At 45.5% G+C, this 53672-nt stretch overlaps 1 protein-coding gene across 1 annotated transcript; it reads left to right on the top strand.

Moving 5' to 3' along the window:
- Positions 1–15830: 15830 nt before the first annotated feature.
- Positions 15831–35993, top strand: LOC137542012 (uncharacterized). Its single transcript, XM_068263606.1, has 5 exons — positions 15831–16011; positions 19919–20025; positions 21217–21374; positions 29915–30294; positions 32976–35993. The coding sequence occupies exons 2-5, from the start codon at positions 19964–19966 to the stop codon at positions 33090–33092; spliced, it is 717 nt and encodes a 238-aa protein (XP_068119707.1). The 5' UTR covers positions 15831–16011; positions 19919–19963; the 3' UTR covers positions 33093–35993.
- Positions 35994–53672: the final 17679 nt, after the last annotated feature.

The raw sequence follows: 53672 nt of genomic DNA, 5'->3' as shown, positions 1-53672 counted from the left end.
TGTCTGCGAGGGACCATTAGAAGCCCCGGGTAAGTTCAACTCATTTTGCCCTGACCCCCCCCCTACAGTATCCCTTTAAGTATACATACATTGTATTTATTATTTTCTGGGTCAAAGAGTTCACTTCCTGACTTGCATCAGGGAGTGAATTACAAAACCGCTCTGATTCAAGCGCTTTTACCAGAAACACAGCGTGCAGTGGAGCGCCGGGAGGGGAAAAAACTCAAAACACTTGTGTTTGAGTTTTCGATTTTAGGTGTGAATGAGGCCGAATGGTGAGGCAGGGCTCACTGCAACCTAGCTGCACCAGCACATTATAGGAAATCTAGTAAAGGCCCGTTCACACCAGAGCGGATGCAAAACGGAAATGGTAAGTGCATCCGCTAGGCGAATGCATTCCGTCCGTTTTGAAGCTGTTTCACCGTCTGCATCGCTGCTCACCTGTCCCGCCACTGCTCAGTCTGTCTACATTCAGACCGGATTCACCGTCTGCATCGCTGCTCACCTGTCCCGCCACTGCTCAGTCTGTCTACATTCAGACCGGATTCACCGTCGGCATCGCTGCTCACCTGTCCCGCCACTGCTCAGTCTGTCTACATTCAGACCGGTTTCACCGTCTGCATCGCTGCTCACCTGTCCCGCCACTGCTCAGTCTGTCTACATTCAGACCGGATTCACCGTCGGCATCGCTGCTCACCTGTCCCGCCACTGCTCAGTCTGTCTACATTCAGACCGGATTCACCGTCGGCATCGCTGCTCACCTGTCCCGCCACTGCTCAGTCTGTCTACATTCAGACCGGATTCACCGTCTGCATCGCTGCTCACCTGTCCCGCCACTGCTCAGTCTGTCTACATTCAGACCGGAGGCCAACAGTGGCATGGGGCTCTCCATAGGCAGCATAGACCAATTCTTCGTACCAACGGAGCATTTTCATTTGTCCACCGTGAACCAATTCGATTACTCCCTGTTTCTGTGGATTCCCATTGGTCTTTTGCAGAGACGGATTAAGATGTAATGGGGCCCTAGGCAAAGTAGTCGATTTGGGGCCCCCTGGTGGTCCTTTTGGTGAGCTGAAGGTAAGAGTGGACAGAGAGTGGCAGATGGGCCTCTTGACACCCACTAGGCCCCAAGCACCTGCCTAGGTTGCCTGATGGATGATCCTGCTCTGGTCTTTTGCAGCCAAGTGGAGATTCCCATGCTTCTGCCGGCCAACAGGCTGGACACAAGTATTATGTCACGGAGGCAATTGAAGCAGGCAAAGTGGATGCGTCCAATAGCCTAGTGAGTACAGACACTGTCCGTTCTCAGAGGCTTTCATAGCATACGTTTTTCCGTCCAGTCTGGGAAAATGCAAAGTTCGCTTAGCGCAATGTTGCAAGCGGATCCATTTTTTTAACAAGTGAAAACGGATCCTATATTTAACATTCGCATCCACTTCCTGCGCTAAGCAGAGCTTAACCATTTAAGCCTTTTGGACATAGCTGCTACGTCCAAAAGGCTGCTGCTTGCTCCCACGGAAGATCGCGCTCCCGTGCCGCCACCTGTTAGCCCGGAGCTCAATGAATGGGAACACAGTTCCCATTCATTGATCTAAAGGTGGATACATACTAGTGTTGGGCGAACAGTGTTCGCCACTTTTTCGGGTTCTGCAGAACATCACCCTGTTCGGGTGATGTTCGAGTTCGGCCGAACACCTGATGGTGTTCGGCCAAACCGTTCGGCCACATGGCCGAACTAAGAGCGCATGGCCGAACGTTCGGCTAGCGCTGTGATTGGCCGAACGGGTCACGTGGTTCGGACCCGAACGCGCTCTGGTTGGCCGAACTGTCATGTGGTTCGGGTAAATAAATACCCGAACCACGTCATATCTCCGCCATTTGTCTGTGGGTTTAGCATTGGGTAGGCAGGCAGGGTAGTTCGCGCTCCAGCCACGCTAGCCAGGGTCCCCCCAGTCATTGTGTCGCTGCTGGGAATAGTAGTACACCGCTCGCTCAGCCACACTATATAGCATTGTGTTTACTGCCACTCTGTGTACCTCGCTCAGCCACACTATATAGCATTCTGTTTACTGCCACTCTGTGTCTGCTGGGAATAGTAGTACACCGCTCGCTCAGCCACACTATATAGCATTGTGTTTACTGCCACTCTGTGTACCTCGCTCAGCCACACTATATAGCATTCTGTTTACTGCCACTCTGTGTCTGCTGGGAATAGTAGTACACCGCTCGCTCAGCCACACTATATAGCATTGTGTTTACTGCCACTCTGTGTACCTCGCTCAGCCTCACTATATATAGCATTGTGTTTACTGCCACTCTGTGTCTGCTGGGGATAGTAGTACAGCGCTCGCTCAGCCACACTATATAGCATTGTGTTTACTGCCACTCTGTGTACCTCGCTCAGCCACACTATATAGCATTCTGTTTACTGCCACTCTGTGTCTGCTGGGAATAGTAGTACACCGCTCGCTCAGCCACACTATATAGCATTGTGTTTACTGCCACTCTGTGTACCTCGCTCAGCCACACTATATAGCATTCTGTTTACTGCCACTCTGTGTCTGCTGGGAATAGTAGTACACCGCTCGCTCAGCCACACTATATAGCATTGTGTTTACTGCCACTCTGTGTACCTCGCTCAGCCTCACTATATATAGCATTGTGTTTACTGCCACTCTGTGTCTGCTGGGGATAGTAGTACAGCGCTCGCTCAGCCACACTATATAGCATTGTGTTTACTGCCACTCTGTGTACCTCGCTCAGCCACACTATATAGCATTCTGTTTACTGCCACTCTGTGTCTGCTGGGAATAGTAGTACACCGCTCGCTCAGCCACACTATATAGCATTCTGTTTACTGCCACTCTGTGTCTGCTGGGAATAGTAGTACACCGCTCGCTCAGCCACACTATATAGCATTCTGTTTACTGCCATCTGTGTACCTCGCTCAGCCACACTATATAGCATTGTGTTTACTGCCACTCTGTGTCTGCTGGGAATAGTAGTACACCGCTCGCTCAGCCACACTATATAGCATTCTGTTTACTGCCACTTTGTGTCTGCTGGGAATAGTAGTACACCGCTCGCTCAGCCACACTATATAGCATTGTGTTTACTGCCACTCTGTGTACCTCGCTCAGCCACACTATATAGCATTGTGTTTACTGCCACTCTGTGTCTGCTGGGAACAGTACTACACCGCTCGCTCAGCCACACTCTATAGCATTCTGTTTACTGCCACTCTGTGTCTGCTGGGAATAGTAGTACACCGCTCACTCAGCCACACTATATAGCATTGTGTTTACTGCCACTCTGTGTACCTCGCTCAGCCACACTATATAGCATTGTGTTTACTGCCACTCTGTGTCTGCTGGGAACAGTACTACACCGCTCGCTCAGCCACACTATATAGCATTGTGTTTACTGCCACTCTGTGTACACCGCTCACCCAGCACACTATATAGCATTGTGTTTACTGCCACTCTGTGTCTGCTGAGAACAGTAGTACACCGCTCGCTCAGCCACACTATATAGCATTGTGTTTACTGCCACTCTGTGTACCTTGCTCAGCCACACTATATAGCATTGTGTTTACTGCCACTCTGTGTCTGCTGGGAACAGTAGTACACCGCTCACCCGCCACTGTATAGCATTGTGCTCTGTGTCGCTGCTGGGAATAGTGGTACACCGCTCACCCACCACTGTATAGCATTGTGCTCTGTGTCGCTGCTGGGAATAGTGGTACACAGTGGGCACAAAGCTGACACAACCGGCAGCGACACCACGCACACAACTGCCAGATAACCAGTCCGATGAATTACCTCAGGACACAATTGGGTATTCGCAGGAGCTATTCCCAGCCCAACAAACTTCCACCTTTGAAAGGTCAATGGAGGAACAGCCAGAAATGTTGTGCCCGGATTCACAACCATTAACTGTGGGAAATGCACCGCGCACTGAAATGCAAGGCGAGTCCGAGGACTTTGAAACCCAAATCCCAGAGCAAGTTGGGCAGGAAGGGTTGCAATTGCAGGAGGTCGGCCGACAAGATCTGGAAGACGACGTTGGAGTGAGCTGCGCAGAGGTTGTTCTGGGGAGTTCTACTCCACGGCGGCAGGCCCCCCACAATGACATATGACGAGTTTGAGGAGATGGAAGAGGGGGTATGGACAATGTGGACATAGACCCAGATTTTGTTTGTGAACGAGAACATCGCCGTCGTAGCAGCAGCACAGATGAGTCTGTTGAAGAACCCACTGCTGCACGAGTTCGCCTTGTGCCACAAGGTAGGCGGCGCGCAATTTCAGACACCACAAGCGTGGAAGTTCAAGTGAGAGGCAAAAGAGGCGCAAACAGAAATCGCCAGCAAGGCAGGTGCTCCAAAGTCTGGGCTTTCTTTGAAGACTGCACTGAGGATGGTACTATGGCGATTTGCAAGGTGTGCAAGACCCGCCTGAGCAGGGGGAAAAGTATTAACAACCTCTCCACCACCAGCATGAGCCGCCACATGCTATCCAAACATCCCACTCTGTGGGCAAACGCGGCAGGACAGGGTACCAGCAACACTGCCTCCCTTGGGGTCACCAGACTCACCACCAGACCCGCCTCTGCAGCAGCAGTAGCCCAGCCATTGCGTGGTTCACAACATTCACAAACATCAGACGCTGACACTGTCACTTTCCGGAGTAGTGCTCTTGAGGTCTCCCAGTGTTCATCAAACACAACAACCAACAGCCCTTCAGTGTGCAGCCCTACGATTCAGTTGTCTGTCTCGGAGATTTTTTGATCGCAAGAGGAAATTGCCAGCAAATGACCCCCGGGCCGTGGCAGTAACAGCCAGCATAGCCAAGCTTCTGGCCTGCGAAATGCTGCCATATCGAGTGGTGGAGACAAACAGCTTCAAGGGCATGATGTCAGTGGCCATCCCACGTTACGTGGTTCCCAGCCGCTACCACTTTGCGCGCTCTGCAGTGCCTGAGTTGCATGAGCACGTGGTCAGCAAAATAACCCGAAGCTTGAAGAATGCTGTTTCCTGCAAGGTTCACCTCACCACTGACACCTGGACGAGTGCGTTCGGCCAGGGTCGATACATCTCCCTTACCGCGCACTGGGTGAACCTTGTGGAGCCTGGCAGCGATTCCTCACCTGCTACGGCGCGGGTGTTGCAAACAGCTGCACCACCGTCCCTCCCTCTGGATAACAACAGCAGCACCTACCTCTCTGACTCCTTCTCCTCCAACGCATCTCAAAGCTGTACCTCATCCGGAAACGCTAACCCAGCACCAGCAGCAGTAGGATCGTGGAAGCAGTGCAGCACAGCTGTTGGCATGCGTCAGCAAGCGTTGCTGAAGCTGATCTGCCTTGGGGATAAGCAGCACACAGGGGAGGAAATTTGGAGGGGAATAAAGGAACAGACGGATTTGTGGCTGGCACCGCTGGACCTGAAACCGGGCATGGTTGTGTGTGATAATGGGAGTAATCTCATTCGCGCTTTAAGGTTGGCTAAGCTGACACACATCCCTTGCCTGGCGCACGTGATGAACCTAGTAGTTCAGCGGTTCCTGAGGACATACCCAGGCGTGGCCGATCTTCTGTTGAAGGTGCGACGAGTGGCCAAACATTGTAGAAATTCCAGTACTGCTTCGGGGGCACTCGCCAAGATGCAGGAGCGCTTCAATCTCCCCCACCATCGCTTGCTGTGTGATGTCCCTACACGCTGGAATTCTACGCTGCACATGCTAGCCCGCTTTTGCGAGCAGAAGAGTGCAGTGGTCCAGTACATGACGGCGCAGTACCGAGGCACATCCGGACAGCTGCCAAGCTTCTGTGGATCCGACTGGGCCAACATGTTGGACCTCTGCCAAGTCCTCAAATTTTGAGCAGTCCACGTTGCTTGTGAGCAGTGACAACTCTTCAGTCAGCATTACCATACCACTGCTGTGTTTACTGAAGAGGTCAATGTTGAAAATCAAGGAAACAGCTGTCATGATGCAACTGGGGGAATCTGAAGGAGAAAACGATCAGCGTGATGGTACCAACATCAGGCCATCCTCCTCAGGAAACGCTGGCCCCAGCAGCTATGACGAAGAAGAGGAGGAGGAACAGCTGGAGTTGGAGCAGGAATTTCATGCCACCACTGACGAGGGCCAGAGCGGTGCACGTTGGACTTCCACAATTCAGCGTGAATGGTCAGCAGAAGCAGACCAGGAAGAAGGTGACGACTATGATGCATCACAACAACTATCACAACGCTCACAAGAGGATGATGAGGATTCTGTCAGGACTCTGGCACACATGGCTCAATTCATGCTAGACTGCATTGAACGCGACCCACGCATTGTGCGCATTCTGGACAACACCAATTACTGGGTTTATACACTTCTGGATCCACGGTACAAACACAATGTTCCAAAACTGCTTGAAGAAAGAGTCAGACAGGTCAAAATGGAAGAATACCAGCAGGCCCTTGTGGAGACTTTAGAGAGGAGATTGACATCCTCCCCCCTCCTCTAGCCAGTTGTACGCCGACAGACTGACTTCCGCAAACCCAGGACGACCAGGAGGGCAGCAAACAACACAAGCCGCAGCTAGTGCCCAAAAGGGAATGGTAACGGCAGTGTCCTTGGAGTGGGAAAATTTTCTGACACCCATGCAGCAGCAGCCCACAGAACAGCAAGCGTGCAGATCCACCTCCAACACCGATCGCCTGGAGAAGATGGTCAAGGACTACATGTCAGATGGCGTAGCTGTGTTGAACAATCCATCTGCACCCTTCAACTATTGGGTATCGAAGCTAGACACCTGGCACGAACTGGCAATGTACGCAATAGAGGTGCTGGCTTGCCCGGCAGCCAGCGTTATGTCGGAACGCTGTTTCAGTGCTGCCGGAGGCATCGTCACAGATCGGCGTATCCGCCTCTCCACAGAAAATGCAGATTGTCTGACTCAAATTAAAATGAATCAATCCTGGATTGGAAACGACTATGCAACACTCCCGGACCCCAACCAAGTAACATGAACAATGACCATCTGTGATGGGTTAGCGTTGCCGGTCCCTGTTTATGGAACCTCTCATCTTTATTACATTTATGACTGCATGGCGGTAAAAAGCATGCTATCCGCACGCTTCTTGTCCTCCTGGAAGGCCTGGGTTGTTGTGTCTCAAAGCGTGGCCTTCTCCTCCTGCGCCTCCTCCTGTTCCATCACGTCTGCTGCTGCTGGGTTAGCGTTGCCGGTCCCTGTTTATGGAACCTCTCATCTTTATTACATTTATGACTGCATGGCGGCGGTAAAAAGCATGCTATCCGCACGCTTCTTGTCCTCATGCAAGGCCTGGGTTGTTGTGTCTCAAAGCGTGGCCTTCTCCTCCTGCGCCTCCTCCTGTTCCATCACGTGTGCTGCTGCTGGGTTAGCGTTGCCGGTCCCTGTTTATGGAACCTCTCATCTTTATTACATTTATGACTGCATGGCGGTAAAAAGCATGCTATCCGCACGCTTCTTGTCCTCATGCAAGGCCTGGGTTGTTGTGTCTCAAAGCGTGGCCTTCTCCTCCTGCGCCTCCTCCTGTTCCATCACGTGTGCTGCTGCTGCTGCTGGGTTAGCGTTGCCGGTCCCTGTTTATGGAACCTCTCATCTTTATTACATTTATGACTGCATGGCGGTAAAAAGCATGCTATCCGCACGCTTCTTGTCCTCATGCAAGGCCTGGGTTGTTGTGTCTCAAAACGTGGCCTTCTCCTCCTGTTCCATCACGTGTGCTGCTGCTGCTGGGTTAGCGTTGCCGGTCCCTGTTTATGGAACCTCTCATCTTTATTACATTTATGACTGCATGGCGGTAAAAAGCATGCTATCCGCACACTTCTTGTCCTCATGCAAGGCCTGGGTTGTTGTGTCTCAAAGCGTGGCCTTCTCCTCCTGCGCCTCCTCCTGTTCCATCACGTCTGCTGCTGCTGGGTTAGCGTTGCCGGTCCCTGTTTATGGAACCTCTCATCTTTATTACATTTATGACTGCATGGCGGTAAAAAGCATGCTATCCGCACGCTTCTTGTCCTCATGCAAGGCCTGGGTTGTTGTGTCTCAAAGCGTGGCCTTCTCCTCCTGCGCCTCCTCCTGTTCCATCACGTCTGCTGCTGCTGGGTTAGCGTTGCCGGTCCCTGTTTATGGAACCTCTCATCTTTATTACATTTATGACTGCATGGCGGCGGTAAAAAGCATGCTATCCGCACGCTTCTTGTCCTCATGCAAGGCCTGGGTTGTTGTGTCTCAAAGCGTGGCCTTCTCCTCCTGCGCCTCCTCCTGTTCCATCACGTGTGCTGCTGCTGGGTTAGCGTTGCCGGTCCCTGTTTATGGAACCTCTCATCTTTATTACATTTATGACTGCATGGCGGTAAAAAGCATGCTATCCGCACGCTTCTTGTCCTCATGCAAGGCCTGGGTTGTTGTGTCTCAAAGCGTGGCCTTCTCCTCCTGCGCCTCCTCCTGTTCCATCACGTGTGCTGCTGCTGCTGCTGGGTTAGCGTTGCCGGTCCCTGTTTATGGAACCTCTCATCTTTATTACATTTATGACTGCATGGCGGTAAAAAGCATGCTATCCGCACGCTTCTTGTCCTCATGCAAGGCCTGGGTTGTTGTGTCTCAAAACGTGGCCTTCTCCTCCTGTTCCATCACGTGTGCTGCTGCTGCTGGGTTAGCGTTGCCGGTCCCTGTTTATGGAACCTCTCATCTTTATTACATTTATGACTGCATGGCGGTACAAAGCATGCTATCCGCACGCTTCTTGTCCTCATGCAAGGCCTGGGTTGTTGTGTCTCAAAGCGTGGCCTTCTCCTCCTGCGCCTCCTCCTGTTCCATCACGTGTGCTGCTGCTGGGTTAGCGTTGCCGGTCCCTGTTTATGGAACCTCTCATCTTTATTACATTTATGACTGCATGGCGGTAAAAAGCATGCTATCCGCACGCTTCTTGTCCTCATGCAAGGCCTGGGTTGTTGTGTCTCAAAGCGTGGCCTTCTCCTCCTGCGCCTCCTCCTGTTCCATCACGTGTGCTGCTGCTGCTGCTGGGTTAGCGTTGCCGGTCCCTGTTTATGGAACCTCTCATCTTTATTACATTTATGACTGCATGGCGGTAAAAAGCATGCTATCCGCACGCTTCTTGTCCTCATGCAAGGCCTGGGTTGTTGTGTCTCAAAACGTGGCCTTCTCCTCCTGTTCCATCACGTGTGCTGCTGCTGCTGGGTTAGCGTTGCCGGTCCCTGTTTATGGAACCTCTCATCTTTATTACATTTATGACTGCATGGCGGTACAAAGCATGCTATCCGCACGCTTCTTGTCCTCATGCAAGGCCTGGGTTGTTGTGTCTCAAAGCGTGGCCTTCTCCTCCTGCGCCTCCTCCTGTTCCATCACGTGTGCTGCTGCTGGGTTAGCGTTGCCGGTCCCTGTTTATGGAACCTCTCATCTTTATTACATTTATGACTGCATGGCGGTAAAAAGCATGCTATCCGCACGCTTCTTGTCCTCATGCAAGGCCGGGGTTGTTGTGTCTCAAAATGCGTGGCCTTCTCCTCCTGCGCCTCCTCCTCCTGTTCCATCACGTGTGCTGCTGCTGGTGCTGGGTTAGCATTACCGGTCCCTTTTCCTGGAACCTCTTCTCTGTATTACATTTATGACTGCATGGCGACAAAAAGCATGTTACCTGTGCAAAGAAACATGACATTTTCCACATTTAAAAGACAGTTTTTCCTTTGAAACTTTACAATCAATTTTCTCAAAAACTATAAGCTCTTTTTCAAATATTTTTTTTCCTCTTGTACCCACTCCCAAGGTGCACATACCCTGCAAATTTGGGGTATGTAGCATGTAAGGAAGCTTTACAAAGCACGAAAGTTCGGGTCCCCATTGACTTCCATTATGTTCGGAGTTCGGCGCGAACACCCGAACATCGCGGCGATGTTCGGCGAACGTTCGCGAACCCGAACATCTAGGTGTTCGCCCAACACTAATACATACATCAGATAAAAGTCTTTGGAAAATGAAAGACCACAGACCAATTTTACCCCCTTCCATGTAGCATGAGAGCCATACCTGCACAGTCTATTCTATTGAGCTGAACTCCCCATCAGATAGAAATCTTTGCAAGATGCTGCACACACAGATGCTGTACACATGCAACAGATCAGTATCTGCCAAAGAATGGAGCCTCCGCTCCCCCGCTGCCAGCTAGTTTCATTTTTGCTGACAGTCCTGGCCACACGTATTTTTCTTCACGATCCCGTCCATAATAGCGTCCTGCACCATGAAGAAGGATACGCGTGGCAAGCCATGCACAGAGGACCTGTCAGCGAAAATGAAATGGGGGACCGGAGGCTCCGTGAGTAACTACGAGGGCCCGGGATGGCTGCAGGGGGCTTTTAGAAGCCCCAGGCAAGTAAAATTGATTCTATAATAGGGTATAATAAAGCAAAAAACATACATTGCACTAGGAACATACTCTAAGTGTTGTAATAACCATGATGGATAAGCAAATAACATTTGTGGGTTTAAAGTCAGCACTGTTTATTGTAAAGCTCTAATGGATGTAACTGGAGAAATTGTGTCTTTTTTTTTTTCTCTATTTTTTCCCTTAATCTCTGCGGAAGAGATTGGGAATGTTCAGTTGTGGGAATTTTGTAACGTGTGTGGGCTGGTTGAAAGAACAAAAACTTTTACTAATGCAAAGGGGAGTGCATGAACTGTTATTACCACAATTACCATCACAGCAGTCCAGATACAAAGTTTCACAACAGTCAGAGTATTTTTGTGGGACTCTATGGCCATAGGCAGTGTGTGAGTGCGGAGGCCTCGTGGTGTGCGCCGGTGGAGGGCCCACATATGTCAGACTGTGGTTGATGCTGGATCAGATTGATTAGCATAAGCGAGAGCCGGGTGATCAATTCTGATTATTATCCCCGCAGTGACAGTGGGATTGTTATTACATGCTCCAAGTGTTGCAATCTGTGGTTTTAAAGGTTTTTAAGGGTCGGGTTATGCATAAACACATGCTGAATTTTGTATGCCATTTAATAAAGCAAATTTTGATAAGCACAAGCAGGGACAGTAGCTTATACAGTGGTGTTTAGTTGTCTAAAGGTAACCACAGTCTCTCCTCCTGGTGAGTGGTGCTACAATTTAAACGCAGGCCACCCAATTTTTTGAAGTATTATGCATATAAAAAAAGATTACTAAACAAAATTCTTACACACTAAAAGCCTAATTTGTTCTGAAAACAACAATGTATAGATTATTTAGGAATGATGAGTAGTAATAAAGTTATTGGTGAATGAATGGGAGCATCGCTGATATGTGAAAATTGCTCTCGTCCTGAAGTGGTTAAAAGTTCCGGGATTCAGACCATAGAGGAAACCAAAAAGTTCTTCACTGCATCTTTGCCAAAGACAGACAATGCGATGTGTATGAACTGATAGCCGTTTCACAGGCTATACCTACTTCATCAGAGGCCAAAAATTTCAGTGGCTAAACAGTTTCCAGAAATAATGTATAGACACATTTCCCAAAAATCTGTTTTTGATTTATAAAACGCCAACATATTTGGCCTCAATTCATAAAGCATTAACGCATTCGGTAATGCACAAAACGGCTGACATTACCTAGAACTTAGGAAAATGTAACTTTATAACGGCAGTTACTGCATGAAAAACTGTAATTACCGAGCAGTGAGGTAAATTACCGACTTGTGCAGTAAATACCTCAATAAATGTCAATTCATAAAGACTAGATCATGCGGTAAAAGCTCAAAATTTCATGGGCACCTCTGGTGTGGTGAAATGAGAGCGGAGAGTGTGCAAGTCTGTGAGAAACCAACAGAAGCAGAGAGGGATAAGCTGTGATTGACAGGAGCAAAAGCCAATAGAAACAGCCCCTGTCTCCTGCAAGTCCCTGTGATCGATCTTATAGGACCCTCAGGTTTTTCCCCTAGGCAGTGAGCAGGGAATCCCGAACAAAAGAGGCTTACCCTGCCTCCCTTCGGCGGTTTAATCTCTTGGGTTCCTGTTTGAAGATGCGGAGGAACTAGTTGGAAAATCGCCTAAGCAGGGCATGTTTAAAGCAGTAGGATCAGCCATACTATGCCAGGGGAAAAAAAACACATATATAACATATATAAGTAGATAAATACTTGATCTACTTACATAACACATGTATTATACTGTCCACGTTTTGATTTCAGTGAATGTTATATAGTAAATTACGAGAATTCTGTTCCTGGTGGGGGCCATGTCTTTTGCCCACAGTTAAGGCTAACTCGTGATGTAATTTCTGCCCTTTACTTTTTTCTTGTCTCCTCCAATCGCTGAGTCGCCTCAGCCTTGCTTGTAAACACAAGTGAGTAGGGGATTAGGTTTCAGATAAGAAGCTGGCAGGGAAATAAAGGGAAGAGGAGGAATAGATTATAGATAAAAAGAACCCTTAGCATGCAATTCTTTGGCACGACTACTAAAGGGCCAGTGTTCCTTAAGTATGTGATAACTCCAAATCATAACAGCAGAAAAAGTTTTGAATGCAGGATTAGCATCTTTATCACTTAATACACTCAGACCAGTTGCAGTTGAAATTTGACACTGTAACATCAAAAAGTTCCACTGGGCGGTACTCACCTCGGGAGGGGGAAGCCTCAGGGTCCCAATGAGGCTTCCCACGCCATCCTTTGTCCCACGTGGGTCTCGCTGCAGCCCTCCGAACAGCGGCCTGACAGATCTGACAGCTTTTTCAATATTTACCTTTCCAGGCACCAGCGGGGGCGCTGTTGCGGCTTTCGGCTGCGAAGTAGACGGAAATACCCGATCTCAGTCGGGTCCGCTCTACTTGCGCCTGCGCAGTAGAGCAGACCCGACGGCTATCGGGTATTCTGCCTATTTCGGAGCCGAGAGCCGCCACAGTACCTGCGCAGGAGCCGGGAAGGTAAATATTTACAACGCCGCTGTTCGGAGGGCTGCAGCGAGACCCCCGAGGGATGGAGGACGGTGTGGGAAGCCTAATTGGGACCCTGAGACTTCCCCCTCCCGAGGTGAGTACCCCCCAGGGGAACTTTTTGATGTTACGGGTTTTTAATAGCCATTTTTAAATGTTTTTAATTGGTTGGTCTGTGTATGGTGTAATTTCTCCAATAAAGCTGATATTTTGTATTTTTTTTTTTTTCACCTAACCTATGAGCATAAGCTTATTACATAGTTACATAGTTATTTTGGTTGAAAAAAGACATACATCCATCGAGTTCAACCCGTACAAAATACAACTCCAGCCTGCTCCCTCACATATCCCTGTTGATCCAGAGGAAGGCGGAAAAAAACCCCACAAGGCATGGTCCAATTAGCCCCAAAAGGGAAAAATTCCTTCCCGACTCCAGATGGTAATCAGATAAAATCCCTGGATCAACATCATTAGGCATAACTTAGTAATTGTAGCCATGGATGTCTTTCAACGCAAGGAAAGCATCTAAGCCCCCTTTAAAGAGACTCCGTAACAAAAATTGCATCCTGTTTTTTATCATCCTACAAGTTCCAAAAGCTATTCTAATGTGTTCTGGCTTACTGCAGCACTTTGTACTATGACTGTCTCTGTAATAAATCAATGTATCTTTCCCTTGTCAGACTTGTCAGCCTGTGTCTGGAAGGCTGCCAAGTTCTTCAGTGTTGTGGTTCTGCTATGCACTCCCCCCTCAGGGGGGAAAGAAACACACAAATGATCTCTTGAGATTCAAAAGGAATGCTGTATACAGCCTGCTTGTGTATGGATGTATTTTCTATGTGTGGACATCTTGTACATCAACCTACTTCCTGTTTTGGTGGCCATTTTGTTTGTTTATAAACAAACTTTTTAAAACTGTTTTTAACCACTTTTAATGCGGCGAGGAGCGGCGAAATTGTGACAGAGGGTAATAGGAGATGTCCCCTAACGCACTGGTATGTTTACTTTTGTGCGATTTTAACAATACAGATTCTCTTTAAATGCAGGTATAGAGTTTGCCATAACTACTTCCTGTGGCAATGCATTTCACATCTTAATCACTCTTACTGTAAAAAACCCTTTCCTAAATAAATGGCTAAAACGTTTTTCCTCCATGCGCAGATCATGTCCTCTAGTCCTTTGAGAAGGCCTAGGGACAAAAAGCTCATCCGCCAAGCTATTACCGGTATATTGCCCTCTGATGTATTTATACATGTTAATTAGATCTCCTCTAAGGCGTCTTTTCTCTAGACTAAATAAACCCAGTTTATCTAACCTTTCTTGGTAAGCGAGACCTTCCATCCCACGTATCAATTTTGTAGCTCGTCTCTGCACCTGCTCTAAAACTGCAATATCTTTTTTGTAATGTGGTGCCCAGAACTGAATTCCATATTCCAGATGTGGCCTTACTAGAGAGTTAAACAAGGGCAATATTATGCTAGCATCTCGAGTTTTTATTTCCCTTTTAATGCATCCCAAAATTTTGTTCGCTTTAGCTGCAGCGGCTTGGCATTGAGTACGATTATTTAACTTGTTGTCGATGAGTACTCCTAAGTCCTTCTCCAAGTTTGATGTTCCCAACTGTATCCCATTTATTTTGTATGGTGCTAGACCATTGGTACTACCAAAATGCATGACTTTACATTTGTCAACATTGAATTTCATCTGCCATGTATGTGCCCATATAGCCATCCTATCCAGATCCTGTTGCAATATGACACTATCTTCCTGAGAGTTGATGATTCTGCACAATTTTGTATCATCTGCAAAAAAAGCAACATTGCTCACTACTGCATCTACTAGGTCATTAATACGGTAAATAAATTGAAAAGCAATTATATAAATTCATTATATATTTTTGGTAATCCCCTTTTCGCATATAGGGTTGCTCCCTCTGGACAGTGTTGCTAACTTAGCGACTTTGTCGCTATATTTAGCGACTTTTCAAATCCCTCTAGCGACAATTTTTTTAAAAAGCGACTGGCGACAAATCTGGGGACTTTTCCTTGTGTTACCTCCCCTGTCCCAAAGCACTCAGACAGGCCCGTCCTCTCGTAGGAGTCGTCGTCCCCCCCCCCCCCCCCCCGCCCCAGCTGCAGTTACAGCAGGAGATGCTCACTCCTACGAGTCTCGACTGCAAATGAATTGCCCATGCGTGAATGCAAATTACGTGATGACGTCATCTAGCGACTTCTACGTCAGCCATTAGCTACTTTCCTTACTGACGAGTTGGCAACACTGCCTCTGGAATTTGAGGTGTGGGTTGTGCTAATTAAAGTGGTTGGTCGAGCCAGGCATTATCCCCTTGTGAGATGGGCCACCAAACAGTGAAGGGGAGGCAAGGGAAGGAGTGTGAACGTCAGTCCATGAATTGTAGTTACGCCACTGCCTGGCAGTGTCAGTGGATATGTAGAGGTGACTCAGTGCTTTTATATGAGCCCTTGTATGTGTATACAATGTATGACGAATCCTGATAGATGTAGGAAACTACCATACTTGGCCAGGTCCCTTGATGTTTTCTACAAAATGATTCTACTGTAGTTTCACTTCTATTAAATGCATTTATCAAAAGGAAAGAACAAGTTAAAGTTTTTAGTATCTGCATCAAGGTTTTTTTTGTTGTTTTTTTTTTGTTTCTTTCTTTCCTGGAAAATTACCCAGAACACAGTGAACTTTAGTCGCTATAGTTACAGTGTAACATACATCAGATAGGAGCAGCAGCAGCCTGAGTGACTCAGCCAGAGGCTATTGCTCCTCCTCCTCCTCCATGTTGTGCTGAAGCTGCTCAGGGTGACATTGTAGTTGTGACGTTGCATTTGTGACGTTGTAGCTGGGTGTGATCACATTCCAGGGGCCATCTTTGGTCTGAAAGTCATTGTATAGCAGAGCTCCGTGTGGAGTGGTGTGTCCGGTGATCAGTGTGTACACAAGTGCTGGACCTGTGTGGTGTGTCCATCACTTGTGTGTACACTGATTACACCGACTGACCGCAGCTTCACCTCCTTCCCAGCTGATCAGGTAAGTCACCATCTAATTATTATTATTATTATTAGCTGAAAGTTTACTCTTTTTCTTTCAAAGGACAACTGTAACCTAGTAAAACTAAAAGTTAGATACTCACCTAAGAGAAGGAAAAGCTCTGAATCCCTATTGATTCCTTTGTGGCCCCCTTTCTAATCTCCCACCAGCTGTTTCTTTCTATCTTAGAGTACTTCCAAAGATAAGCGGCTTTGTACTGCGCACGTCCGAGTCTGCGCTCAGTGCAGTATGGAGCCTCTCATCTTTGGAAGTACTCGGAGACCTGAGACCTCCATGGCTTTCTGAGGAGACCCAAAGGCCACTTAACATTCACGTGTACCTGAGACGATGGTGGGGGAATAATTCATTCATACCTGGGTCTTCTTCTATCCTCCTTCAGACCTTTGGCTCCCTCGCCATCCTCCCAGGCCGTCTTGATCCGCCGCTAGGGTACTCTGAAGTTTTGCCAGTCAGCACATGCGCAGTTAGGCCGCACATTCGCCGCCACCGCGCTTCCATCGCCAGGAGCATTCTATTTCTGCACAGTACGCAACGGGAGCATGATGGGGCATAAACACGTGGCTGAGCCGCGCATGCGCAGTACGCCCAGACGGGAGAAACTTCAGAGGATCCTAGTGGCGGATCGAGGCTCCCCGGGAGGGCGGCGAGGGAGCCAAAGATCTGAAGGGGGCTGGAGGAAGCTCCAGGTATTTATGAATTTTTTTCCCCACCGCCGTCTCAGGTACACTTTAATGTCAGAGGCTAGAACAATGGGCCCAGCAATGGAATGAGGGGACACAGAGGACCACCAACGCTCTGATGGATCTAGTACCTTCCCTTCTCTTAGGTGAGTTTCTAACTTTCTTTGTTTTACTAGGGTTACAGTTGTCCTTTATGTTAACCAATTAATGGTATCAATCTGATTCAAAACTTCCTGCTCTTACTGATGGCTAACACGGTTCAATACTCCACTGCTACTTATTTATACAGAATCACTGGCCTAGCGGGTTGAGGAGACATTGGTTAAATTCAGAACACAATGAAACTGCTAGACTGTTATAGATTGTATTATTAATAGTACATAATATACTGGTAAATTGTGTGTGAGCCTCTGAAATCATGAGGAAGCAAACATGAAGATTAAGGCCTTGTTCACATTGCGTGCTGATTGCGTCAGCGTTGGGCGTGTTTTTGACGCAATTTTTTTTGCGATTCCCGGTGCTTGGGTGGGCGGTGCGTATTTGTTAAAATCACTTTTCTATGTACTTTTCCAGAGCGTTTTTTTAATTCACTCCCTGATGCAAGGCGGGAAGTGAACTCTTTGACCCGGAAAGAATAAATAAAATGTATTTATTCTTAAAACCGCAAATGCAAATCGATTTTGTGAGCATTTTGTGTTTTTCCTATACCTTCCATTGACTCCTCAAAAAAAGGTACAGGCACTGCTTTGCTGAGCGGATCGGAAATGAACCGCTCAGATGTGAACTCTCTCTCATAGGAAATCATTGCACAAGCGGTTTTAGGGCGATTTTGAAAATCGCCTGCGCTTGAAAGAAGGGCAAAAACGCCCTTAGTGTGAACCAAGACTTTACTGTATAAAATGAATTCTAATAGTGTAAGAACACATGATTTTATGTATTTTACATTGTGGGGGTTATTAATCAATAATATGTGTGTATTAATGTATAAGTTGGAAAGCAAAACTTTATACTCCCTCTAGTGCAGAGTGGGAGAAGTGACACCTGATCTCTTCCCATTACTAGTTTGTTTGGAATTGTGCTGCCTGCCATCTAGTGGACATCAGAGGGAACTGGCTTGTATGTTGTCAACAAGTTGTGTAAACATCCATATTGTTATGCTCAATGCATCCCATCAACAACTGTCATGGAGGGATGACCACAATCTAATGTCCCTACCTCAGTCTAGGGGCCAGTTTATTCAGGGTGGATTTATTTAGGGTGAATTCTGCCAGTATAACCTACCTATTTCTGGGATGCGTAAAGTGAATGGAGCACCCAGAAGAAACAGCTACAATCTGGGGGAGAATATACAGACCCCATGCTAATAGTGTCCTGGTCAGGATATGAATCTGGAAGTCCAGCACTCCATGTAAGCGAGATGCACATTTTAGTTTAACAGGAAGCAGAATATGCGCGGCAGGATCAGAACCTGAAAATTCCAGTTCCTGCTAAAACAATTTTTTTCCATATAGCTCTTAAAGAGAACCAGAGATGAAGCACCCTCTTGAATTTTACCTTATAAATCAGTGGGAACATGACAGTAAACACCTAATCTGCTCTTTGTTTCATTGTTCTCTGTTTAATCTGACTGTTGTCACCTCTGATAAGAATCCCCGACTCAGCATTCAGTCTAGCTTTGCTACGGAAAGATTATAGCTGAGTCTGTCTTCTCTGGTGTCTTTTCAAGCCCAAGCCTGCCCCCTTGTGGCTCTGCTATAATGACTCGGCTATAATTATTCCTTGCAAAGCCAGACTGAATGCTCAGTCCGGGATTCTTATCACAGCTGATAAGACACTTTTAGCAGTGAGGATGAAACAGAGAGCAGGGTAGGTGTTTTCTCTAATGTTCTTACTGATATATATGGTAAAATACACAAGGGTGCTTCGTCACAAGTGTACCTGTAACAAGTAGAAAAATAGATACTTTCCTCGATAGCAGAAAGCCTCTGCGTAATTCAGAATCTTTCCCCACCCCCTGTCCCCTCCAATCCCATATAGGGTCCCTTTCAACATATCACTAGAGCTTGTGTGATAGGTTCTCATGGCTATGCGCTTGTACCATGTATGAGCGCAGCCATACTGCACAGAGTACATGCCTGCGCGGTAGCATGACGTCGCTCGTTCACTGCCTATCCCTCGGTGCACGGGGGGCTTTCTGCTGCTGCGCAGGTATGGGCCAAACTCGTGCATGCGCAGTATGACCAAGTGTTGTACAAGGGCGGGAGTAGGGATGGTCAATGAGATGCAAATATTTCACGCAGGATTATGTAATTTTTGTATACACATTTCTGCAGCTTGAAAATGGAGCAATCAGTTTAAATCTAGGTTAGACTTGGTCCATTTTCAAGATGCATAAAATTTCATACAAAATGTACATAATCCTGCATGGACTTGGAAATATCTCATCTCATTGATTATCTAAATACGGGAGTAGAGCCACTAGGGGGAAGACGGTCCCAACCAGCAGCGGTGGGTTGAGGAGGACAGGGGAAGCCTTAAAGGACACCCAAGGTGAAAATAAACTAATGAAATAAACAATTGTATCTATCTTCCTTCTCCTAAAAAATGACTTTTAAAGATATTCCAGTTTTATTTGACGTTTAAATCTACTTTTTAAGTTTTAACAGTTGTATTGTTTTTGCTCACTGACACATTCATTGAAGTATGCCAGAGCTAAAATGTTTGAACTGTTGACCCTTTTCAACTCTTTCCTGCTCTCAGAAGCCATTTTCTGCTAGGAAAGCATTTTATAGTTGGAATTTCTTATCAGTGAGGATCACACTGCAGTCACTTCCTGTCTGAGTCAGGACTGAGTCAGCCACTTACATACCTGATATTTAACTCTTTCAGGCAGAGAAAGAAAAAAAGGAACACAGTATAGTTATTTGCGTGCTTGGCACTGTACATACCCATGTCGATCTCATCATGTCACACGTGACCTCGGATATACTTTAATAAAGAAAATCTGAATGCCTATTTTTTTCTAATATAAACATTGGGCAAGATTTCTTTTACCTCAAAAGAAGCAGTTAAGTGTCCGTGGGCGTGGCCTCTGGGGGAACACTTGGAAACGCTGCATACTAATCATTTAGATGCTTTGTTTTTATCTATGTTTGGGGGTTAAAAAATGTAACCAAAAATCGAATCTTTGAACATTTATTTTTCAGAGGGATTGCATTGAAATACCTCCTAAATCTTTGCAAGGGAGAGTGATGCCTGGTCGCCACATGAGGAGTATCCCACCTGCCTACTGCCAACAATGCAAGATAGGAACGTGAGTGACATTTCCTTTACAACCCACTTTCTGCATTTCACTTCCACTCTTCTCCCCCTGGGGTGCTTGTGTCATGTGATAAACACTGGAGGTCAAACACCAGAGGCCTCTAGCAGTCATGTAAGGTACGTGCCATGGTGCCTGTAGTATTTGGCTATTAGTGTTTATCACACGACACAGGCCCCTGGGAGAGAAGAGTCATGAACAGAAGATGCGTGGTGGACGGGTGAGAGCTGACTATTCTGCATGGCTTCGGGAGGCAAAGCAGGTAGATTCGGAGGTGTGCGCCGGCCACGTAGCGTCTGAGATGAGGGCTGCTAGAGTAACAATGCTATAGTCTGCGGCCTGCACACAGGTAATTGAGGTTCTGATGATCGCTAGACCCCAAATGACTTCTCCCTCTAAGCTGCTATGACTCGGGGGTGGGGGGGGGTTAGTATCTAACGCCGCCAGGAATTTGAGCTGACGGCTCACCCTGCACCCAATTTCCCCGGGTGTATATATGTTATGGCCAGAACCCGAAGTCTGGCCGGTCAAAACTACAGGGAAACCTGTCGTTCGTTCCTGCAGAGCGGCTGCTGGCAGTGTCTGCAGCCTTCCCGCTCTTCTTCCCCAGCGCTACGAACGACTCTGGGGAATACATGTGTCCCCGGCTGCCAGAGCTCAATAGGAGGTGGGCAAGGGGAGGAGCCAGAGCCCAAGAGCCGGCTTCATTTCCCACATTGGCACATCGGGAATCGAATTAATTTTGCATATTGGCCGCAGTGTCACGGCCACTTCTAGTTTTGACCGGCCACAACCCAGAGTGGCCAGACTTCGTGTTCTGGCTGTAACATATATACCTGGGAGACCAGGGGACCTGGCAGGCAATGTGCACATATTTTCAATAGATCATGCTGAAAACTATTGAAAATCTGTGTACAGTGTGTGGAGGAACTTCATCAGCTAGATCCCTGTCTGATCAGATAATGATCTAACAGGGATCTATCTGTTGGGCAGTGATTGGATGGTATCTCTGTGCAGAGCAGCAGCCACAGAAATGGGCCTCTCTTCCCTAACATGGCCTGGATGCCAGCTGGACGGAGGGAGGGTGCTTGTGGGGGATATTCTGCTGCATCTACTATCCATGTGAACAAACCCACCATCTACATCATGCAAATACTAATGTAGCAATGACTTGTTTCTTTACAGCGGGAAAAATGAATATCCCAAGAAACCTGCTGGGCAGAAAGACAACATTATCCTGCAGAATGCGCTACAGGAAGTCGTGTCTCCAGTGCATGACAAACACACAACCTCACCCATAAGCAAGGAAGCTAACAAATTCATCAGGAAACTGGACAAGAAACGTACGTTTTTCTTCCTGGTGCAATGCCGAGCAAATAATCATATATTAATTTATATCCAGTAGCACTGAGATCTTCCACTGAAGTTTACAGAGTACATAGACACAGGGAAGTTTTTAGCCTATTTGGCACCCCAGGAAACACACCTCAGATACACACACACACACACACACACACTACACACTACACACACACACACATACACACATACACTCCACACACACACTCTCTCTCACATACATACACACACACACACTCTCTCACACACTCACCTCACACACCACACACACATACACCACTCACACACACACCACTCACACACATATACACGCCACATACCACACACACATTCACACACACACACTCTCTCACACACTCACCTCACACACCACACACACATTCACACACACACTCTCTCACACACTCACCTCACACACCACACACACATTCACACACACACTCTCTCACACACTCACCTCACACACCACACACACATTCACATACACCACTCACACACACACCACTCACACACATATACACGCCACATTTCACACACACACACACACACTCTCTCACACCTCTCACTCTCACACACACACACACACACACCACTCACACACACACACACTCTCTCACACCTCTCACTCTCACACACACACACTCTCTCACACACTCACCTCAAACACCACACACACATACACCACTCACACACATATACATGCCACATACCACACACACATTCACACACACACACTCTCTCACACACACACTCTCTCACACCTCTCACTCTCACACACACACACACCACTCACACACACACACACTCTCTCACACACACACACACACACACACACACACACACACACACACACACACACACACACACACCATTTACACACACCACTTACACACACACACATACCACACACACACATACACACGCCACATACCACACACACATTCACACACTCACACACACACACCTCACACACACACACACACACTCTCTCACACCTCTCACTCTCACACACCACACACACACACACACACCACACACACACACACCTCACACACACACACACCACTTACACACACACATACCACACACATACCACACACACACACACACTCTGGATGTAAAGTGGTGGGGTTGACCTATCCAGTTGGGCGATATACTGCGGGAGACATGTACGGGGGCGCCCATATGCAGAGTGTGCATTGGAGCAAGCTTCAGCATGTATATCTACCTGTCCTCACTCTGGCTTGTATCTTTCATGTCCCTGGCAGCTTCTGAACTGGCTGCTACTGCTCCAGGCCCACTGTGGTCATCAGTCACATGACAGTGAGTCTGGAGCATTAGTGGCCAGTTCAGAAGCTGCATGAAGCACTAAAGGATGCAAGCCAGAGTAACAGTCGGTAGCTGTGCATGCTTTGCAATGCGCTTCCTGCATGGAGAGAGACGTTGGCCATTTGGCAGGCCATAGCTTTTGGCCTATTTTTTTAGACCAAAAGTGTGTATGAGTGGGAGGAGGCGTCACGGTGTGGTGTATGTGTCGGATGGCTTATCCGCGGCAATATACGTTACCTTCCCCTAAACTAGCACTATCCTTTGAAGTGCAGGGGTGTTGCTGGGATCTCAGAATATCTAAATCGAAGTGGAGGAGTAATATTTGGCACGTGCGCAGGATGCCACAGCAAAAACGTGGGTGTGGTTTTATCTTATTGTGGGTGTGGCAAAATATTTGTAATATTTTAAAGGTACATTAACCCAGATTGGATGCTGTTGGTACTACATTAATGTGCCACATCCCCCCCTACCCACACATCACTCGGCCACAAGAAAGCATCACAGCTCCACATTCCAGTGTCATACATCAAGAATTAGAGCCCTTTCACACTATACTTGTACACTGTAACGCAAGGAATAATTCATTCATAGTCAAGAGACATGCAGTGCGTTGTGCGTTGCATCAGAGCTAGTGTGCAAGGACTCATCTAAAACAGACCATTCTACCCTGTTCTCTGTGCGAAGCCTACCTCACACTTGTAGACATTTTAAATAGAAAAAAAAAAAAGAACCAAACTTTAAAACCAAAAAAGAACCAAACTTCTAAAGCAAGCAGGACAGGCAAACACCAAGGATGTGCAGAATCGCCTCAATTCACTAAGCTTATCTCCTGTCTTTAATAACTCTTCTGAGCTGTTTCTACAGTTATCACCATGGTGATATAAATTGTGATAACTGTAGAAACAGCTCAGAAGAGTTATTAAAGACAGGAGATAAGCTTAGTGAATTGAGGCGATTGTGTAATAACTGACAGATGTCAGGGGACATGCACATATTTCCAATGATAGGCAGATATTAATGACATGCAGATATCGGTGATATGCAGATATTACTAACGAGTAGATTATATTGCAGCTTAGATGCCGCTAAAAAGGTGGCCACACACGATACAATAAAATGATCCGATTTTACGTTAATTCGATAAACATGATCGGATCTCCCGAAAAAATCGAAAGCTTTTTTTTCGTTCGGCTGAAAAATCCAATCGGATTTCCCGTTTGTTTGTTTTTTTTCGATTTTTAGCGAACCGGAATGCTGGAAATTTTTCTTCAATTTTTCTAAAGATTGTATGATTGTCAATTTATTAATATACACACCCTAGCAATTTTCAGAGTTTCCAATTTATTTTTATCATAATTGGGGAAAAATTGAACATGTGTGTGTGTGGTACATTGGCCATATTTTTGAAATGTTACAATCAGTCAGAAAAACTGATTGCAATTCTTAAATTGAACAGATATTTAAAAAATTATATGGTGTGTGGCCACCTTTTAGATTGACAGTCTCGGCAAGTTGTTCTGTTTGCTTTTGGCTTTGAACATCGCTCTGTGGAACCCAAGCAGTGTGACTATCACCAGAGAACAAATACAGAGCATTCAGAACTAAGATGGACCTGATTTACCCCTTTATAGTTATTGAACTGTTAGCCTTCAGCCAGTGGAGCCACAGTGAGGCTCAGAAGAAGAGGTAAGCTCTCCAGGATCCAGCTGTGCTTTCAGCATAGAGGACTGCACTCTCCACTACCTGGAATTATACTCTCAGATGTCTGGTCAATCTGCAACAAACTAGATTCAGCTACTGATGAGAACAATGGACTTTTATCTCTCGACTGCTCTTTGCTTCACAGTAACCTGGTTGTCTGAGCTGATTCCGGACGATAAATGGACTCGCCCTCTACAGAGCTGGCCATGACCCTCTCTCTTCAGGTAAAACCAAGGGTGGAAGAATCTGGCTCTATATGAATGGAAAATGGTGCAAATGTTACAGTTGTTTGGTGGAAGTGCTCGGCTGGTTGGAAACGCTCTTCATAAACTGCATACCCTTTTGATACCCCGCCCTTCTCCCTGGTGGGTTACCTTCATTTATTCTGGTTTCTGTGTACATCCCTTCACAAATGTGCATATAGTACATGCTCCAGGACCTCGCAGATCAGATCACCAACGTGAAAAGGGAGTACCTAAACTTTTACCATTCTTCAAGATAACCATGCCGATCCAAGCAGAGAACTCCCAAGATACGGGCAATGTATCACATACTCAGCTCATGAATGTGATGGGATGAATACATGCTCAAGAATTGTGGTGTAACCGTGATCAAGTGTTTCACCTTAAGGATTAGCATCACTCTGTCTGCAGAGCAGCTCTGGGGAACATCCAAAAACTGAAAACTGCCATACCTGTACTGTCCACTATGGACTAGCGAAGCAGTGGAACGGTTACAGGGCTGCTTTGACACAACAGACTTGGATGTATTCAAAGAATCCACCAGTGACCTGACACTGTGACATCATATATGTGACATCATATATTACCTTTGTGAAGAGATTTGCCTCCCCAGGTACGACAATGACAAGCCCAGATTTACATTAGAACTTAAAAAGCTGCTCCTCGAAAAGGAGAGGGGGCATGTTGTGTGTGAGACAAAGACCTCTACAAAACTGCTAGATACAGACCTTCCCTGCAGGACCTTTACACCAGCAGGTGCAGAAAAAGGAAGACCAACATTGTCTCTGACACCTCTCACCCTGCCCACTTCATCTTCCAGCTTCTGTCTTCAGGGGGGATACAGTTCAGTTGTAACAAAAACGTCCAGGCACAGAAGCAGTTTCTTTACCCAGGCTATTAGTAGCACTGATTAATGCAGAACCACACTAATCTATCCAGCACAAACCACAGTTCTGAAACCTCTAGAACATTAAAGCACTACAGCGCAGAGATGTAAATTTGCAAATGATCTCTTCTTATCCAGTTTTCCATTATACTGTCTTTTTTTGGTATTTATATTGTCTGTAAATATAGAATATTTAGACATGTCACTAAGGGCTCTTCACATAAATGGCAAAATGGCGTGTAGTCGCCCAATTGCCGAAGTTAAGCACTTTCCAGTTGCAAAATAATTCAAGTGAATGGGAGCATTTGTAACTACATATGTGTCGACAGTTGACTTGTGGTGTGGTTACTGCCTGGTAACAAACAGCATTTCACATCCAGGGGAGACATCCCCCTCATTTGTGGATGCAAGAGAGCACAGCCTCTGCTGGACTGCAAGTGCCCAGCAGATAGGAACAGCTGACAAGCAGTTAAGTCAAGTGTACTGCTGTCAGCCGTTCATGTGAAAGAGCCCTCACACAGCATACATATGAAATCGCCACCGGGAGACTTGGGCGCAGGATACAGCCGGTATATGGCTGATCCTGCTGCCGCACAAGTCCTGGCGGCGTCAATTACTATTCCCCCTCCAGGTGCACGAGGATGGTTGGGAATTATGTAATTCAGCTTCCAGCTATTGCTGGAGGCCAAATTATAGTGTTTTAAAAGTAACTTCAGCTCCATCTTCTGACAGCGCAGAAGTTACTCACTGAGCACCGTTATAGCCTTAATTCCTATTACGGTCTATGGTGGCCCAAATCTCATGCGCTGTTATTACTGCGCTCACCCACAGGAGCTCACAATCTAATCGTTAAATGGTAAATTCCACTGCAACACAAGGCTAACAACCTGGGTAACCATGTGGTTTGAAAAGTTTTGATTCTTATCAGGTTGTATGCAGTAGACAAGATGGACGTACTAATGAGAAATCCATTTTGTAATTCTTCATTTAAAGAGAATCTGTACTGTAAAATTCTTACAATAAAAAGCATACCATTCTATTCATTATTTTCTCCTGGGCCCCTCTGTGCTGCTTCTGCCACTCCCTGCTGCAATCCTGGCTTGTAATTGCCATTTTTATTCAGTGTTTACAAACAAAAAACATGGCTTCTAACCAGAGTTGTGATACGCTGAGAACAGCTTACTGTGTGACTCATGCAGAGCTTGGAGAGGGTGTGTATAGCTTCTGCCAATGACAAGCAGTGCTGCACATTCCACACATTCCAGCCTCAGCCCGACAGAGGAAAGAAGATAAGATTTATTTATTACAGAGACAGTGCAACTAGGAAAGGTTGCAGTAAGACAGACCACATTAGAACAGTTATAGGATAGAAGAAACAAGGCTCAACATTTTGTTACAGAGTCTCTTTAACATGCACAGGTGAATATGCCCAACATGAAAACTAGGTACATCAGACACTTGTAGATGGACAGAATATTGGCAGAAACAAAGTGCGGAGGATGTTGATAATCGCTTTGCCCCAAAATCCGGGTTCTCACAAGACAGTTACCGTTATGGTCTTGAGAAAGCCCAGATTTTGGGGTAAAATTATTGTTTACCTCAATCACGATTTAATAAATTGATTTTAGCTTAGATTGATGTGATGCACCTAATTTTTAATGCCTGGTACACACCATGCAATTTCCCATCAGATAGACACGTGGAATCGATTATTTCTGACAGGTCCGATCTGATTTCTGATTATTTTTCTGATCAATTTGGTGTAGAAGTAATCGGAAAATCCTTCAGAAAAACGATCGGACTTGTCTGAAATAATTGATTAGACCCATCTATCTGACTGGAAATTGCATCTTGTATTAACCTTCCTGGCGGTAAGCCCGAGCTGAGCTCGGGCTATGCCATGCAGGAGGATTTCTCAGGCCCTGCTGGGCCGATTCGCATAAGCTGCGTGTACTACCCGATCACCACGCAGCACCGTCCCCCCACCCCCAGACCCCGTGCGCTGCCTGGCCAATCAGTGCCAGGCAGTGCTGAGGGGTGGATCGGGACTCCCCACCGCGTCGCCATGGTGACGGGGAAAGCTCTTCAGGAAATCCCATTCTTTGATCAAGGCGATCGAAGCGGGCGGGGGGATGCCGCTGTACAGTGGCTATCATGTAGCGAGCCCTAGGCTCGCTACATGATTTAAAAAAAAATATTTAAAAATAGTGCTGCACTGCCCCCTGGCGGTTTCTAATAGACCGCCCGGAGGGTTAAGAATCTAATCTATGTAGCTGATTCACAAAGCTTTATTTACATTTCCCTTATCTGTAAGGAGAGCTAATGCATTAGATAAACAAATAAGGAAGGATAATTCATGAGATAAACTGGCAATTCACAAAGGACAACTTTTATTACGCAAGTTGTATAAAACTACAAAGTACAAATTATAGGTGCGTACACACGCACTACCAGAGGCAACGACGGGTCCGCCGGACACTCCCACTGGGCGGTCTTTTAGTAACACACAGTAACGCGTGTGTATGCGCTGTCTGCGGACTGATAAGGCTGTTTCAGAACGATCCGCTGAGCGCGTACTGTCGGCTAAAGACCGCCCAGCGGAAGTATTATTTAACAGCTGTGTAAGCATGTTTCTACTTTTCATGTTAAAAATCTGAGCCAGAAGCTGTACTTTGCCTTGTGCAGATTTTAGCTGCATCCACTTGCAGAGGTGATTCATTTTTTATTTGAAATGTAACATCACAGCCACTGTTGGTCTCTGCATCTCTTAGGCCCAGTGCACACCAAACACCTCTAGCAGATCCGCAAAATGCTAGAGGGTTTTGGAGCAGATTTCAGAGCGATTCTAGGCATGTTTAGAGAGGTTTTCTAAACATGCCTAGCGGTTTTGGGAGCGTTTTTGTGTAGCAGATTACAAATATTGTTACAGTAAAGCTGTTACTGAACAGCTTCTGTAACAAAAACGCCTGGAAAACTGCTCTGATCTAGGGTTTTTCAGAGCAGTTTGCGGTTTTCCTATACTTTACATTGAGGCAGAAACGCCTCCGAAATCTAAAAAAATGCTGCAGCCCCCCAGTTTGCGTTTGTGGAAAAAACGAACTGCTCTGGTGTGCACCAGCCTAATGAAATACATTACCCAAGCGGTTTTCTATACCCAAGCGTTTTTTAAAACGCTCATGAACCGCTCTGGTGTGCACCAGCCCATAGACTACAGACTAATTTTTTTTGACCAGAAAAAAAAAACTTGTGTGAAAATCCTGCCTTGGTGTCAGGTTTCACGTACAATAGTACAGAATGTTTACTCTTTCTGCTTAGGCTGCACACCTGTTCTCCTCAGGCACTACAGCTATCACTGAAAGCCCTACATGTTATCTGGACAGCTCATTCAGTGAGAGAAAGGCAGCTAGTCACCTGAAAACGCCTGTCACCTGAAGACCTGTCACCTGAAAAAACTAGAAAGTACACACAGGGTTAACAGATGTAGGGAGAGGGATCCCCCCTTCCCTCATGATTTACTGGCCCAACACTAGTCCCTCTGGATGCTCTGGGAGACATCTCGAGCTCACTCCAACCTGAATTATCGCAAATTCTTTCTGTTTTAGGAAAGCAAATTTTTGTTTTTCTTAACATCTTAGTAAGGGGGCTTTTAGGACCATTGTAGTCCCTTACACACTCCAATGAGTTCTGGGTCACCATGAGCTTGCTGGTTAGTCTGTACCTCTCGGTTTACAAGCCCTACTCCATAGAGCCAAATTAATCCATGCCATGCACTGATGAGGATCAAACAATCCGAAACCGTCTGTATGCATGTTGGATTATTATGCTCTGTACAATTTAACAAGCTGACACATCCTTGCAATCCAGCGGTTCTGGAGGTGTGTTTAGCTTCCAAGGGTACAATGGTTAATTTGCATATATTCAGCAGTGGTGCTCTGGGAGACATCTCAAGCTCACTCCAACCTGAATTATCGCAAATTCTTTATGTTTTAGGAAAGCAAATTTTTGTTTTTCTCAACACCCATCAGTGAGACACTTTTTAAAAAATGTAAAGGAAGAGATAAGCAGGGGGAGATATACAGCAGTACTTAGGAACACCTAGACAAACTATTCCCATCCCAGTTTAAAAAAAAACATGTTTATTAATAGTTGTCCTTAAAGTCATTTATGGAGAGATACATTGTGAGTTAATAAGTAAGGTGAGATGATTCAACAGAATAGCTTTAGGAATTATGAGCTCCTATGGATCTATTGGTTTGACTATACAGTGACCAGTCCATTGGAGGGTGACTGTGAAGTAGGATTTGAATCTGCTGTGACGCCTCTTCTGAGTGACCATTATACTAATGATATATTTTCTGTCGCACAGCCGGAGACCTCGCTGTAGTGTCAGACTTTGTGAAGAGGAATACAGAGAAGAGGCTACCGATAGGGAAGAGCAGCGACCTGTATGTGCGTATCTGTGATCTGAGCGGCACTATATACATGGGACAGACCTTCATGCTTGAGAGCTGGATAGAACTCTACCTACCCAAGCCAACACAAATGAAGGTTCTGGGGACTCTGGAGAGCTCTGATGGCATGCCTCCCTTCCCACAGTGGATCGTTCTGGTGGGGGAAGACAAATGTGTGTACGCCTATGGGGATGAGGAGATCCTCCTGTTTGCCAACAGTGTAAAGCAGCTGGTGGAGGAAGGCATACAGAAAACCGGCATAAGCTACAAGTACCCAGATGACATCAGTGACGAGGTATATAGAAAATATACACACTACCCATCTGTACTTCCCTTTCAGCCGCTTCAGACAGGACATGTGAAATGTGGAGTATAAATGCAGTCTATAACTTTGCATGAAAAGCAGTATAGAAACTAAACACATCCAATTTTGATTGGACAATTAAAGGACTTCAGAGGCGAAATTACGAATCTATTTTTTACTCACCTGGGGCTTCTTCCATCCGTTCGCAGCCGTCTCAGTCCCTCACCGCAGCCCCGATCCCGACTCATTGTCCCGCTGGCCACCCGCAATGATAGCGACCTACCGGCGGGGTCAGCTCTTATGCACGCCCACATGATCTGGTGCGTACTGTGGGTTGCCATCATTACGGGCGGACAGCGAGGACCACCGGAGCTGCGGCGAGGGACTGAGACGGCCGCAAGTGGCTGGAAGAAGCCCCAGTTGAGTAAAAAATGGATTTTTAATCTAAAGGGGAACTGAAGTGAGAGGTATACGGAGGCTGCCATATTTATTTCCTTTTAATCAATACCAGTTGCCTGGCAGCCCTGCTGGTCTATTTCTATGCAGTAGTATCTGAATAACACCAGAAACAAGCATGCAGCTAGTCTTGTCAGATCTGACTTTAAAGTCTGAAACACCTAATCTGCTGCATGCTTGTTCAGGGGCTATGGCTAATAGTATTAAAGGCAGAGGATCAGCAGGGCTGCCAGGCAACAGGTATTGCTTAAAAGGAAATAAACATGGCAGCCTCCATATACCTCTCTTTTCAGTTCCGCTTTAAAGGCCTTTAAGGTAATAGATGATTTGGATCGATTATATCTGACAGATCCACTCTGATCTCCAATTGTTTTCTGATCGATTTTGTATAAAAGTGATTGGAAAATCAATCGGAAAAGTATTATGCTTATTACACACTAATTTGCACTTTTCCGTCAGGTTGACTTTCAAAACAATTATTTCCAACAGGTCCAATCTGATCCCTGATTGTTTGTTTTTCGGATTGATTTTCTGATCACTTCTATACAAAAATCGGGAATCAGATCGAACCTGTCAGAAACAATCGATTCCAACATCCATCTGAGGGAGAATTGCATTGTGTGTACTAAGCAGTTTACAACCTGTTCAAAGCATTCAAAATCTGTTGGCCCTCTTGCTACAGTACTTGTAAAATTGGCCAATCAAAACTGGATGCGTGTATGAACCTTCAGGCAATATTTCACCTCTTTGCAACCATGGCAACAGTGCCGTTTAGAATCTGTCCCTTTGGAATTTAGAACTTTTCCAAAAATTAAAGTCCAAAATAAAGTGATCCAAGTTTTACTTGTAAGCCCATTTAAAAGAGAAAGGGGGGGGGGGGGGAGAAGATCTTTCCGATTGCAAGAAAATATTGTATTTAATTGATCCACTAAAGAATCCAACTTGCAATCTTATTTCCACCAGTTAGGACCATATCTATGAAAATCGGCCTAGCAGAATGCTTATTTCTAAAGGATACCCGATGTGACATGATGAGATAGACATGTGTATGTACAGTGCCTAGCACACAAATAACTATGCTGTGTTCCTTCTTTTCTTTCTCTTCCTGAAATAGTTAAAAATCAGGTATGTAAGTGGCAGTTCCTGTCCGAGTCGGCACCGGGTCGGACTCTAGTGTAACCCTCACTGATAAGGAATTGCAGCTATAAAACACTTTTGTGGCAGTAAATGGCTTCTAAGAGCAGGAAAGAGATGAAAGAGGTCAATAGTTCATATATTTTAGCCCTGGCATTCTTCAATTCATGTGTCACTGAGAAAAGGCCATGAAAAAGTAAAAGCTTAAAAAGTTGATTCAGATATAAAATAAAACTGCGGGATAACTTTAAAAGTCATTTTTAGGAGGACAGATACAATTGTTTATCTCAGTTTTTTTTTTTCCGCCTCGGATGTCCTTTAAGGAAACGATTGATAATGTGATTGTACAGGATCGGTTTTCATGCAGTATGATCTGAATAACCCTTCACTGAAAATTGTACCGTTAATTGGCACCTTTACAAAAATGTCTTACGGTGTTGTGAAATGATACCTACAACAAGCGGTCCTCAACAAATGCCTTGTTTCATAAGGGAACAGGAAGGGGGGGGGGGGGGGGGGGGGGGGTGTATGTACATGCTGCTGTGTTCAGAAAGAATTTCCTAGAGTAATGCTGTGGGTTTTTTGTCTATTCTAATGCAATCAGGGTGCAAATACTTAAAGTAGAACTGCAGTGACAAAACAAAGGTCAGATACTTGCCTATGGAGAGGGGACGCTCTGCATCCTATTGAGCCTTCCTTGTCCCCTCTTGTCCACTCATTCCAGCGCTGTCATCCCGATTGTTTGTATTTGACCAACTAGTGGAATACGCCCTCGGGGACCCTCGGAAGGCTTTGGGAGCACTCGTGTACCAGAAATGTGAAGACAGCATGGCCTGTACTGCTCGTGCGCGTGCGCACACTCTCAGACATGCATGCTCCCGAAGCCTTCTGAGGGCTCCAAGAGACAGGGTAACTTCAATGAGGGACAGCGCTGGGATGAGGGCACTGACTGACTTTTTTATCACTACAGATTTGCTTTAACAGTCACTTAAAAATTTACTTTGGCAGGAGCAAGAAAAGAATGTAATAGTTTGTCTGGCGTTCCAGTGTGTGACGAATATTCTTGTATTTCCTCTCTGCAGGATGAAGAGGTCCTTCAGCAAGATGAGGAGATTCAGAAGATTAGAGAAGAAACCAAAGCATTTGTGAACAAGTCTGCCGATGACTTTGAGGACTTTCTTAATTTTTTAGATTCATGAAATGTGTGAATTGTGAGAGGGCGGAGCCAGAGCGATTATGGCCAACGCTGCAGCGTAAGAGTTTGATTGGTCGGCTTGGTCAATGTTCACCACAGTTATGCAATAGGAGAGATGTCATTTTGACGTTAATTAAATATATTAAAACAGGGTTAATTAAAGTTATTAACGTGGACCTGAACTCTAAAGCTTGAGTCCGTTGTTTGAAAAGTGCCTGGGCCAGAGAAGGTGGGTGAAGGGGGACAACTGTGCGGGAAAAGACTTGTTATTAATACTCACCTCATCTCTAAACCCCTCAGGATCCAGTAAGCCACCATTATACGGGCTACTGTGACCTCAGGAGAGGCTTGAATAAGTCATTGATAACTCTGCTGACTTCCAGCTAGTTTGTGATGTTTATGCAATCTGGTAAGCTTGTAATAGCAAATCTCTTTTCCACACGGTAGACCACCCTGGTATCTACCCTCCCTGGACCGGGCACTTTTCCAACAAAGGATCTAAACATCAGAGTTAGTCTACTTCAAGGACGATACTCCACTATATTTTGCCAGGTAAATGTGGTAGAACCAGCCAATCAATACCTTACTGTGTAAGGATAGCTAAAGCTTTGGGAATGCGTAAAACCCTCAGGATGTCTATATGGAAGGGGAAAGGTCTCTGCTGTGTCTGGGACTGATATTCCTGATGGGTGGAGCTATAGACTCAGCGGCTTCCTTGTTACAGCTGTTGGGTAGGCGGAGCTGTGACCTCAAACTCTTCATCACAGCTCTGGCGGAAGGGTGGAGCTGCAAAGCTTCCTCTTTATGGCTACATCAGGTGGACTGAGGCGTGATCTCAGATGCCTCATCACAGCAGGGAGGGAGCCATGAACTCTCACACTGCATCATTATCACAGCTATGGCAGAAGCTTCCCTATTATGGCTACAGTGGGTAGATGGAGCTGTGACTACACATGCATAATTACTTATGCTGGGTCTTAAAGAATTAGTGCTGGTTCAGATGTGTGGTAAATGCGGCATTTTCAGCGGCCAACAAAAGCGTTGCTTAAAAGGGATCTAACGCCATTTTATTCATATAATGGAAGCATTTTTTGAAAATGTCGTGGTGTTTGTGTAAACCTCTTGGATGCTGCATGTAGCATCCACGACTGCTGCATTTGAGTGGTTCCATGTCCCCCTAGTCCAGGGGTGGGTAAACTTTCTTAGGATCGGCCCGTATTCCTCTAGAATGTGGCCCACTGCTGCTGCAGCTCTCTGTCCGTCTCTCTCCCTCCCGACGAAAGAACATCGGGGAAGGATTGGGATTGAGGTGATTAGGTCACTGTCTCTTGCTGGCCCAGTCATCCATACGGCTCGTACTGCATTCTCCTCACAGGATCGATAAAAACAGTAGGGGCGTGCCACTGACCAGCAGAAATACCTCCATTCTGTACCAGTCAGGCAGAGCAAGGACTTGCTAAAAAGCAGTCATGTGACTGATCCCTGTCCTGCATGTTTGGAACCCATTATTATACATGCCATAATGTTGGGGTTGAAGTCTGTGCAAAGTTAAAAGAAAAAGTTTTGCCAGGAGGATTCTATTTGTAGACCTGTCAGGGAAATGTAATGGCATCTCGCCTCCTTATCCTTACTCACAGCCACCTGTGCAGCCACTACTATCGTTTTCAGAAGACTTGTAAGACAAAGCATGCAGTTGAAAGGAAAAATAATCTTCTAGCTGTGAACAGTTCTACCTGCATGAAAAAAACAAAACATGAAGGTGCCAAAATGTATAATTGGAGCTATCTGCAGTGAACAACCCCATAGCTGCAAGAAAGCATAGCTCAACAGGTTTTAGGAAATCATAGCTAGTATGACACATAATTATTACTAAATTACAAAAAAAAAAGTTTTTCTATCAATGACCTACAAAAATGTGTTTTTTTTTTTTTCTAGAATACAAAAAGTTGAGTTTCAACAATTCTAGCTTCCATGATCTCAACGCACCAAAAGCACTTTAATATACCTAAAGCAAATCTGAAGCGAAAATTAACTTAAGATAATGAATTATATGCAAAGAAGTAGCAAAGAAAAGTGTTATTTTTTTCAGTTATATTGCATTATTTATAACATTGCATCATGGTATCAGGGGTTTTAGAAATTTCCTGCAGTAAAACCTTATCTCAAGCTGTCTGTCACTGTTTCTTCATAAGAAAGGACTGAGTTGTGACCAAGTTGGTCCAGTGGCTCAGAGAAGCTCTTTTGCATAGATAACTCAAGTTTTTTTTTTTTAACTCTTCCTGTACTCAAAAACAATATGAGATTCTTTTCTTTGCCACTAATGTTCTATTTATTATTCGTACTACACATACAATTTATTATCTCATAAGTTTATTTTCGCTTCAGATTTGCTTATAATGCACAAGAAAATAAAAGTTTACCCTAAGGATAACAGCTAACAGTATCTACATAGGTTTCATCTGTTGCTACAAGGCGTATTATAAGAACGTGTACAATACATGTGATGATGTGTTTGTTTCTGTGGCGAGAGAAATGAGTATTGTGTGTACAGGGTTGTAAAACATTGCTTTTGATGTCCAACACAGTTGGAAAATGTACAAAGAATTAAAAAAAGTGTACAAATAAAAACTGTAAATTGTGCATAGCAGAATTCACAACACCGAAAGGAAAATGTACATTGAAGAAAATGTAAATCTTGTAACATGTAGAATTTTAAAATATGAGCTGTGATGTATATACAAGTTTACCTTTCAATATGACAAACACACATTTAAAAGAGAAAATATATATTTTTATATACACCTGGCCATTAGCAATGTCTGTATTGTGTCTTGTTTAGCTGTATCTCCAAGATTACATATTTATATTTTTATATGAATAATAAAAAGTCTGAATACATTGTCAAGTCTGGTTGGTGATTTAGAATGACTTTACCGCTTGGATGAACCTGTGATTTTTGGTTACGGCTGGTTTCACAGTTAGCGTTGCGTTGCATTCCCTGTAACAGCAGGAATACAATGCAATGAGCATCGTCGCATGTTATCCACGTGTTGCGTTGCCTACAGTCAATGAAAAGTAAGCTTCACTGCATTAAAAGCACTGCATGCAGTGCATTGGGATACCGCACTATGGGGTTGATACACTATCAAATATAGCGCATGTAACCGCCTGTTACTCGCTCTATTTAATCAGCGTGCCTTAAAGGGAAGGTTCAAGCAAAAAAAATAAAAATGAGATTCACTTACCAGGGGCTTCTACCAGCTCCATGTAGCCATCCTGTGCCCTCGTAGTCACTCACTGCTGCTCCAGTCCCCCGCTGGCAGCTTTCTGACCTCGGAGGTCAGGGCCACATTGCATACATTTTTACGCATTCCAGCTAGTGCAGTAACAAAAATTTACGCGTTTCACCACTAACGCGTAAAAATGTATGTGTTAATGATCCTGCACTAGCGGGAATGTGTAAAAATGTACGCAATTTGGCCCTGACCTCCGAGGTCAGAAAGCTGCCAGCGGGGGACTGGAGCAGCAGTGAGTGACTACGAGGGCACAGGATGGCTGCATGGGGCTGGTAGAAGCCACAGGTAAGTGAAACTCATTTTTTTTTTTTTGCTTGGACCTTCCCTTTAAATGTAAGAGACTGCATGCTACTCCCGCTATTGGCAGGCAGCCTATTGGGCCAATCAAAATGCAGGGATCACTTCCTTTAAAGTGACTGGACCAGAAGGGGCTCAGGTCGGGATAAGTGGAGCGCCCGTTATTGGCAAATATCGGGCATAAAGCTACTAGCGCTCTTTATGCTGCACTACAACAGCATAGCGAGCGCTCCTGTCACTGAGGGTAATTTACCTGCTACGCTGCCAAAAGCGTGCAGTCTCTTACATTTAAGGCACGCTGATTAAATAGCGCAAGTAACAAGAGGTTACTTGTGCTATTTTTGATAGTGTAGCAACCCCTTTGTCAGACCGCAATATGAACGTTGCATTACTTTTGCATTGCAGAGCGATGTTCTGTGTTACAATGCAGTCACTATGATGGACCAGTGAACTTTGCCTTATCACTAGGCCAAAGTCTACTGCTTCTAAGAACTTCCTCCACATAAAGCACAGCTCCCTCCCCGCTGCATCAGAGGCCACAAACCTGATAAAGGGAACAGAGTTATAACGCAGAGCTATGGCCTTCAAAAATCAGATAATGACAACTTGTTAGAACGTTGGGTTTAAATCAAAACAGCTAATCGTGGTGCATCGCTACGCCGATGATTTGAGCGTCGCCATAGACCACAATGAGAATGACGGCCAAAGCGGTGCTCAGTGAGTAGTTTAGGTGCCGGCAATAGCCGAAGCTCAAATTTGGAAAATAGCTAGGTAAATGGGCAGCCAGCAATAGCTGGTGCCCAAATTACATGTTCTCTCCGAGTTGCTACAACTTAGAGTGGGAATAGTATTGAGCGCAGACAGAAGTTTGGCTACAGCAGCGTGAGCCCTATTTCAGCTGCGCCCAAATTGTGTGCGCATTTAAATTGGTTCAGGGCATCACTATAGGAGAGAAACTCCTGCAATTGCAGGGTGTCCCTCTAACTACTAACCTGCATTCCCCCTAATTCAGGAATTACTTCTCCAGATAAGGTGTTTTTGTGGCTGCAGTTGCCATGGGTGGGAAGATTATGATGGCCACACTTGTATTATGAGAAGACTCTTAACGGAAGGCAAGGAAGGGCTTTGAACATTTGAGGGGCATCAGATTTTTCTTGAGGGCCTCTTAATTTTGTTGTTACACCTTTCAATAGGTTGCCATTATGTATCCAGTATATGTAAATCACTTATTATAAACCAGCATTTACCAGCAAAATACACACAAGTTTTTATAAAGCATCCAGTTTTAATCGTCTTAAAGCGGAATATAACCCTGCATTTCAACTTTGCTCTAAAATATTATTTACAGCATATTATATGCAAAAAGCATTTTTTTCTTTACTAGACCAGCATTGGAAGGGTTAAACACAGACGTTTCAAGTTCCGTGGAGAGATATGCAGAAGTTCAGATTGTTACATTCTATGTATCTATTGATAAACAGTTACACACTCTTTGGCAGTCCTCCAAGCTCCTTCTCAGTCAGAGAGATGAGTCATTCAACACTTAGATACATTTCTGTAAACAAAATGTATCTCTTTTCAGCTTCGGATGCGTCTGCAGAAATCTAAAGGAACTTTAAAGCCCTGTGTAACCCTTCCAATGCTGGTCTAGTAAAAAAAAAATGCTGGTTGCATATAATATACTGTAAATAATGTTTTAGAGCAAAGTTGAAATGCAGGGTTAAGTAAAAAAAAAAAAAAAAGAGCACTAAAGAAAACATCTCCATATAGAATTTGTTTGCTGAAATCTGAGCCAAGTCACTTCCGTAAATGTCAAAACTCTTGCTTATATAAAGCAAGACTGCCTTCAGTCATGTACAAATTCCAAAGCAGTTATACAAGCACTGGTTACATAAATCCATTATTTCCTATAAATACAAAAGGTCAGTGTGCATAGCTTATTCTACAGATCTGTGCCCGACGCACGTTTCACAGCAGATGCTGCTTCCTCAGAGGCTCCACAGAGAATAGAAGTACTGCTTCTATTAACCTCCTTAGCGGCAATCTCGAGTCAGGCTCGGAGGGAAATCCGCAGCTCAGAGCGTTAATCCCATACCTGAGTAAGTTATATGCAGGAGCTGCAGCAGATCTCTCTGTGGTATGTTTTTTTTTTCTTGTTTTTAGGGTCTAAAAGCATGTGTAAAAATTACACTACTTTTAGACCCTGAATCTGGAAATAATCATAATGCCAGGGAGGTTAATGGCCTGATCCCTTGTTGGAGCTATCACTGAATGCAGCCCACACTCAACAGACCTACAGAGGGCATTGTAAGTGGTGCAATATTAAAGTGTTTCTCATTGTTATATTTCTTAAAGTGAACCTCCGGACTAAAAATCTATTCAGCAGCACTGAAAAGGCCTGGTGTTTCTTTAACAGTTTCACAGCATCAGAACTTTGTTTTTATTACCAAAGTATCATTTTTAACTGCATTTTTACCTAAGCTCCACCCATCAAAGAAAAAATGGATTTCCTATGTTGTTGTTCACGTTGCCTAGCAACTGGGAGAGGTGCTCAGGACACAGGACAGTTGGAACTGTGTCTCATTCTCCCTGTCTCCTCCTTTCAACCAAAAAGATGGCTGCCATCATGAAATCAAACATTTGCCTGTTCTTTTAAAACAGGGTGGGTAAGAGACTATATTACCTATCTATTTTAATTAACATAACTAATGTAACTTAATGACAGTATGTTTGTTTAGGCTGGAGTTCCTCTTTAAGGTGGTATTTGTTGGCTCTCCTTTCACAGTAATAAATATTTTACACTTTTGGTACCCCCAACTATCTGAGGTTGTAACAGTCTTGTCAAGTTTGGTAGTCTTGGTTGGCCATGTTATTGAGTAAAGCCCTTTATTTAACTGAGCAACTGACCAGGATAACCTGTCAAGATCACAGCCCAAGCAGAGATGGGTTACTATTCCCTTCAAGCCATCGGAATGGTTACCGGGATGGACAGCCAAATTATTTGAGCACAACAGTTGCTATTACTCCAGTTATACGCTTACTTCTGTTCAAAGATAGGCGCACAGATTTATCGTAATTCCCAATTTCGAGTTAAAAGTCGGAACTCCGTAATCTCAAATTCCGACATCTAAATTCCTAAAGTTACATGAAATTAAATTTATATAATGGACAAAGCTTTTTTTGCACAAGTAGTGAAAAATATCTACTGACCATGCTCATGGGATAGGGATGTGAAAATGCTATGTGAATATTCAAAGCAAAGTTATAACCTATTGTGAACATATTTTCAGAAAATTAGCACTAACTATATTTAAGTTTACGGTCAGAGTGACAATAATTAAATTGATTAAATCGCAATTATGGTTTTATTTTATTTTTCTTCTCTCCTTTTGAGATTACCAAGGACTGAAGACAGTACCAATTTATAGATTTTCATAGATGTCAAGGCGCTGAGTGTATCAAGAATAACCTGTTATCCAAAAATGGCACTTGCAAGGAGCAACAGTAATCGTCCCATTGTAAAAATGTCAGTAACTGTCATTTCCTGTTGGCTAGAGTGCAGCTTGAGCTGTGTTCTAATTAGACAGGAAAATGTGTGGGGATATCTAGTGGCAAAAAATATTATTGCAATAAAAAAAATGCAATAAAAAAATGAAATATACACGTCCTATCCCTATAACAAGCCAATTCATTCACTATGCTCCCTCCCTGTCCCCATATAACACAATTGTAAAAAAAGAAAAAAGTTAAAGTGATGCTATTTAAAAGACAATACATAAATTGTTACATTAGGGATTTAGCCTTTAAAATATGTATGCTACGAGGGTGTATTACTGTTATTATTTGCATATAAGGGCTTACATTATTGTTAGTGCCCAAAATCACATAATGGAATAAATACACCTTTCGTTCCAAATAGAATATTGTTGCCATACATTGGGCTAGGGACTTGATTTAAATGGTGTAATAACCAGGACAAATGGGCAAATAAAAAGTGTCGCTTTTACATTAAGAAGCATGTTTTATTTTAAAACTGTATTGGCTGAAAATTGAGAAATTATATATATATATAATTTTATTTACTTTAAAATGCATGTAACATAAAATAATTCTTAGCAAAAAGTACCACCCAAAGAAAACCTAATTTGTGGCGAAAAAAAATTGTATAGATTATTTCAGTGTCATAAGTAGTGACAAAGTTATTGGCAAATAAATGGACGCAGCGCTGAAATGTAAAAATTGCTCTGGTGTTTAAGGGGAAAAACCCTTAGCAGTGAAGTGTTTAAACTTTCCCTTTAAGAGAATTAAATTATTTCTAGCTAAACTGAAAAATTGTTTATGTTCAGAATTGGTAAATAATTAACTGCTCACCAGTTAAACAAAAAATTTTTTAAAAATCATGTTTTCATAAAGTACAATTTCTGGAAAAAAAATAATTTTTTTTTGTAAAGATGATAATAAAAAATATAAGTTGAAATTACATGGAGACAATGCATTTTATAAAAATGTCCTCTTTCTGTGACTATTCATATTTTTGTGAATATTTAAAGGATTTAAACATTTTGGGCCCAATCCAATTTATTTTTTTCTCCTAAGTTTTTTCCTTTGACCCCCACGTTGGTACTCGTCAGCTAAAATTAAAAGAGGAGGGAAACTTACAACTGACCCTCTTAAATACTCTTGGATTCACCTGTGCATGTAGGTCAGGGGTCACTGAGCTTACCAAGCCAATTTTAGTTCCAATAATTAGTTGTAAACGTTTTGGAATCAATAAAATGACAACAGTGCCCAAATGTATGCACCTGCCTAATTTTGTATAAATAATTATTGCACACTTTCTTTAAACCCATTAAACTTAATTTCACTTCTCAAATATCACTGTGTGTGTCTCCTATATGATGTATTTAACTGACATTTTTTATCGTAACAACCAACGATTTATACAGGAAAGTCATGACGATTAACAAGGTTGCCCAAACTTTCGCATCCCACTGTAAAATTCTGTTTTATTTTTGCTTTGTATTTATAAATATTCTATTCATAATTTGTAAATATCACCTAGGAGAAAGCCTTATGTACTTCTGTTCATTTATTACATTCATGCAAAAAATAGACACCGACTCTAACTGCAACCTGTTCCATTGGCTATATCACAGCTTCCTTGTCTAAATTACTGTGTTTCCCCAAAAATAAGACAGTGGCCTCAATTCACTAAGATCATGCTAGTGATAATAAGGCAAGAGAAAACTTACCTCCACACAGTGAGAGAGTTATCTTATCGCTTCATTCCTTACGTTACCTCCTCTGTAGTTAATTTACCTCCTCTGTAGGTATTTTCACACTGAGTTAATTAACAGCCTGTCTTTAACTCTGGAGTTATTTTAAGGATTGAAGAGTTAACTTGAAGACAGAAGAGTTAACTTTAGGTTTGCCTGAGGTAAAATGTTTCCTGACCACTACATGCCTTATCACCATGGTGATAACTCTAGAAGCGTTATTAAAGACAGGAGATAAGCTTAGTGAATTGAGGCCACTGTCTTATATTCTTTGTTCCTTCAAAAGATGTGCTGGGTCTTATTTGCGGGGAGGTCTTATATATTTCCCTCTTAAGCATTCCACCCCCCGATTCCACCACCTCTACTTTACCTCCTGCTGACCCCTTCCTCTAGAAAGTCGCATCCCGATTCTCCACTGCCCGCCAACATACCGGTAATTCAAACTGCAGATCAGCAGTAAACTGCTGATTTCCCCACTGCCGCTTCTGGCCCCGTTCTCCACTGTTCTCCAGGATAATTCAAACCGCAGATCAGTGGTAAAGGCAGCTAGAATTTTACTGTATCAGCGCTTCTGTGTACAGGAAGTAAACAGAGAAGTCACTTCCTGTACACGGAAGCGTTGTTACAGTGAAACTAGCTGCCGTCACCACAGTTTACCGCTGGTCTGCGGTTTGAATTATGCCGATGGGCAGTGGAGAAGGGGCCAGAAGCGGTGTTGTAGGAATCAGCAGTTTACCGCGCTGATCTGTGGTTGAGGTATGTCGGTGGCAGTGGAGAAAGGGGATGCGACTTTCTGGAGGATCTAGAAGGGGTTGGCAGGAGGTAGAGTGGTGGCGGGGGAAAGGGGGGGAGGGAAGACGGACGAGACTTCCATAGCCACTAGGGCTTATTTTAAGGGTAGGGCTTATATTTTGAGCATGCTCGAAATATATAATAGGTCTTACTTAAAGGGGTTGTCCTACTTTCGGGGGAAACACGGTAGTCTAGGACCTGCCAGGGAAAAAAGTTCTGGTTGTCTTACGGTCTTCCTGCATCCCTATGGGCTAGTTTTTTCGGGGATTTGCAATCAGCAAAGCACTGTATCAATGTAATACAAAGCAGGCATTTTCACTGCAGTGTTGTGATTGTATAAAATCGCAATTGTGCTGTATGCAGCATTATTATGGGCAATTGCACTTGAAGGAATATTGCTAAACAGCACATTTCTTTAAAATCGCTTGAAAAATCGATGTGTAAAATCGCAATCGCTAAACAATCGCAATTTTCAGTGTTTACTGAAGCTTGGTAGATTTACACACATCCAATTTTGATTGGCCAATGACTGCCTAATTTTACTACTTCCACGTAGTATGAGAGATTACTTACACAACCGGATCATAGCATTCAAAGTCTGTTGTCCCTTATACTACATGGAAGTGGTAAAATTGGTCGGTGATTGACCAATCAAAATTGAATGAGTGTATGCTCCTTTAGCTAACAAAAACACATTTGCCTTACTATCAAAAACCACACGCTCCCTCTAGTGGCTGTTATGAAGAACACGCCTTTACTATCATTTCAGAAGTTTCGTTTCATTAGAAATGAAACTTTGCTGGCGTGACTGGCCTGCTAAGAGTGTAAAGGATGAGTCATGGGCCTTGTTTATAGAAACGCTGTAGGGCCTGACAATATACTATTCAAGGACATCTGTATGTGATTGACTGATCTTCCGCAGCGAACTCCTATGTCCCTGGCTGCTGCAATGCATGCATGAGATGTAACTATATCAATGAGCATATCTCCCGGCATGCATTGCACGTCCCCAGCATGCACTGCAGCAACCGGACACAGGAAGTCACCTTGGGAATTTCAACCTGCGGCACAGGGACACAAAAGATAGAGGCTTCCGTATGGACAGGGGGGTTACGGAGCAGCCCACCGTCAATAAATGCATGCTGCTCCCCAATTGCTTACACAATTAATAAGGTTCGTTCAAGAAGTTTTTCGCACCTATAAAAATGGCGCATGGAAAAATTGTGGCAATAGTAAAAGCCATGACTGGCATCAAGGAACAGTAATTATGGTACTTGCTATTTATCGGGCGCCATAAATACTGCTCATTTTTGCTAATTACAACTTATATGATTGCCACCTATGGCGTGGTCAGTTTTAGTGGCGCTCATCCCACCCCATTTTTACTTGTTTCGATTAGGTGCGCCCAGGTGCACAGTACACTTTAAAGGGAGTCTGAAGCAAAGATAGAAAAAAAACCAGATACTTACCTAAGGAGAGGGAAGGCTCTGGGTCCTATAGAGCCTTCCAGTTCCTCCTACGGTCCCCACGTTCCAGCGCTAGGTCCACTCGTTTGCAGTCTCCGACCAATGGGTCGGAGACTTCTCACTTCAGCCACTGTGGGAGACTTCGGCAATCTTCGGGAGCCTGAGTGCTCCTCAAGATGCGCCGCTCCGTACTGCGCATGGGCGAGCAAGCATTCTCGTGCACAGGCATGTGCACAGGGGGGTGCTCTGGGTGCCCAGGCACCCCCCTTTTTAAAATCTTCAAAAAAAGGCTCCTCTCGCCGCGCAAAATAAGCTCCGCCCCCAACCGTGATAAGCCCCACCCACCCGCTGGAAGCTCCGCCCCACCTGGGACACTTTCAAGTGAAGAGGCCCAGACAGGATTTCTAGTGTGGCATACTGACCTCTCCCTCCACCGAGGACCCATACTGACCTCTACCTCCCCCAGCACCCATAGTGACCTCTCCATCCACCTAGTACCCAGTGACCACTCCCTCCCCTAGCACTCACAGTGACCTCTCCCTCCACCTAGGACCCATACTGACCTCTCCCTACCCAGTACCCACAGTGACATCTCCCTTCACCTAGCACCCACAGTGACCTTTCCCTCCATCTAGCACCCAAAGTGACCTCTCCCTCCACCTAGCACCCACAGTGACCTCTCCCTCCCCAGCTCTAGCAGTGATCCTGTCTACCCCAGCACCCACACTGACCTATCCCTCCCCCAGCACCCAAAGTGATTTTTACCTCCCCCAGTGGCTACCCTCCTGTCCCCTGCAGCACCCACAGGGACCTCCCATCCCAAAAGCAGCACCTATAATGACATCTCCCATTGCCAGCACCCACAGTGGCCTCTCCCAACATCCAGCATCCACTCCCTGCTCCAGTAACCACACTTCTTCCAGCACCCTCAGTGACCTCCCCTTCCTCCAGCACCCATACTGATCTCTTCCTTCCACAGTACCTATAGTGGCCTACCCTTCACCCAGCACCCACACTGACCTCTACCTCCCTTAGCAGCAACTATGCCATTCAAAGCAGCACCCATAGTGACCTCCCACCCCTTGCACACATACTGACCTCCACCTCTCGAGACCCACAGTGATCTCCCCCAAAGGACCCACAGCGACCTCCCTTTCCTCCAGCACTGACCTCTACCTTCCACAGCACCCATAGTTACTTCTTCCCCCAGCACCCACAGTGACCTACCCTTACCCCACCAACCACACTGACCTCTACCTCCCCTAGCAGCAACTATGCTATTCATAGCAGTGCCCACAGTGATCTCCCACCCCCTGCACCCACAGCAATCCCACCAATATTCAGCACCCACATTACACTCAACCAGTAACCCCCACTATTGCAAGCACCCAGTACTTGCACCAAGCACTCTGCATCCAATACTCACATTCGGCCTCAATATGGCACTTAGTACTTGCATCAAACAGCCACATGACACCCAGTACCTGCACCCCTTCACCCTATAGCTGGCACCTAGTACTCACACCCACATGGCACAGTACTTGCACCCAGCCCCAACATGGCACTCACTACTCACACCTGCACACCGCCTTCACATGTCACCCACTATCTGCACTCACATAACTAGTACTAGCACCCAAAGTACCTGCACTCAGAACCCACATGCCACACAATGCCCACCCATAGCTAGCACCCAGTGCAGGCATGGCACCAAGTATTTGCACCTATGTGATACCCAGTACCTGCACCCAACACCCACATGTTTCATCTGCAGTAGTTCCAGTTGCACTAAGCCTCCACTTGATGCCCAGCACAAACACCAAGCACTCACATATGACATCCAGTACTTGCACCCAGAACTCACAAGGGACTGAGTACCTGCAATCAACACCTACATGATGGTTGATACACACCCATACAGCCAGAATCCACATGACACGGCACCCTGTGCCAGCACCCAGAACCCACATGGCACCCAGCATCTGCCTTTAGCACCCACATGACAACTAATACCCCACTAGCCAGCACCCATCACCCATATGTCACCATGTACTCACTCCCAGTACCCACTTGGCACTCAGTATTTGCACATACCCCCATAATCAACACCCACATGGCACAGTACTCACATGTCACCAAGTTCCAAAGCCATTACATGCACTTAGTACCAGTCCATGGCCAGCACCCAAATAGCACCCAGTACCCATCCTTGGTCTGAACCCGTATGAGACTCAGTACTCATAGATTACAGCTTTGCATTTAATACCATAATTCCATCACTGCTGCACAGCAAGCTCTCCCAGCTACACATACCTGAATCCATCTGCAAATGGATAACCGATTTCTTAACCGACAGAAGACAGCGTGTTAGACTTGGTAAACTCACATCAAGCTCACTGACAGTCAGTACTGGTGCACCCCAGGGCTGTGTGCTTTCCCCACTGCTGTACTCACTTTACACCAATGACTGCATCTCCACAGATCCATCTGTTAAGGTTCTGAAGTTTGCAGACGACACAACAGTAGTTGGTCTCATACAAAACTGGGACGAGTCTGCATACAGGCATGTGGTGGGACAGCTTTCCTCCTGGTGCAGCAGCAACAACTTGGAACTAAACGCTCTTAAAACTATGGAGATGATAATAGACTTTAGGAGATCTCCCCCCAAGCACCTCCCCTTAACCATAAATAGATCCACAATAACCCAGGTAGAGTCATTCAAGTTTCTTGGGTCCACGATCTCAAACGACCTAAAATGGGACAACAACACTGTCACTATTGTCGAGAAAGCGCAACAGAGGATGTACCATCTACGGCAGCTGAAAAAGTTTGGCCTACCTCAAAATCTAATGGTGCAGTTCTACACTGCAATCATCGAATCCACCATAACATAAGCTATGACTGTATGGTTCGGCTCCTGCTCAGCATTAGAAAAGGGGAGGCTGCAGCGCATCATCCGAACAGCGGAAAGGATAATTGGCTGTAGCTTACCTTCCCTGCAGGATCTTTACGCTAGCAGGTGCAGAAAGAAAGCAACCAAAATTGCCTCTGACCCCTCTCACCCAGCTCACTCCATCTTCCAGCGCATGCCTTCAGGAGTAAGATTCCGGTCAAATCACTACCAAAACCTCTAGACACAGGAACAGCTTTGTTCCTCAAGCGGTAGCCATACTTAATGCTGAACCACGTTAGAGCTGCTAGGACTTGATAGTAATCAGCACAGAACTGAAAATGAACAATTCTCACATTGCTTACTGCCACTACTTATAATGTCCTTAACTTGTAATATTCACACTGTCTGTCCTTGTATTGTTTTTGTTTGTTACGCAACTGCCAAGACAAATTCCTTGTAGGTGCAAAGTTACTTGGCGAAAATAAATGGATTCTGATTCTGATGGCACACATCCAGACCACACATGGCACTCCCTACTCACATGGCTCCCTGTACCAATTAGCACTCACATGGCACCCACTATTGTTTATCACCATCTGCTACTCATTCAGCACCCAATACTGCATAGCACCCACTGCAAATAAACACCCAATACAAACTGGACCTTGGTACCCAAAGCAGCTTGACACAGAAATTACTTTGGCATCTCGGCACCCACTGCAACTTGAAGTGAACCTTTGCGTCTTACCACCTACTGCATCTGGGCACCCACTGCACCTTGGCACTTACTGCAGTTTTGCATCTACTAATGCTTAGCAACCACTGCACATTGGTAACCACTTATTTGCCTGAAAAGAGGCTTGGGTTCTGATCAAGAGGGACAGAGGTCCCAGTAATGAAAGGCGAGTCTGTGCCTCCACTGTGGGCTCCACTGTGCCCACTCTAACCCACTAACAGTGGGCACCTATCACTGCTGATTTGAGGGTGGTAGTACCAAAAGAGTTGGTTGGAAGGAGACACAAAGTCTGCCTGATACTGCTATAAAGGTGTGTGTGTGGGGGGGGGGGGGTCGGCTGCCCCTTTCTGCAGCACCCACACTGACCTCTACTTTTCCCATCAGCCACCCCTTCCCCTCATAGCTGGAACCCAGTACTCATGCTCACATGACACCAAGTATCTGCACCCAGGCCTAAAATTGCACCCAGTACTCACACCTGCACACAGCTTCCACATGGCCCCCACTATCTGCACCAAGCACCTACTTAACCCGTAACCGCACCCAAAGTACCTGCATTCAAAACCCATGTGATGCCCAAAGCCCACCCATAGCCAGTACCCAGTACAGGCATGGTGCCAAGTATTCGCACCCATGTCACACCCGGTACCTGCACCTAGCACCCACATGACATCCAGTACATGCACCCAGATCTTACATGGCACTAAGTACTTGCAATCAACACCCGCATGACACTCGATACCCAATCATAGCCAGAACCCACATGACACTCAGTACTTACACCCAGAACTCACAGGGCACCCATCATCTGCATTCAGCAGCATGACAATCAATACCCCCCTAGCCAGAAACGATGCAGGGGGGGGGGGGGCATGCGGGGGAAGGCATTGCCAGGCCCCTTTTTTAAATTTTAGCACCCCCCACTTAAGGACCCTCTGCACGGCCTTGCCCGTGCATGCACAGTACGGAGCTGCCCGCCTTCAGGAACACTTTTTTTTTTCTATATTCAACTTCAGACTCCCTTTAAATACACCAATAATATATTTTCCAGCATTTCCATGGGGACTCAATATACAAAACATCTGCAATCTCATTGGCTGGGGGAAATCAATCATTTTTTAGGTGTTTTGAAAGATGTCCACAGATGCAAGGAAGACTGTGGGAGAAAGTTCCTTAGAACATGAGAAACCTGAGCACCAATGAGTGTGTGCAGGGGTAGAGTAGAGTGTGTGTGCAGGGGGTAGAGTAGAGTGTGTGTGCAGGGGGTAAAGCAGAGTGTGTGTGTGCAGGGGGTAGAGCAGAGTGTGTGTTCAGGAGGTAGAGCAGGGCATGTGTGCAGGGGGTAGAGCAGAGTGTGTGTGCAGGGGGTAGAGCAGAGGGTGTGTTCAGGAGGTAGAGCAGGGCATGTGTGCAGGGGGTAGAGCAGAGTGTGTGTGCAGGGGGTAGAGCAGAGGGTGTGTGCAGGGGTAGAGCAGAGTCTGTGTGTGCAGGGGGTAGAGCAGAGGGTGTGTGCAGGAGGTAGAGCAGAGTGTGTGTGCAGGGGGTAGAGCAGAGGGTGTGTGCAGGGGGTGGAGCAGAGGGTGTGTGCAGGGGGATAGAGCAGAGGGTGTGTGCAGGGGTGGAGCAGAGGGTGTGTGCAGGGGGTAGAGCAGAGTGTGTGTGTGCAGGGGGTAGAGCAGAGGGTGTGTGCAGGGGTAGAGCAGAGTGTGTGTGTGCAGGGGGTAGAGCAGAGGGTGTGTGCAGGTGGTAGAGCAGAGTGTGTGTGCAGGGGGTAGAGCAGACTGTGTGTGTGCAGGGGGTGGAGCAGAGTGTGTGTGTGCAAAGGGTAGAGCAGAGGGTGTGTGCCATGGGTAGAGCAGAGTGTGTGTGTAGGGGGTAGAGCAGAGGGTGTGTGCAGGGGTAGAGCAGAGTGTGTGTGTGTGCAGGGAATAGAGCAGAGGGTGTGTTCAGGGGTAGAGCAGAGGGTGTGTGCAGGGGTAGAGCAGTGTGTGTGTGTGCAGGGGTAGAGCAGTGTGTGTGTGTGCAGGGGTAGAGCAGAGTGTGTGTGTGCAGGGGGTGGAGCAGAGGGTGTGTGCAGGGGGTAGAGCAGAGAGTGTGTGTGCAGGGGGTAGAGCAGAGGGTGTGTGCAGGGGGTAGAGCAGAGGGTGTGTGCAGGGGGTAGATCAGAGTGTGTGTGTGCAGGGGTAAAGCAGAGGGTGTGTGCAGAGGGTAGAGCAGTGTGTGTGTGTGCAGGGGTAGAGCAGAGGGTGTGTGCAGGAGGTAGAGCAGAGTGTGTGTGTGCAGGGGGTAGAGCAGAGGGTGTGTTCAGGGGTAGAGCAGAGTGTGTGTGTGCAGGGGGTGGAGCAGAGGGTGTGTGCAGGGGGTAGAGAAGAGGGTGTGTGCAGGGGTAGAACAGAGTGTGTGTGTGCAGGGGTAGAGCAGAGTGTGTGTGTGCAGGGGTAGAGCAGAGTGTGTGTATGCAGGGGGTGGAGCAGAGGGTGTGTGCAGGGGGTAGAGCAGAGAGTGTGTGCAGGGGATAGAGCAGAGTGTGTGTGTGTAGGGGGTGGAGCAGAGTGTGTGTGTGCATGGGTAGAGCAGAGTGTGTGTGTGCAGGGGGTAGAGCAGAGTGTGTGTGTGCAGGGGGTGGAGCAGAGTGTGTGTGTGCAGCGGGTAGAGCAGAGGGTGTGCGCAGGGGGTAGAGCAGAGTGTGTGTGTGCAGGGGGTAGAGCAGAGGGTGTGTTCAGGGGTAGAGCAGAGGGTGTGTGTGCAGGGGGTAGAGCAGAGTGTGTGTGTGCAGGGGGTGGAGCAGAGGGTGTGTGCAGGGGTAGAGCAGAGGGTGTGTGCAGGGGGTAGAGCAGAGTGTGTGTGCAGGGGGTAGAGCAGAGTGTGTGTGTGCAGCGGGTAGAGCAGAGGGTGTGCGCAGGGGGTAGAGCAGAGTGTGTGTGTGCAGGGGGTAGAGCAGAGGGTGTGTTCAGGGGTAGAGCAGAGGGGGTGTGTGCAGGGGGTAGAGCAGAGTGTGTGTGTGCAGGGGGTGGAGCAGAGGGTGTGTGCAGGGGTAGAGCAGAGGGTGTGTGCAGGGGGTAGAGCAGAGTGTGTGTGCAGGGGGTAGAGCAGAGTGTGTGTGTGCAGGGGGTGGAGCAGTGTGTGTGTGTGTGCAGGGGGTAGAGCAGAGGGTGTGTGCAGGGGGTGGAGCAGTGTGTGTGTGTGCAGGGGGTAGAGCAGAGGGTGTGTGCAGGGGGTAGAGCAGAGGGTGTTTGCAGGGGGTAGAGCAGAGGGTGTGTGCAGGGGGTAGAGCAGAGGGTGTGTGCAGGGGGTAGAGCAGAGTGTGTGTGTGCAGGGGGTGGAGCAGAGGGTGTGTGTGGGGGGTTTTCATATTAAGAATTAGGTTTTCGAAGGATCTGACTAAACAGCAGATACATCTTACAATGGATTCTCAATTTTACCGGCAATCAGTGGACTTTGAAGTACTGGCAAAAGGAATGTGAGCAGTATGAAGAATTTGTTAGAAGTTTAGCTGTAGAAGGAATTTTACTATTGACCACATCAGTAGGAGATTGACTCAAAGGGGATTATTCTTATGTATTTATACAACACTGATATCTTCTGCAGCATTTAACACAGTACATAGTCATGTCACTGACTGTCCTCAGAGCAGTTCACAATCTAATCCCTACCATAGTTATATTCTAATGTCCTCCTGACATATTATTGTTATGTATATGTATTTATACAGCAGTGACATCTTCTGCAGAACATTACAGAGTACATAGTCATGTCACTCACTGTCCTCAGAGGAGCTCACAATCTAATCCCTACCATAGTCATAGTCTAATTTCCTACAGTATTATTATTATGTATTTATATATCACTGACATCTTCTGCAGCACTATACAGAGTACATAGTCATGTCACTGACTGTCCTCAGAGGAGCTCACAATTTAATGTTCACCATAGTCATAACTAAATGTCTTTCCATACCAGAAGAGTTCGCAATCTAACACTATTATACTTATAAGTCCTTTATAATCAAAAGCCAATTTCTGGGGAAGCCAATTTACTTATCGGTAGATTTTTATGACGTTGGACTAAATGGGTGCCTGTATGAAACCCACACAGACACTCTGAGAGCATGCAAACTCTATCAAGATAGCAACTTGGCCCAGAACTGAATTTTCCCTGCGTGAATCAGGTGCTTTTCATACATCCAGGGGTGTAACTATAGTGGCTGCAACCCCCTCAGCCACAGGGGGGCCCGGGGCCCGCCAAGGGCTCTTTTGGGGGAAAGTAGCAGAAGCGCCGTGTGTGGGGGGAGCACTGACGCCCGATTGTGGACCCCTCGGGTGTTGAACTGGCCGTGGTAAGTTCTTTCCCAGCCACCCGCAGCTCACCTCACCCTGCGTGAGTCTTCGGGAGGCAGAGCAGGGCTACAGGAAGATAGCATCTGAAACCGTGCACTGGAGACTATTTGTGTCTCTAGTACAGGGCATCGGGCCCCAATCTTCCCGTAGCCCTGCTCTCTGCCTGTCAGTGCGGGTGATTTGCTGCAGGAGGATCGTCAGGGAGCTGCGAGTCAGAGGCCAGCCGGAAGAGGAGACTTGTTCCAGGTGAGTAAATTATTTTTTTTTTGCAGTTGCATTATTTTCTAGTGAAATTCTGCCCACATTACAATTTCTGGTGAAATGCCGCCCACTTTACGATTATTTTCTGGTGAAATGCAGCCCACTTCCGATTATTTTTTGGTGAAATGCTGCCCACTATATGATTAATTTCTGGTGAAATGCTGCCCACTTTACGATTATTTTCTGGTGAAATGCTGCCCACTTTACGATTATTTTCTGGTGAAATGCTTATGCTGCCCACTTTACGATTAATTTCCAGTGAAATGCTGCCCACTTTATGATTCTTTCTGGTGAAATGCTGCCCACTTTACAATTAATTTCTAGTGAAATGCTGCCCACTTTACGATTATTTTCTGGTGAAATGCTTATGCTGCCCACATTATAATTAATTTCTGGTGAAATGCTTATGCTGCCCACTTTACGATTCATTTCTGGTGAAATGCTGCCCACTTTATGATCCTTTCTGGTGAAATGCTGCCCACTTTACAATTTATTTCTGGTGAAATGCTGACCACTTTACGATTATTTTCTAGTGAAATGCTGCCCACTTTACGATTAATTTCTGGTGAAATGCTGCCCACTTTATGATTATTTTCTGGTGAAATGCTTATGCTGCCTACTTTACGATTAATTTCTGGTGAAATGCTGCCCACTTTATGATTATTTTCTGGTGAAATGCTGCCCACTTTACGATTATTTTCTGGTGAAATTGATTTTTATTGATTCCAAAACCTTTAGAACTAATTATTGGAACTCAAATTGGCTTGGTAAGCTCAGTGACCCCTGACCTACATACACAGGTGAATCCAATTATGAGAAAGAGTATTTAAAGGGGTCAGTTGTAAGTTTCCCTCCTCTTTTGATTTTATCTGACGAGTAGCAACATGGGGGGTCGAAAAAACAAAAACTTTGGAGAAAAAAAATAAATGGGATTGGGCCCAAAATGTTTAAATACTTCAAATATTTACAAAAATATGAGTAGTCGCAGAAAAAGGACATTTTTATCAAATGCACTGTCTCCATGTGATTTCTATTTATATTTTTTTATTATCATCTTTACAAAAAAAAAAGTTTTATTTTTTTCAGAAATTGTACCTTATGAAAACATGATTTTTGAATTATTTTTTTTTAACTGGTGAGCAGTTAATTAATTACCAATTCTGAACATAAACAATTTTTCAGTTTAGCTAGAAATGATTTAATTCTTTTAAAGGGAAAGTTTAAATACTT

Source organism: Hyperolius riggenbachi, chromosome 12 (assembly GCF_040937935.1).
Source record: "Hyperolius riggenbachi isolate aHypRig1 chromosome 12, aHypRig1.pri, whole genome shotgun sequence".
Lineage (NCBI taxonomy): Eukaryota > Metazoa > Chordata > Amphibia > Anura > Hyperoliidae > Hyperolius > Hyperolius riggenbachi.
The sequence above is the reverse complement of the archived record's forward strand: the minus strand, read 5'-3'. Positions and strand labels throughout refer to the sequence as shown.

What these genes read in the sequence shown, in the direction of transcription:
- LOC137542012 (XM_068263606.1), top strand. Translation starts at nt 19,964, where the DNA reads ATGCCTGGTCGCCACATGAGGAGTATCCCACCTGCCTACTGCCAACAA. An exon ending in CAGGAAACTGGACAAGAAAC is followed by an intron (nt 21,375 to 29,914) that starts GTACGTTTTTCT and finishes TCTGTCGCACAG; the next exon opens with CCGGAGACCTCGCTGTAGTG. An exon ending in CAGATGACATCAGTGACGAG is followed by an intron (nt 30,295 to 32,975) that starts GTATATAGAAAA and finishes TCCTCTCTGCAG; the next exon opens with GATGAAGAGGTCCTTCAGCA.